The sequence below is a fragment of the Rattus rattus genome, chromosome 9 (genome assembly GCF_011064425.1).
Source record: "Rattus rattus isolate New Zealand chromosome 9, Rrattus_CSIRO_v1, whole genome shotgun sequence".
Lineage (NCBI taxonomy): Eukaryota > Metazoa > Chordata > Mammalia > Rodentia > Muridae > Rattus > Rattus rattus.
In genome coordinates this window covers 55,515,680-55,585,127 of record NC_046162.1, presented here as the reverse complement: position 1 = coordinate 55,585,127, position 69,448 = coordinate 55,515,680, and the positions used below count along the sequence as shown (strand labels likewise).

The following is a 69,448-nucleotide window of genomic DNA, read 5'->3' as shown; positions in this document are numbered from 1 at the left end:
ACACCACACATACCCACACATACACACATATCAGACACATACCCACACACACACCACACATACACACACATACACACACACATCAGACACATACCCACACACACACACATACACACATCACGCATATCAGACACACACATCACACACATACCCACACACATACCACATACATACACATACACACACACATACACACACATCACATACACCACACACACACACACACACACACACATACCACACATACCACATACATACACACACACACAGGCTGTGGTAGTGCACGCCTGTAATTCCAGCCTCTCTCTATTTTGACTCATGCTCACCTTTTTCATTTGTTTGCTTGGTTATCTGTTTTCGGGCAGGATCTCCCAGTGCAGCTCTGGCTGGCCTGGAGCCCTGGTGTAGTCTTACAGCGATCCACCCGCTTCCACACCCAAGTGCTGAGATTAAAATGCAGCACTGCCATGCCCAACCTCACTCATTTTATTAGCCAGTCTGATCCGGTACGGTTCCAGCACATCTAGATTACTTTCCTTGAGTGACTCATGACTGCTCTGACCCCTGCCACCCGAAGGATGGCAATGGTAACCTCCCGCCGGTACAGCAACATCTTGTTTGCAGCCCATCCCTACTTGGCTGCCAGTCAGGACCCTACACAACAGCCAACCCATTTTTTTTTCCTCTCTTTTTTTCCTTTATTTTTAAATTTATTTTATGTATAAAGGCTCATAGACACCGGCATGCCAGAAGAGGGCATCAAAACCCTTTTATAGATGGTCATGAGCCACCTTGTGGGTGCCGGGAATTGAACTCAGGACCTCTGGAAGAGTGGTCGGTGCTCTTAACCACTGAGCCATCTCTCCAGCCTCCGCCCCTTCTAAAACCTCAATCTCACTGCATATAGCTAGATGAAAAAGACTGGCCAGGCCCAGTGAAGATAGGGACTTTGTCCCCCAAGGCAAGGTCTCACTATGGAGCTCAGCCTGGCCTGTCGTTTTCAGTGCTAGCCCTTCAGCTTCCCAAGTGGGATTATAGGTGTGTACCTCTGCCTGGGTACAAGTGCCACTTTATATACTGCTGCTGGGAGTGTAAACTGGTGCTACCACTTTGGGAAGCAGGCAATATCTATTAAAAGTATTAAAAGTAGGTTGCCTCACTAATACATAGCGTATGGTCTAGCATTTCCACTCACAAGGGTATGCCCAAGAGACATTAGTCCAAGATGTATAGGACAGGAATCATGGAAGGTTTTTTTTTTCTGTTTTGCTTCCTTTTTCCCATCCTGAGAGAGAGTCTCACAATGTAGCTCCATCTACCCTTTTTTTAGATTTATTCATTTATGTATATGAGCACTCTATTTGCATGTATGTCCCTCATGACAGAAGAGAACATCAGACAGAAGAGGACATCAGATCCCATTACAGATGGTTGTGAGCTGCCGTGTGGTTGCTGGGATTTGAACTCAGGACCTCTGAATGAGCAGTCAGTGCTCTTAACCACTGAGCACCTCTCCAGCCCTGTCCTTCATCCTTCAATCATCTAACCTTCCATCTCCTGAGTTCTGACGTCACCGCTCAGGTGACTGCAGCTGTTTTATGGTGGGTGATTAATTAAACAGCACCGGAGAGGCTGAGGCAGGAGGATTGCTGCAAATTGAGGGTAGCCTCAGCTAAGTTCCAGAGAGGTTGAGGTAGAATACTTATACTTATTTGGTTCCTCAGTGCTGGGGTGGAGTAGGAAAGAAAAAGACCAGGAACAGAGGACAGGGCTGGAGAGAGGGCTCTGCAGGTGGGAGCACTGGTCATGTGACAGCTCACACCCATCTGTAACTCAGTTCTGGGGAATCCAACGCCCTCTTTTAGCCTCTGCAGATACCAGATGTTACACAGATGTGCACACCAACAAAATATTCATATTCATAAAATAATAAAATAACCTGTTTAAAAGGCACATACTGCTCTTGCAAAGGCCTGTAGTTCAGTTCCTGGCACCCACTTTAAGTAGCTGGCGACTGAGGTTGGGGATTTAGCTCAGAGGTAGAGCGCTTGCCCAGCAAGCACAAGGCCCTGGGTTCGGGTCCCCAGCTCCAAAAAAAAAAAAAAAAAAAAAAAAAAAAAAAAAAAAAAAAAAAAGTAGCTGGCGATTGTTTGTAATCAGAGAGCCTCCCTGGACACCTGCACTATTTGTGTGCACACGATTAGAAATCCTAAGAAGGATGGCTAGGAGTGCTGGTGGCTCATGCCTGTAATCAGAGTACTTAGGACATTGTGACAGAAGGGTTTGCCACAAGGGTGAGGTCAGCCTGAGCCACATAGTGAGTGCTGTTCTAGTCTAGGTCGAAGCCTGAAACTCTATTGCAAAACAACAAAGAAAGAAAAGCAAGCAAACAGGCTGGGCGTGGCTCCGAGGGTAGGCTCCATGGGTAGGCTCCGCGGGTAGGCTCCGCGGGTAGGCTCTGCGGGTAGGCTCACTTGCTAGGCAAGCTTGAGGATCTAAGTTTGAATCCCCAACATCCACGTAAAAGCTGTACATGGCTCCACTCTCCACATCCCTACAGTGCCAGTGTTGGGAAGCAGAGACAGGAGCTTCCTGGCTGGTCCACCTATGTGAATGTCAGGTTTAGTGAGAGACCGTCTCAAGGGAATAAGGTAGAGAGCAGAGGACACATGACAGTGTCCTGTGGTCTCTGTATTCGTGTGCATGTACTGATACACTGGACACACATCTGCACAAACCCCACAATAAAAGCTGGCCACAATGACAGACCTGCACGATCCCAGGTCTCTAAGGAATTGAGGCAGAAAGAGCATTGATTTAGGTGAACCTGAAGACTGGAACAAGAACTTATCTTAGGACAAAGTAAACATACATACACACATATAACATGTACACACACCACACCACACCACACATCACACACACCACAAACACTTCCCACACACAGTACACACACCACACACATACACACACACACCACACAACACACTTCCCCCACACCACACACACCACACACCACACACTTCCCATACACACCACAAACACACACCACACACCACACAGTCACACACACACCACACTCCCCCCCCACAGTACACACACCACACACCACACACACTTCCCATACACACCACAAACACACCACATACACACCACACAGTCAACATAACACATGAACATTCAAAGGCACCGAAAAGAAACGTTCTTACATGAACAAATAAGCTGTGATATATTCACACGACAGAGTAGCGCATGACAATAAAAAGAAAAAATGGCCTCTAGGTGCATGGATGAATCTCAAGCAATACCAAATAACAGACGTGGGCACATACATCACACTATGTCATTCCATTTAAGAGAAGTGTCGACACACACGTTTAATTCTAGCACTTAGGAGGCCCAGGCAGGCAGATCTCTGCCAAGTTCAAAGCCAGCCTGCTCTACGCAGAAAGTTCTAGGCTACCTAGAAATGCATAGTGAGTGAGACCCTGTCTCTAATAAATGCATTTCTCTATCACTCCTCCCTGGCTATCCTGACTTTTTTTTTGTCCTTGTCACAATCATTGTTGGCTTGGAGATTTTGTCTTTTCCATCCTCTAAGCCAAACTGACCACTGGGACAAAATCCACCCCATACTCTGCTCCCCGGTTTTTGTTCTGCTCAGGGCACTCCTGGCTTATGACATCATGTATGTTTCTTTGAGTGTTTGCTCAATGGTTGCCTCCCACAGCAGAATGGCTCAGCCCTGTGACTGGATCTTTCTCACTGGCCAGTATCGGTAATAGCAGCTGATACAGAGCAGACACTCAATGAGTATTTGTGGAATGAATAAATTAAGTTGGTTGTAATAAGATCCAGAGGATTGGGACACCATGCAAGATGATAAGTCTAAGACCTGTGGGAAGTAAGCCAAGGAGAATCAGGGAACAGAGAGCAGAGAAAATACGAAAACAATCCTTCGAGGAGATGAGCCCAAAGCAGGGACTGGGCTGTCTTTTTTTTTTTTTTTTTTTTTTTTGCTGTTGGTTTGTCTGCTTGTTTCTGTTTTTAGAGATGGGGTCTTTTCATGGAGCACAGGCTGCTCTCAAACCCTCAATCCTCCTGCCTCAGCCTCTGAGTGCTGGATCACATGCATGTGCCACCAGTCTGAGCAGGGAGACAACTCGACAGCCAGTATATGGGACTGAACAGCTAGAGACTTCACTGTGAGTCACTCAGGAATGGGGCTTCGTTCAGTATGGAGGGCTGCCCCTGTGCCGTGGCTCCAGTCCAGGACATCAAGGGGGGATAAGCATGGATGCTGAGGCCTTCCTGCCCTGGTACTGAGTGAGGATGCCGCCTTGCCCAGGAGTTCACCCCAGGGTGGGCAGGGGAGGTGACCTAGTTACTCCTGCTCCTCTCATCCTCATTTTGGCCACTTTCAGAACTGTCATTACTTACAAGGTGACATTCCAGGGTGTGTCCTCTGTTGCCTGTAGGCAGCTTTGTGGTTTTTTTTCCTAGCCTGGCCTCTAACTCTCTCTATTCCCCTGCCTCATCGTCCTGAGCATGGAGATTGCAGGGTTTGTTTGATCTTCCCAGCAAACCCAAGGTACTGGCTGGTTCTGTGTGTCAACTTGACACAAGCTGGAGTTATCACAGAGAAAGGAGCCTCAGTTGTGGAAATGCCTTCATGAGGCCCAGCTGTAAGGCATTTTCTCAACTAGTGATCAAGGGGGGAGGACCCAATCCATTGTGGGTGGTGCCATTCTTGGGCTGGTGATCCTGGGTTCTATAAGAGAGCAAGTTGAGCAAGCCAGGGGAAGCAAGCCAGTAAGAAACATCCCTCCATGGCCTCTGCATCAGCTCCTGCTTCCTGACCTGTGTGAGTTCCAGTCCTGACTTCCTTTGGTGATGAACAGCAACGTGGAAGTGTAAGCTGAATAAACCCTTTCCTCTCCAACTTGCTTCTTGGTCATGATGTTTTGTTGCAGCAATAGAAACCCTGACTAAGACACCCAAAGAGGGTTGGGGATTTGGCTCAGTGGAAGAGCGCTTGCCTAGTAAGCGCAAGGCCCTGGGTTTGGTCCCCAGCTCAAAAAAAAAAAAAAAAAAAAAAAAAAAAAAAAAGACACCCAAAGAGCTGGTTTTGTGTGCTACACTTTCTATGGCAAAACTGAGATCCTGAGAGACACTGTTTCCACTGGGATTCTCTCTGAAGCTGAGATATCTTGAACTTCTGATCTAACTGTTTCCACATCCCAAGTGTGGGCATTATATGCATAAACCATCACCTCTAGCCAGAGACATTTAAAAAAAAGAACAAACAGGCAACAAGAGGCCAACTTGTCATCCTGGGTCTCAAATCCACCCTTTCTGACTCTGGATCCCAGATCTGAGGAGTCTAAGTCACCAAGAAACATGTACCCTTTAAGCTGCAGGCCACCTTTTTGGTGGCTGGTGTGACCAAATTTCTTCCTCTGCTCTGCCTGTGGTGGATGGGTGGTCCAAAGATCCAAACAGTAGCAATGGGCTGAGAATGAAGAAGAAAACTAAACAAGCATCCGGTCTCCTGGGCTGGTAATTTGAAGAGCCAGATCCTGGGTTCTGTTGGGAGCATGGGAAGGAGAGAGCAAGGAATATAGGCAGTGACATTTTCAGCCACCAGGTGGCAGTACAGAGACTACTTTCACAGAGTGCCTAAGAGTGGGACTAATAGGGCATGGAACATTTACCCCCTTAAGACAGGTCTCATTGAGTAGCTCTGGCGGCCATGTAGACCAGGCTGGGGTCAAAACTCACAGAGACCTGCCTGCTACTGCCTCTGTGCCAGGTAGGTTAAGGGCTGGGGAGATGACTCAGAAGTTAAGAGCACTGATTGTTCTTCCAGAGGTCCTGAGTTAAAAATCCCAGCAACCACATGGTGGCTCATAACCATCTGTAATAATACCCTCTTCTGGTGTATCTGAAGATAGCTACCATATATATATATGTGTGTGTGTGTGTGTGTGTGTGTGTGTGTGTGTGTGTGTGTGTAAAATAAATCTTTAAAAAAAAAAAAAAAGAGAGAAAGAAAAAAAAACAAGGGCCAGGTAGTAGGTGGTGGTGGTACACTCTGTTAGTCTCAGCACGGGGGTGGGGGTTTGGGGGTGGGGTGTGACAAATGGATCTCTGTGAGTTCAAGACCAGCTTGGTCTACAGAGTGAGTTCTAGGACAGTCAGGGCTACACAGAGAAAAACCCTATCTTGAAAAATCAAGCCTAGGAAGCGCAAGGCCCTGGGTTCGGTCCCCAGCTCCAAAAAAAAAGAACCAAAAAAAAAAAAAAAAAAAAAAATCAAAACCGGGCTGGAGAGATGGCTCAGTGGTTAAGAGCGCTGACTGCTCTTCCAGAGGTCCTGAGTTCAATTCCCAGCAACCACATGGTGGCTCACAGCTATCTGTAGTGAGATCTGATGCCCTCTTCTGGTGTGTCTGAAGATAGCTACAGTGTACTTATAATCAATCAATCAATCAATCAATCAATCTTAAAAAAAAAAAGAAAAATCAAAACCAACCAAAACAATACAAAACCTCTCCAAATAAACAAAACACGCTGGAGAGATAGCTCAGTGGTTAAGAGCAGTGGTTGTCTTTCCAGAGGACCTGGGTTCAATTCCTAGCACCCACATGCTACCGTCTCTACCATCTCAGGAGACCTGATGTCCACTTCCGGTCTCTTCAGGTACAAGACACATATGATAATACCTGTATGCAGGCAAGATACCCATACACATAAAATAAAAAAAAGTTTCACTACGTAGCCCATGCTAGCTGGAAATTCACTCAGTAGCCTTCCTTGCCTTAAGCTTACAGTCATCCTCCTGCTTCAGCTTATCAAATGCTAAGTTTATAAGCATGAACCACACATCCAGAAAGTTTTGGAGCTGGGGACCGAACCCAGGGCCTTACACTTGCTAGGCAAGTGCTCTACCACTGAGCTAAATCCCCAACCCCAAGTTTCTTATTTCTATTTGTATTTTTAAAATCACGATTATAGTTGGGCATGGTGGTAGAGGCTTTTAATTCTAGGGTACAAGGCCCACGTGAAGTACACATACTTATGTGCAGGCAAAACACTCATACACACAGAAACAACTCATTTACAAAAAGAAGAGGAGGAAGGGAAGGAAGAGGAGGAAGAAGAGGAGGGTACAGAGCCACCGAGTGTTGAAAGTACAGAATCTGAAGTCCTGGGCCCATTCGAATAGACTTTATGTAGAAAATGGGAGATAGAATCTTGGATTCTTTCCTCATAAAGTTTATTACTGATATTTCCCCAAGTGAGATGTCCCTGTGTTCACCCTAGTGGCTGCTCTTTGACACAGAGCGGTGGAACAAGAGAGCAGGGGCTCACTCTAGCTATACTAACTGGGTAAGAGAGGACCCCCCAGGAGAGCATGAGACAAAGAGAACCATTTCAAACGCTTTGGGGAGGGGGACTTCACGGTATGAAGGGATTGAAAGTGGGTCCACTGCGGGGAAGAGTTGAGGGAGCCGGAGGGGTCAAGGACACCACAAAAGACCTACAGGGTCGCCTCACCTGGGCCCATGGGGTCTCACAGAAACTGAACCATCAACCAAAGAGCACGCACGGCCTGGACCTAGGCCCCCGACACATGGATAGCAGTTGTGAAGCTTGGTCTTCGTGTCTTCTTCCCAGGGGCTGTCTCTCACTCTGTTGCCTGACTTTGGATTCCTTTCCCCTAGCTAGTCTGCCTTTTCTGGCCTCAGTGGGAGCAGATGTGTTTAGTCCTGCTGGGACTTGATGTCCCAGGGAGGGTTGGTACCTATGGGGTACCAATTTCTCTAAGGAGAAGGAAAGGGGAAGGGAGGGGGAGGGGGAGGGGCTGTGAGCGTGGGACTGGGAGGAGAAGAGGGAGGGGGTTGTGATCAGGATGTAACGTGAATAAATAAATGAATGAATAAATAAATAAATGAATGAGTAAAGATAACAGGGGATGGGTGGGATAGGGGTTTTCCCGGAGAGGGGATAACATTTGAAATGTAAATCAAGGGGTTGGGGATTTAGCTCAGTGGTTAGAGCGCTTGCCTAGGAAGCGCAAGGCCCTGGGTTCGGTCCCCAGCTCCGAAAAAAAAAAAAAAAAAAAAAAAAAAGAAATGTAAATCAAGAAAAGAAAAGAAAAAGGTAACTAAAAAGAAATTAAGGGAAAAAAAGGAAGGAAGTAGGTCTACAGTTGTTGAGGCACTGAAGATAAGACAGGTAAGGATAGGAAGAGCTCAGAAGCTCTAGTGAACAGTGTGGATTCACTGCGCCTCTGGTCCAGTCACTCCATTATCAACTACTCACAGCGACATAGTTCCTTGAGTGTCTTTACCTTTGCATCCACTGGTCCTGCCTGGCCTGTGTTTCTTGCCTTCACCAATTCCTAATGAAATCCACTGCCTGCCTCCACCTCCTCCCAGCTACCCAGCCTGGCAAGGGCTGGTTCAAACCCTTTTCAAATCTTTACTCATTCTTCAGGGGGGAATTAATCACTCCTGTGACATCCCAGCACATGTCACAACTCTAATCACACGCTGACTTGGATGTCAGCTGCCTATTTACATGCAAGCCTGTGCACCGAGCACCAGCATGGTGAGTTCCTGGAGGGCAGAAGCTCTGTCTGCCTTAGTCACCCCCGGAACCAGCTCCAAGTATCTAGCTCAATGAATGGCCCAAAGCAAATGCTCAATGTGACATTTAGTACTAGTGGGTGGGGCCCAGCACTTACGACAGAACAGAGGGAAAACAAAAAATAATAACAGCCTATGGCTTATCACATGTTTCCCCATTCATTACCCGATGAGCCTCCAAGGACTCTATGAGAGAGAAAGGACAAACAGTATGAGGTAGCTGAAACCCAAAAGCACACAGTAAGTGGGGATTAAGTGCCAATACTGCTTTGTTACTTCAGGTACAGCCCTGGTCACTGGATTGACTTGAGGAGCAGTGAGACATAGGGAAGCAATGGGGTTGCTTAGAGTGGTGGCGAGTTTTGTGTATGAAGAGATCCTTAGTCATCTGCAACAGAGTTAAGCAATGAAACCCAGCAAAGGACAAGGATTCTTCTCTCATCCAAGCTCCTAGAGGAGTTCACAACACCATGTCTTAGCCTAGTGAGCCAGAGATCCTCGAGTTCAGTGGTTATAATGACCTAACCAATGACTTGCTAGCAGAAGCTCGCCTCTCTGTTGCTATGACAACCGGAACTTGTCAACTGGGCCTCTGCAAGGGTACTACAGTTCATATTAGGGCTGTGTGTGTGTGTGTGTATGTGTGTGTCTGTGTCTGTGTGTCTGTGTGTGTCTGTGTGTGCGCGCGTGCGCTCAGAATAAACACGAAAAAACATATTTGAGATACATCAGTTAGCTCAGTGGTTCTCTACCTGCGCTATTTTAAAGGTCTAGATGCTTTTGACCAATTAAATAAGCATCTCCTGGACTGAACCCTGGCATCACTAGTTACTGAAAGCCTCGCAGGCGGCCCCAGTTGCAGCCCGAGATGCATACCGGGCTTCTAACAGCGGAGCTCGTCTCGCGACCTTCTCAAGATGGTGGCGCTCCGCCCCCACGTGCGCCGGTAGAGGGCAGGCTTCCCAGCGCGCATGCGTCCCGCGGCTCTCAGCTCTCCGCTCCCTCCTCCTTTTTTCCCCCGCCTCCATTTTGTTCGCGGACGCTGGGGACGGTGGGAGCGGATCCATTTCCGGGTTGGTAAAAGGGGCGGCGGCGAGAAAGAGAGCTTGCCGCGGGGCGAACGGGCAGGACTAAACCCGGACTGAGGTGACGGAGGATTCGCTCCCGGAGTAGCCCCCGCCAGGTGGGAAAGACGCCGAGGCGGCTGAGCCCGCCGCTGAGGTGACCTGCGGACCTGAGTGGGAGGGAGAGCTGGGAAGGGGGGCGGTGGGGGGGGAGGGGACACCGGAGGAGGGGCCTGAGGCGGAGAGGGGCCTGGGGGCGGGGCCTGGAGACCCTAGAGAGGGGGCGTGGGCCATCGGAGTGGAGGGTGGTGGAGGGCGACGGGTACGGACCGAGCAAATGGGCAAGAGGGAGGTTTTTGAGAGACAGGAAATTAGAGATCCTGAAGGGTTGGGTGAGGTGAGTAAGACAGCAACTCTAGGTGAGGAAGGAGGGGAGCCGTGCGCGGTGGGGGAGATGGGGAAGGGAGGACCTGTTGGGAAAGGTAATCATTGGCAGGATGCTCTTGAGTTGAGGAGGATGGCGTGACGTTTCGGGGTGGACTTGGGTGAAAAGGATGATTGAGAGGGAAGCTGTTTACACCGGAGGAAGATCTTGAGAGTGTTGGATGAGAGGGAGTCGGAGAGATGTCTGAGATGCGCTTGGAAGCACCTGGAGTTGAAGGCTCCAGTTGGAGCGGCGTGAGTTGAGGGAAGATGGAAATCTGAAGGCGCTAAACGTTGGCTGTGTGCGCGGTTGAGTTACTGATTAAGAATGATTAGGAAGGCATATTCTGGAAGGATAATACTGAAACAGGGAGCTGGAGGAAGCTGGTGTGCACTGGAATCTACCCCGTCCCCCTCCCCCACCCCCTTCTGCTGGCTTTTAAATCCTGATCCACCTGCACGCCAGACAAGGACTGTACCCTGAACTTCATTCTTTTTTTTTTTCTTTTTCCTTTCTTTCCTTTTCTTTCTTTCTTTCTTCTTCTTCTTCTTTTTTTTTTTGGAGACAGTTTCTCTGTGTAACCCTCGCTGTCCGGGATTTCAGTCTGTAGACCAGGCTGACCCGGAACTCAGAGGTATGCCTGCCTCTCTACCTCTGGTGCATTTGGGAGGTGTGAGCCACCAGCACCACTACTGCTCAGCCGGAACTCATATTTTTGTTTTGTTTTTTTTTCAAGACAGGGTTTCTTTTCTCTCTGTAACAGCCCCCACTGTTCTGGTACTCACTATGAGGATCAGGCTGATCTTGAACTCACAGAGCTCTGCCTGCCTCTGCCTCCGCCTCCTGAGTACTGGACTTAAAGGTGTGTGCCACTACCACCGGGCTGGCTATCTATCTATCTATCTATAAAATGTGTGTGTGTGTGTGTGTGTGTGTGTGTGTGTGTGTATATATATTGAGTACAGTGTTGCTGCCTTTAGACACACTAGAAGAGGGCATTGGATCCCATTACAGGTGGTTGTGAGACACCATGTAGTTGTTGGGAATTGAACTCAGGACCTCTGGAAGAGCAGTCAGTGCTTTTAACTGCTGAGCCATCTCACCAGCCTGCTATCCTACTATTCTTAATGGTCAAAATTTTCATATTACTGTGTTGTTATCGCCAAGAGGAAGTAGTGGACTTTAGAGACTGAAATGAATGAATTCAGCTCTTAGTGACTTGGAGAATACACTGCCTTATTTTCTGATTACCTGAGTATTGTAGAGCTTTGAGCCATACGCCTTGGTTCAGTCGCTGAAGGTGTGTGGCCTTGCTGTCACTGGTTGGGACCATGCTGAAGACAAGATTGGATACTTTCTTGTCAATCCTTTGAAATTCTGTTTTGGCTTTTTCTCTGGTTCTAATACTCTGAAATGCTTGGCTGGTAAGTGAACTTGTTTAGCCTAGAAGTGTTTCTGAAAGTCTTGGCCTTTCTGAGGTCTGACGTGGATTTGCCAGAGACTGGGCAGTTTTAATTCTCTCTCTTGCTATCAGAAAGGGTGTTTACTCTAGTTGGTGCTGATTACTTCTGTGGACACAAAGGTGAGATTCAGAGGAGAGGAAGGGTATTGGGAATAGAATAGCTGGGTCCCCCCCCCAACTTGAAACAGGGTTTCTTTGTGTAGCTCTGACTGTCTTGCAACTCACTCTGTAGACCAGGCTGGCCTTCGTTTATAGAGACCCACCTGCCCCTACCTCCTAAGTGCTGGGATCAAAGTCATGTGCCACCACTTCCTGGCCAGAATAGCTTACAAGTTTGACTTTGGACTTTAAGAAAAAGGAATCCTGCTCTGTCGAAGGGAGTATCATCACACACTCTTGCTTGCCTGCAGCCTCTCTATCTGCTCCCTGGCATACTTGAGTATGCTTTCCTGTTGCCCTGAAGTAATTCTGAGGTTCATGGGCTATCCAGCCTGCTGTGGCCAACCCCAGTGTTCATACTGACCCAGGAAGAGCTCCAGACAGCGAAGCAAGAGTGCGCATTTAGACACGAAAACTTGTGTGGTATTGTGCCGCAGGGTTTTGCTGCTGTGTATACCTGGCTGTCCTGGAACTTGTTCTGTGGACTAGGTTGGTCTCGAACTCAGAGAGCCTCCTGCCTCTGCCTCTGGAGTGCTAGAATTACAGACATGCACACCACTGCCAGGCTCTTTTGGTTTATTTTTAAGAGGGTTTTTGCTATAACTTGTAGAGACGTAGAGCTCTTGCAATGGCCTGTTCTGTAGCACAGTGATTTTCAGTCTTTCCTGCCCTGTCACATTTTCCCACTGCTTTGCTTCAACTAGTCCTAAGAGGAAAGTGGCAAGTCGCCCCCTCCTCCTCTGGTGGGCATCTTGTCCTTGTCACAGCTTGATACCACCAAAATGAAAGGATTCTTGACTGCTTCTAATGGGGACAGCGACAGGAGCGGAGCTGGGTTTCTCGAGCCAGAGAATGGATTCTGTCAAAGCAAAGAATAGTTGCAGAGACACAAACTGGGACCTTGAAGCTGTGACTAACATTTTGGCAGCATGCATCCCTCTGCCAAATAACTTCTTTTCTTTAGGAGTGTGATTGTTGATCTCTTTCTCAAAGTAAGTTCTTGTTAACTATCCTTCACACAGCTCCCAAGCACAAGTTGGCGGAATTCCGCCTGAGTGACCGCCTCTTGGGGAATATTCCCTGGCCTAGAGTGGATGGGGTGGTCTGTGTTGAATGAAGTCCACTGGTAGATTTTGAGAACCACTCTGCAAGGAAATAGAGGCGGAGCTCTTTGCTGAATGTTTGGCGATCCTTTTCCTCTAAATTCAAGTCTATTTCTTATTTATCTGGTGGTTGAATGCACAATCATTCCATTTGCCTGACTTTGCAAGACCAGGGCCTGAGGAAGACAGTGTTTCAAGCTTACCCACGTTCTCTCTTCCGAGTCTCTGAACCAGAAGAACCTTCCACGTGGTTAGGAACAGTTCAGCAGGTCCGTGTCGCTCCTATGTTCTCTCAGTGTCTGGGGATAAATCTCCTGAGCTTCATGGGTGCTGGGCAAGTGCTCTGCCTCAGAACTCCACCTCCAGCCTCAGGAAGTGCTGGCTGGCATTGTCTGTGACACACGATGACGACGACACTGAAAGATGTTAAGTGGAAGCCAGGTGTCAGGGTTCATGCCGGTAGTTCCAGCACTTAGGAGGCTGGGGATGCTGGCAGACTCAAGGCCAACAGCGTAAGATCCTGTCTTAGACCAAAGGGAGTACTCTAAAGAATGTAAGGGCTGACAGGCGCGTTAATATCTAAGTCAGTCTTAACTAACTCGGTAGTTTGGCTTTGCATGCAGAGGTTCTATGGAGGCAGGGAGCACTCAGATGGCTGAGCTAGGAATGGCCTACCTGGCCTTTTCGGCCATTTGATTGTGTTCTACCTAGTAAATAACCTTTTGTTTTTCGGGAGATAAGTAGTTGAAGATAACATTATTTGTACTGGGTCTTGGGGTGGATTATGATGATGTTTTCTTGAATATATGGCAGTAGCCCCAGTAGCATTGGAGATATCCCCAAATGAATCCTTTTTTGTCTTTGAATCCAGACTTTATTTCTCATCATTAGTGTTATTGTATATATGCATGGCGTGTGTGTGTGTGTGTGTGTGTGTGTGTGTGTGTGTGTGTGTGTATTATGAGAGGGAGGGAAGGAGGGGACAGGAGTATGTGCCATGGCACGAGTGTGTTGGTCAGAGGACTACTGCTGGAATTGGTTCTCCCCTCCCACCTTTATGTTCTGGGGGTTGAGGTGAGGTTGCCAAGGCTTACCTGGCAAGTGCCATTGCCCATGCAACCATCCCAGCAGCCATAGAGTATTCTATCTTTAATACTCAGATTTAAAAACCTGGTAGGGCGGCTAATGTTCTAACTCAGTGGAGGAGCACTTGTCTACCCGAGCCAGAGGTAGGGTGAGTCCCCATCACCCCTCTCCCAAGGTGGGAAGAAAAAGCCAGTCGGTTTAGATGTGGAGATTTGACTCTGGTCCAGAGCTTTGATTTTTGATTGTGGCAACAGCATGAGTTATGCTTATGTTCCAGACCTTTCTTTTCTGTAAAGTGGTCTTTGTGGTAGATTTCATCCCTTTACTTACGATTAAAACAGTGCGTGCGTGTATGTGTGTGAATGTGTGTGTGTGTGTGTGTGTGTGTGTGTGTGTACACGCGCATGTGCGAGCGCTTGTGAGTAAGAGAGAGAGGTGGTAGATGCACAGATGGAAGGCAGGACAAGTGTATAGCTTCAGTTTTTCCTACATTTATGTGGGGCTCCATGGCTCAAACTCAGGTTGTCAGGCTTGCATCATCGTTGAGTGGCAAACACTGTTTAGCCTCTTCACTGGCCCCCACTTTATGAATTTTGAGACAAGGTCTCACTCTGTAGCACTTTACTAACACTGTCAGATGTGACTCACAATTGCCTATAACTCCAAATCCAGGGGATCCAGCATCACCCTCTTCTGGATGCTGGAGGCACCCACATGTGTGTTCTGCACTCACATAGACACACACAGACACAGACTTACACACACAAAACCACTTTTAAGAGAGAAATAAAGTTGAAGTTGGTTTTTTGCAGATTTTAGATGTTAGGCCACTTGTGGTGGGGCTTGCTTTTATTATCTGGCTTTAGAGGTTAGAGACAGGTGTGTCAGGAGGTCCAGGTCATCGTCAGCTGCATACATAGCAAGTTCAAGGCCATTGTGGGCTATAGGAAACCTCGTTCGAAAAACAAATTTTATAATTTAAGTAAGTAGTCCAGAATTCAAGTAGCAAAAACTAAATGTAGCTGAGCCTGTTGACTCATGGCTGCAGTGTCAGCGCTCCAGGGGCGGGGCAGAGGCTGAGGTTTTAAGGTCAGCTGGAGCTGCTCAGCACAGCCCTGGGGGAGTATATAATATTCTACCTTTGACTGCCTTCAGTCCAGCCCGCCGTTCATCTTCACAGGGTTGGAACTCGAACTCAGATCTTCTTGTGTTCTCTCAGTGTCTGACCCTTCTCTGCAGCGTGAGGCTACACTGTTAATACTACCTGCATTTTTTGTTTTTTAAAATATAAAACACCTCATGAATTTGAATGAACTCCTTGTGCAGAGATCATGCTAATCTCTGTAGTGATCCAATTTTAGTGTCTGTGCTGCTGAAGGGAGCGTGCATGTTTTTGTTTGTTTGTTTATCTTGTTACAGATGGTTTGAGACATGGGTTTCTCTGGCTGTTGAACTCAGACCTCTGGAAGACCAGGCTGACCTTAACCTAATTCTGAGCCTCTCTCCCAGCCCTAGGATCCAAAAGGTCTGTGCTGTTGAAGCCAGGTTGCATGTTTTTTTTGTTTGTTTGTTTGTTTGTTTTTTGAGACAGGGTTTCTCTGGCTGTCCTGGAACTCAGTCTGTAGACCAGGCTATCCTGAACCTCAGAGATTTTGCAGCCTTTCCCAAACTAGGATTCAAAAAATGTGCCACCAATGCCAGGTTATCTTTTGTTTTTTTTTTTTTTTTTTTTTTTTTTTTTCCGGAGACTGGGGATCCTGATACTCAGGGCCTTTGCAGCCTTTTAGGCAAACTGTGCTACCACTGAAAAATTCCACAATGAGCTTAAGCTTTTGAAGTGGGTTTTAGACTTCCTTGCTCAGTCTTCTTCATTTTCTACCAACTGAACTACAGCCCCACCCTTACCTCATTAAAAAGAGATTGCATGTGTGTACGAGACGCTCACGCGTGCCTGTGGAGGATAGACCAGGGTATCGGATTCCATGGAGGCGGAACTATGGGTGTTTGAGAGCTGCAGGTAGAGATTAGACTTGGGTCATGTAGAAGGACTGCAAGTGCTCTCAACAGTGGAAATGTCTCTCCAGCCCCTTGCTTTGTTTTCTTGAGGTAGGGTGTTGTAGTGGAGGCTGACCTTTAAGTGTGTGCTACTACACTCGAGGTGGTTTGTTTGTTTGCTTGCTTTGAAGTAATCCTCAAGTTCATGGTAAATAAGGGCATTTCCCCATGTGTGCCAAGCACCGTGCTGGGTACTAGGGATACGGCCGAGCAAACCGGCTTGAGTGTTTGCCTCTGTGACAGTTATGGTCTAGTAGAAAAGACCTCCATTAAAGAAATGATTAACTGTTGCTGTGTTCCCGGTGTAGGTAGCTAACGGGGAGTCCAGGCTGACTGAGTAGAGGGCAGTCAGGAGAGAACTTGGAGGAACTGACTTTTAAGGTGAAACCTCAGGATGAGGGAGGATTTAAGGGTGATTTAGGTGAAGGTCCTGAGGAAGGAATGGATTTTGAGGAACAAAGGCCCTCATACTGCTCAGGTGAGGAGCAGAGAGGTCAGGGGCAAGAGAATGTGACTCATTCTAGGCACTTCAGTTAGCTATCGAGTTAATTTTTGTGATACTGAAGACCAGACTCAGGGCCTCAAGCAGGCCAGGCAAGTCTCTGCCTCTGAGCTACACCCCCGACCGCAGCTTCAGAGAATGCTGAGCTCAGCGTCAGGAAACTTTCGGGTAACTCTTTCCACAGTGCTGGTTACTGCTGTGAATGCTGGACTTGTCTGCATCTTCGTCTTTGGACCTTGTTTTCCACCAGAATTTCCCTTAATAATGCCTGTCCCTTTAGTCTCAACTTGTCCTAGTTTTGTAGATTAATCTGGTTGGCTGGGTTAGGTTTTAGGATACTAGGGAGCAGCCCTTAGATTATGGGCCAAGCAGAGAATACAGATGTTCTCATATGAACTTGTGAGAATAGTGTTCTATCATCCAATCACTTGGGTCGTGTTTTTCCACAGGACACCTAAGTCTCACTGAGCGTGCAGGTGAATGAGTACCTGAGGGGAGGGCTGTCCTGACCCAGATGTATGAAAGCATTTTTATCTGGGGCCATTCCGAGGAACAGCATTTGTAGCTGCTGACTTTTGTTCAGAAGTCACAGCATTCAAAGCCCAGATGGTCCTGTGTGATTGACTTTTCTTACGTAATTGGATCAGCCTGCTCTGCTTTTATAACTTCACGTAGACTCTTGATTTAGCTCCATCGCTGGCGATCAAGGAGTGACGGTGTGCAACTGTTTCCAGCATCTCTGCAGGAAGCGCCTGCACTTCTGGTGGCTCAAGGGTATTAGAATGTGAGAGAAGACACTTCTACAAGGAATGTCATGGTGCTGCCATTAGATTATCTGTGGTGACTTGGGACTGAATATATTGTTTGAGATGAGGCATGGCGCCTCTCCCTCTTTGTGAAGTCCATCAGCGATTCATGGAGCATCTGCTTAGTGTTTTTCAGGCCTTTTCTTCATGGTTTGTCACTGGCTCTCCTCTTCTCTCTCTATGTGCTTCCTGCTTTGTGTTTGGGGTGTGCACATGAAGGATGCTCTGATGGAGGTGGCAGAGGTGGGCAGCTGCTACTTATAAGAGATATAGCTAGCTTACAGGAAGAGTAGCCTATTTTGCCATCAGTGACTAGGTCTCTGCCTTTTTTGTTTGTAATAGATTTCTTTTTTTAAGGTTGTTTGTTGTTTTTTTTTTTTTTTAAAGATTTATTTATTTATTATATATAAGTACACTGTAGCTGTCTTCAGATACACCAGAGGAGGGCATCGGATCCCATTACAGATGGTTGTGAGCCACCATGTGGTTGCTGGGGATTGAACTCATGACCTCTGGAAGAGCAGTCGGGTGCTCTTAACCACTGAGCCATCTCTCCAGCCCCTGTTTGTTTGTTTTAAAGACAGACTCTCACTATGTAGGCATGGCTGGCCCGGAACTCTGGGTTTGGTCAGTGTAATGTTACCCTTAAGAAAACAAAAGAGGGCTGGAGAGATGGCTCAGCAGTTAAGAGCACTGACTGCTCTTCCAAAGGTCCTGAGTTCAATTCCCAGCAACCACATGAGATCTCACAACCATCTGTAATGGGATCTGATGCCCCCTTCTGGTGTGTCTGAAGACAGCTACAGTGTACTCACATATGTGAAATAAATATATCTTTAAAAAAAAAAAAAAGGGTAAAGTAAGTGTCTTAGTTAGGGCTTCCATTGCTGTGAACAGACACCATGACCAAGGTAACTTATAAAGGACAACATTTAATTGGGGCTGGCTTACAAGTTCAGAAGTTCAGTCCAGTATCATCAAGGCAGGAAGCATGGTAGCGTCCAGGCAGACCTGGTGCTGGAAGAGCTGAGAGTTCTACATCTTCATCCAAAGGAACCAGGAGCAGACCAGCTTCCAGCCAGGAGGAGACTGGCTCCCACGTCGTTAGGAGGAGGGTGGCATTGCCCACCCCCACAGTAACACACCCACTCTAACTAGGCCACACCTCCAACTCCCCCTCCCACCCCCCATCCCCCTGTGCCAAGCATATTCAAACCACCACAGTCAGTGATAGGTCTCCATCGTGTGATCCTCCTGCCTCAGCCTTCTGAGATCTGTGATTCCAGGCATGTTTCCTTTCCTTGTGTTTACTTTTGCCATTATATCTGACTTTTTAAAAAAAATCTTTATTTAAATAAATGGGTCCTGTTGTGTTACCCATGCTGTCTCCAAATTCCTAGGCTCATGTCATTTCCTGCTTAGTTGGGACTATGATTGTGTGTTGCCACACCCAGTTTGGTCATGATTTCTTTTAGTGTCTTGGAGGTTGCTCACATATTTGGCCTGTGATAGAGTAGGTGCTGAGGCCACCGATCACTGTGTGGTTACACTCAGACTGGCAGAGTTCCAGGTCACCGAGGGCAGCCTGATTCCATTAGAGGTTCGAGTGAGATGCAGGCCTGCGTGTCCGTTCAGTTCTTCACGGTTGTGAGGAAGCACAGGTGGCTCGCCTGGGTGCTTGTGAGGCCAGAGGGGATCATCACGGAGTTGTTGCTTATCTTCTACCTTTGCTTGGGTTCCAGGTATCAAACATAGGATGTGAGGCATGAGGGGCAAGCACCTTCACCTGTGGAGCGATTTTGCTGCTCTTATGTTGGGGTGGGAAGGAGTAATGTATACATTTTTCTCCTCTTACTAATATATTTGGTTTGGTACCGGGTCCAGGATTGGCTTGAACCTTTGGCCGTTCTTATGTGATGATTTTGTTTATACCCTTTCTTTTTAAAATGGAGTCACACATAACACATATAATAAAAAATGAAGTAAATCGGGGTTGGGGATTTAGCTCAGTGGTAGAGCGCTTGCCTAGCAAGCGCAAGGCCCTGGGTTCGGTCCCCAGCTCCGAAAGAAAGAAAGGGGAAAAAAAAAAAGAAAATGATTTCTTTTTTTTTCGGAGCTGGGGACCGAACCCAGGGCCTTGCGCTTGCATAGGCAAGCGCTCTACCACTGAGCTAAATCCCCAACCCCCAAAATGAAGTAAATCTTAAAAAATAAATTAACCTAAAAAAAGCCGAGAGCAGGAGCTAGTGAGACATTTCAGTAGGTACAGGCATACACTGGCAAGCTCGAGCAACCCCAGGGACCTGCACGGGGGATTGGGGGGACGACCAGACTCCTCAAGTCATCCTCCGTCCTCTGACCTTCACAAGTGCACTGTGGCACACACAAACTCCACTCCCCACCTCCAAATAAATATTAAAAAAAAAAAAATATTAGGGCCTTGTCAGATAGCTCAGAGTAAAGGCATTTGCCACTCATGCCTGTAACCTGAGTTCAGTCCCTGGAACCCACATGAAGGTGAACTGAGAGAAGCAACTCTATAATGTTGTTTTCTGACCTCCCTCACATGTACACGGTGGGACACACGCACGCACTCACGCATGCACAAATGAAGAAGTAAATAAACGGGGTGGGGTGGGCCATGTGGCCCTGATCTTGCTTTGTAACTGGGGAAGACCTTGAACCTGTGGTACACCTGCTGCCTCTGCTTCCCAGGTGTGGGAGCTCTAGGCGTTGATCACCACACCCCACCTCTTCCCAGGGGTTAGGATCACAGGCGTCCGTGCTCAGCGCCCGCCCGCCCCTGGGATTGATTGCATTCTGTAGCTCAAAGTGGCCTTGAATTGGAAGCACTCCTGCTTCAGCCTCTTGAGAGCTAGGTTACAGGCGTGAGCTGAGTCACTATACCCAGCTCGTCCTTTATTAAAACAGTGAGAATATAGAGTTTAAAGAGTCAAATAGAGCACTTGGGAGGCAGAGGTGCGCAGATCTCTAACTTTGAGACCAATCTGGTCAACAGAGCGGGTTCCAGGACAGCCAGAGCTACACAGAGACACTCTGTTTCTAAGAAAGAGGGGCGAAGAAAATCAAACGGATTACAAGGCTTGAAATTAAAAAAGCAAAAACAAAAACAAACCCAGCGTTGTAGTTGCAGAGTTGGTTCATGGCTAAGAGCCTTTCCTATGCAGTCATGAGGTCAAGTTTGGTTCTCAGCAGCCGTGTAACAAGTCTGGCCTTGCACATGCCTGCAACCCCAGCCCAGAGCTCTTCACCACTGAGCCATCGCTCCAGCCCCGCTGTTTGTTTTTTGACACAGAATCTCACCATGTAGTGGGTTGGTCTGGAGCGCTCTATGTAGATAGATCAGGCTGGCTTGGAACTCACAGATATGCTTGCCTTTTGTCTCTTGCCACCATACCTGACATTGTACTCTTTCTTAATCTTTATGACGTGTGCATTCTGAACCTGTATTATAGGAGGTAAAGCTACCCCCACCCCACCCCGACACCTTTTTTTTTTTTTTTTGAGACAGGTCTGTCTACATTATGTAGACCAGACTGGCTTCAGAAACTCAGAGATCCACCTGACTGCCTCCCAAAGGTGTGTGCAGTCTTAAAGCCTGGGCGCCTTTCCTCCTGGCCTGCTACTTCACTCTGATCGGCTCCGGTTCCACCCGGAGCAGAGCCGCCGCAGCCTTCAGTGTCTCGTGTGTTACTTACTCACTGCCTTTCCAAGGTCTTGTCTTTCTAAAGGATATTTTGAATTTTGTTAATTTTCTAAATACATTTTTTATTTTATGTGTGGGTATTTTGCTTGCATGTGTCTTGTACCGTGCGTGCGTGTGTGTGTGTGTGTGTGTGTGTGTGTGTGTACGTACAAGCTCATGTGCTCATACATGCATTTATGTTTATAAATTCTGGAGTATGGACATCAGAGGTGGGGTCAGTTCTTTTCTCGAACCACATGTCCCCAGTTTAGACCTCAGGTCTTTTCTGTGCCTGTGAGGAACTTTACCCACGGAGTAAAGTCACCTGGCTGCCCTAACGCCCCTGCTTCCATTGCTGCCCTCTTGTCCTTAGGTGTGACTGGCTGTCCCTTAGTTCAGCAGTTGCAGAGGGAAGGAGGGATCTGGTTCTTACAGGCCTTCAACCTCCTGTTACCCGTCTTCCCTAGGTTCCAGGGGACTCTATTTGTGAACCCTTTCTAAATCTCTCCCGTGTGAATCCACTGCCAAGTTGAAACAGCCTTTTTCTTTCTGTGTAGTTAGTGATGGCCAGTGCACCCGCACTCCACGGGTGCAGTTTTTCAGCCTCCCTGTGATCTATCTCTTTCCCCATTTTCTTTGCTGTTGTTTTTGATTAATTTAATGCTGGGTATTAATCTAGGGTCTGGAATTTGCTTAGCTCCTCCTCTGCTGCTGAGCTGTATTTCAGCCTGGCCGTTTTGGTGTTTGTTTTGGTACCTTTAGAAAGTGCATCCCCCTTGTTTTGTGAGTCTGCTGTTTTATGAGGGCCGGTGAAAATGCTTGCTGCTGTCCACTCCCATGCCAAAGGTGGTTTCTGGTGATTCCTTCGCTTTGAAGTTTCTCTGGCTGTTTGGGTTAAGGCCTTGTGTTTTAGTTTCTTTCTTAAACAAATGTCCTAGATGTGGCTAATTACAGGTGAGCTCTGAAACCCAACTTGAGGAGAGTTCTTTGTAAACATAGGTGCCCTCTTATGTCTCCAGGGCAAACTCCGTAGGCTTTCCCTAGTATTGCCTCTATTCTGTTCAGACAGTTTCAGGCTTGGACTTTTGGTCTGAATTTCTAAATTAGAATATGTGTCTTTTATCTGATGAACTCCTCTCTTCTCTAGTGTTCCCTCCATATTGAGGAATTTATTCAAGAAATTCTTCAGTAGGGTTGGGGATTTAGCTCAGTGGTAGAGCGCTTGCCTAGCAAGTGCAAGGCCCTGGGTTCGGGTCCCCAGCTCTGAAAAAAAAAAAAAAAAAAGAAAAAAAAAAAAAAAAAAAAAAAAAAAAAAAAAAAGAAATTCTTCAGTAAAGGAGCTAAGTCTGTCAGTATCCTAAATCTTGATCTTCCCTAGTATTCAAGCTGGCTGACAGTAATAAATTTTAGCTGTGTGACTCCATTTTTCTTGTTCGTATCTCTTAAACTCCCTGATTGCTGGGATATGTGGGTGGGGAGGAAATATTAATTATGAGCATTGAGATACTCTATCATTTAACTGTCAAAATTCAGGAATGTGTTAATGTCTCTGGTGAGTGGGAAATGGCTGCACTCTGAAAGCACACGTAAATTATCTGCTGTGGATTTCCACAGCATCCTTTTGGAGTCCGTAATGCACTGAGATTTTTGGAAGTTGGGTTTTTTTGGCTTTGGAGACAGGGTCTGATGTAACCCCAGCTGTTCTCAAATTCTCATCCTTTTGCTTCTGTCTCCCAAGTGCCACCTGGCTTGGAAGTTTTTTTTTAACTATGGTATGTGAAGGGCATGTGTGCATCTTCTTTTATATTAGAGTCGTAGAAAAACTGCTTGGTCCTTTACTGCTGGCCAGCAAAACATCTGTTTGCAGCCAGCTACGCCTTGGATGCTGCCAGTTACCTGGAGGTCAGGAGCTGTGTAGTACTTACAGTTAATGTATCGCAGGCTGAGTGTAACACTTAGTGACCAGCTCTGGGAAGTCCCTGTGTCTGTTAGTGAAGCCACGTTGGCGGACTCTGGCATTGAGTGCATTTGCATTCTCTGTTGAGCGAGCATCTTTACAGAAACAGCTCTGTGGTTTATGTATTTATTTTCTGCTGAGGAATAAACCCAAGGCTTTGTGCATGCTATGCTATGTACATACTCTACCACAGAGCCACACCCCTAGGCCCTGTCTTTGCTAAAATATTTATTTTGATTGTATGTATGAGTGCATGTGTAGTGTGTGCAAGTGCAGACATACATGTGGAGCCAAGGGGGCAACTTTAGGGAGTCAGTTCCCTCTTTCTGCTATGGCGTCTGGGAGTTGAACTCAGGTCCTTAGGCTTTGGTGGCGTACTTCTACCTGTTGAGCTATCTCCAGAGCCCATCTCCATCCTAGACCCTTTCTTTTCTTTTCCTTTCCTTTCTTTTCTGTTTTTAAAAGATGTATTTATTTTATTTATATAAGTACACTGTAGCTGTCTTCAGACACACCAGAAGCAGGCATTGGATCCCATTACAGATGGTTGTGAGCCCCCATGTGGTTGCTGGAAATTAGACTCAGGACCTCTGGAAGAGCAGTCAATGCTCATAACCACCGAGCCATCTCTCCAGCCCCCTAGACCCTTTCTAAAATGCTTTTATACATTTTAGCAAGCTGTCCCCCACCCAACCCCCCACTCCTCCCAACCCCCGATGTCTGCCTCAGCCTCCCATGTGCTGGGGTTACAGGAGTGCTACATGGCCAGCCTCTGTGCTCCTTACAATGGTGAAAAATCACTGGTCCAGAACACTGGTGCCAGCTGTGGTGTGTGCCTGTAATCCCAGCATTCAGGAGGCAAAGGAAAGAGCGTCAAGAATTCAGGGTCATCCTTGGCTGCATAGAGTCCAGAGCTAGCCCCAGCTATGTGAGACTTTGTAAATGTATCCATCCATCTATTGTCTTTTGGGACAGTTTTCTCTAGGTTGGCCTAGAACTTGCTGTGTAGATTGGGCTGGCCTGAAACTCATAGAAGTTCATCTGTCTTTGAGTCCTGAGATAAGTCTGTGCAACACTCCTGTCTAAAACGTTGCTTAAAAACAAATCAACAAGAACAACATCCTGCCCATTCATGATCTGTTTTAGAAAATCTAGGGCGGGCCTGGGGAGATAACTCAGCAGTTCCAGAGCACAGGAGGGCTACCTGCCCCTTCACAAAATCACCTCAGCGTTTTAATGCCATCTCTGCATGTAACAGAAATCTGTCAGCCCCCTGACTCAACTGAACTTCAGAAGAGCATTGGTACCTTTCTGTTGGGAGATGAGAGCTCTGTACTCTGTAGCCCTGTAGTGGAGTAGTGAGGGAAAATAGGTGAGACGTGAGAGTTGCTCTTGACCGCTTCCTTGTAGACACACTAGAAATGCACTGGTGGACGCCTTCGATCATCTGACTGCTGAGAATGCAAGATGCACGTGCTTTGTTCTCTGTGGACTTCGGTTCCCAGCTGAGTGCAGGAACCTGTTTGGTCCTTGTCATCGTCTGTCTGTTGTCTCCTGGGTAGCTGTGGTAATGCCCTCCTGGGCAGCTCCTGCTCTCCCTGTACTGAGGTTCTTTGTCCTCAGTGCTAGATGCCATTATACCACTGTGGCAGGGAGCTCCGGATCTTCCAGCTCTCTTGTTTTGATGCTGTTGTTTTGGGCTATTTTGTTGTTTTCTGTGTGTGGTTGATTTGTTTTTGAGAAGTGGTTTCACTATTCAGCCTGGCTGGCCCGAAGTTGCTATTCAGAGCAGGCTGGCCTCGAACCTAGAGCGCCACCTGACTCTGCCTTGAGTGCTGAGCTTAAAGGCACATGTCACTGTATCAGGCCTTTATTGGTTTTTAGGAGCCATATTCAAGGAAAGTGGACAGGCAGGCACATTCCGTGTGGTGATTTTTAACCTTAGAAGGCACCCCCGTAGTGCCTAACTCTCCATCTTCCTTCCAGTAAGAGATTGCGTTCTCTGTGGCGCTAGAGCTAACTGTGCTCCTGATTCTCTGTGAGTGGGAAGCTTTTGCCCCATTTTGACTTCTTTGGTGTTATTGGCATATTGGCTAGGGAAGGACACTTCTGGGTTTGGAGAATGACCTCTTACATTTATTTTAAAATCGCCCCCTTGGTGATAGGGTTTTCACATATGAAGATTTATTTACCACTTCGATTAGTATTTTAGTGACGCTAAGCATCTGTTTGGGGCCATTGACTAGGATGCGGTTGTGTTTTGCCCAGGTTGGTCTTGACCTTCTGGGTTTAGGTGATCTTCTTACCTCAGCTTCTTAAGTAGCTAGGAGCACAGGTATTGGGCATTGCCCCTCTTAGCATATTTCTTTTTTTTTTTTTTAATATTTATTATATGTAAATACACTGTAGCTGCTCAGACACCCCAGAAGAGGGCATCTGATCCCATTACAGATGGTTGTGAGCCACCATGTGGTTTCTGGGATTTGAACTCAGGACCTCTGGAAGAGCAGTCAGTGCTCTTAACTACTGAGCCATCTCTCCAGCTCAGCATATTTTAATTAAAAAGCAATTGATGGGGTTGGGGATTTAGCTCAGTGGTAGAGCACTTGCCTAGCAAGCGCAAGGCCCTGGGTTCGGTCCCCAGCTCCGAAAAAAAGAAAAGGAAAAAAAAAAAAAAAGCAATTGGTGCAGTGCTTGTCAAACAGTTTCTCTTGCTGTGGTGACCTCCAACCATAAAATTATGTCATTGCTATTCGTAACTGTAATTTTGCTGTTGTTGTGATTTGTAATGTAAATATCTGATATGCAGAATATCTGGTATACAGTTCAAAAAAGGGTCAAGACTCAGGTTGAAAACCTCTGGACTGAAGAGTTAGATCTTGGTAAAGGGAGACTACAATACTCAACTTTGGAACTAGAAGTGGAATGGTATTTCCCTTTGGGTGTGTGTGTGTGTGTGTGTGTGTGTGTGTGTGTGTGAGAGAGAGAGAGAGAGAGAGAGAGAGAGAGAGAGAGAGAGAGAGAGTTTTTGTTTTGTGTTTTGAAACGATTTCTTCAGATATCCCTGGCTGTCCTAGAACTTGCTCTGTAGACCAGGTTAACCTCAGAGTCAGAGATCTGCCTGCCTCTGCTTGCTGAGTGCTGGGAGTACAGGTGTGCACCAGCACCACCCAGCTTAAACAGCTTTTTAATGTTGGTTCTGGGGATTGAACTCTACGCACGTTACCAACTGAACTATCTCCCCGTCCCTGCCTGGGTGTGTAGAAGTTAGAGGACAACTAGTTGGACTCTTTTTCCCATTGTGGCCTTAAGGATTGAGCAGAGCCTGTCAGGCTTGGTGGCAAATGCCCAATTCTCCAGCCGTCTAACTGCCCCCACGGCTCCGCTTCAGAGAGAATGTAGGCCTCGGCCTCCTGAGAATACCCAACTAGGAACTGTTCTTCAGATCGCTGTGTCTTTGAAATAGCCGGCTCTGTTGGACAGCACAGTGGGAGGAGTTGGAGATTTGTCAGTCAAGTTTCTCATCAGTTCTGTTCTCCTGCAACAGTTCCTGGTCTAGAGAACCGTTAGGATTTCTTCTCTTTTCTATCTTTACTGCTGGTCATCGAGAGACTATTGGAAATACTTGTTATTCACAGTGGATCATAGATATCCCTGTAAGGAGTTCAAAACTCGGCCTTCCTGTGGCCTTCTTGCCACGCTAGCTTGACTGTTAAGCTTGGCTTAGTCCACACGGTCTCCATCTTTACTGTGGACTACCGCAAGTCTCCTTGTGCCCCAGCCATAGTTGCTTTGTTCAGAAGCAGTTCCTCTGTGCACTGACGAATTGACCTCTTTGTTTCTTCTTCTTTTTTTTTTTAAAGATATGTTTTTACTTTTGTTTCTGTGTGTCTGTGTGCTGCATGTGGGTGGGTTCCCATGGAGGTCAGAGAGGGCATTGGATCCCCTGGAACTGGAGTTACAGGTTCTTGTGAGCAGCCTGATATGGGAGCTACAAGGGCAGCAAGTGCTCGTGACCTCTGAGCCATCTCTCCAGCCCTTTATTTTCTCTTTCCTACCTGAGTTTAGATTCCTTGTGCCCGGGTTATTCTGGCTTCCATTTTTGGAGATCAAGAAAAGAATTTTCTTGGGACCAAGCTTTGGAGAACTTGATGTTCTTGAGCTCTCCGTTTTATCTTTAGCCAGTGTAATGACTTACATCAGTCAATCTGTCCATCCATCCCTCAGTTCAGTCCTGTATGAACTTAAGCAAATTGTAATGGGCAGATAGCTGTAGGTTTCAAATGCTAAGTGTTTTGTGACCAAGTGTGTAGCTAATTTCTCATGTGGTATTTATTCTCTAATCAAGTCCCATGGGTGTGACTATTCCAAGGTACAGGTGAACTGTGGCCTATTAGTCATATATGGTCACAGCTTGCTCTTGAATGCCTCTCAAACTGAGAATGACTTTATATGTGTGTTTGTACATATGTGCATATACACACATATATATACATATGTGCATATATAGAGAATATATATATCCTAGATATGTGAAAACACACACACACACACACACACACACACACACACACACACTTTCCAAGACAGGGTTTTCTGTATAGCTCTGATTTGTGTACCAGGTTGGCCTTGACCACTGCTTCCCAAATGCTGAGACTAAAGGCCTGGACCACTGCTGCCAGTGACTTTATGTTCTTAAAAGGCTGTTAAAAAAAAAAAAAAAATCAGGAGAATGAGAAGGCAAGCCACAAACTGGAAGAAGATATTTTGTTAGAGACACAGAGCTTTTAAAGCAACAGTAAAATGAAAAGTCTAATTAAAAAAAAAAAAAGTAAGGCTAGCATTTTGAATAGCTCATTGGGCCTGGAGAGAGGATGGCTCAGTGTCATGGTTAAGAGCACTGATTGCGGGGTTGGGGATTTAGCTCAGCTGTAGAGCGCTTGCCTAGCAAGCGCAAGGCCCTGGGTTCGGTCCCCAGCTCCGGGAAAAAAAAAAAAAAGAGCACTGATTGCTCTTCCAGAGGTCCTGAGTTCAATTCCCAGCAACCACATCCAACATTCCCAGCTCACAACCATCTGTAATGAGGTCTGATGCCCTCTTCTGGTGTATCTGAAGATAGCAATAGTGTACTCATTTAAAAAAAAAAACTAAAATAGATAAATCTTTTTGAATAGCTAATTGATAGAACATAGGCTCACTGCACCTTCAAGCCCTGACAACCCCCACCCCCAAGTCAGAGGACTTAAACAGATGCCTCAGCCACGATGATGCACAATGGCAGGTGGGCATATGAAAACATGGTCAACACCAGGCTCCTTGGAAATTGTGAATTAAGCAAGATTGCAAACTGAACAATACATGCTTACTAGCGAGGCCAAGATCCAAACCAACAGCACCAAGTGCTGGCAGAGATGTGGAGCAACAGGAATTCTGTGTTGCTGATGCAAACCCAAAGTTGGTATAGCCATTTGCAGCGTCTTATAGAATCAAACCACACTTGTACTGTATGACCCACCAGCGAAACAGTCACATGGTGGCGAGGTGCGTGCATAGACCGTACCTAGAAACTCTTGGTGCTTCTTGCTCTGTTTTGCTGTGAACCTAAAACTTCTAAAATTGAGTTTTTTTGGTTGTTTTTGTCTTTTAGTTGGGCTGGGAATAGACATCAGTGGTGAAGCCCGTGCTTAGCATGCGTGAGGCCCTGGGTTTGATCCTCAGTACCACAAAACAGAATCATTTATAAAAGGAGTCTGTAAGGTGGCATTTTATAGAGCATTTATGTAGGGGACGAAGTGTTCAGGACCTCTGGTCCTTGTCCATTCCTAGACTTCCTGGGTACTCAGAGCCTCTAATTTTAACGCTGTTCTTTTGAATTCTGGTTTTGTTTATAGGTCTATGAATGACCTAAAGCTGCAACTAAAGACGGAGAGAGAACGGTGCCAACTGGGAGCAGGGCAAGCATGCCAATTCCTCCTCCCCCCCCACCCCCGCCTGGTCCTCCCCCACCTCCCACCTTCAATCAGGTAGGTAACCTCTCCACTGGGTTATCTTCAAACCTCTAAGTAAATTGGTGGGCTTCTCGTACTGTTCTCTTCTTTTTCTTTTCAGCCTTCTTTGTTTAAAACTTCTAAATTTTCTTACCTAACTGCTCTTTCACTGTGAGCTTGCTTTTTGCTGTGTTTACTTTTCTTTTATATACTTGACACGGATGAGTGTTTTGCCTGCTTGTATGTATATGTGCCACGTGCGTGCCCGGTGCCCAGGAGGTGGAAGTGAGCCTTGGGATCCTCAGGAATGGAGTTACAGCAGCTGTGGAACCTGGGTCCTCTGCAAGATCAACAGTGTTCTTTTTTTTTTTTTTCTTTTTTTCGGAGCTGGGGACCAAACCCAGGGCCTTGCGCTTGCTAGGCAAGTGCTCTACCACTGAGCTAAATCCCCAACCCCTGATCAGCAGTGTTCTTAATCACTGAGCCATCTCTCCAGCACTTACCCTCTTGTGGTTTTGTTTTTTGTTTGTTACAACAAAATCTTGCTATGTAGTCCAGGCTGGCCTTGTATTTGCCTCATTTCTCTTAACTGCTGGGATTACAGACATAAAATAACCATATCTACTAATTGTTTTAAATACCATCTATACTTTTAATATGTATTTAAATTTTAACTAAAATTTTTCTCCTCGGATTTTGAGACAGGATCTTACTATGTGACAGGCCTAGAGCTTACTAGCCTGTAACTTGCAGTGTGATCCTCTTTTCTCTGCCTTGTGGATTGTAGGCCTGAGCATCTGCCCAGCTGCATCCTGGATTCCTGTCGCATTCGTAGACACATTTAATAGCAGGCAATGTAGATAGAGAACAAGCCTGTCTGCCTCAGCAGGTTTACATTTCTGAGCAGTCCCCATAACTATCTATTTTATAAATAGGTTAGTCTCAGTTGGGCGGTGGTAGCACACACCTTTAATCCCAGCGTTTGGAAGTGAGAGGCAAGTGGATCCCTGAGTTCAAGGCCAGCCCTGGACTACTGAGCAAGTCCCAGGACAGCCAGGGGCTACATAGCGAAATCCTGTTACCAAAACCAACCAACCAAAAACATAACAAAAATGGAATAGGTTAGCCTCCTTTCTCTGGCGTTCTTGAGAGAGGGATGAGGATCTGAGGAGGTAGTTTTCTGCTATATTTCATCTTTCCTGCGCCCAGTCAGTTCAGTACAGTTTTTAAAATTGTTTTCTTTTATATGTGGGTGATTTGCCTGCATGTATTTGTGAACCATGTGAATGCCTAGTGTCCTAGGAGCCAGAAGAGGCTGTCAGGTCCTGAACTGGAGTACAGACAATGATGAGCTGTGAGTGCTGGGAATTGAACCTAGGTCCTATAGAAGAGCAGCCAGTACCCTCAACCATTGATCCATCTCTTTAGCTCCTTGGGTTTTTGTTTTGTTTTGTTTGAGCCAGGGCACACTGTGTAGACCTGGCTGGCCTGGAACTCAGAGATCTGCCTGCCTTTGCCTCCCCAGTTTTGGGATTAAAGGCGTACACCACCATGCTCAACCTTTGTTGGTTTGGGCTTAAGACAGGGTCTGACTGAGCAGCCCAAGCTGGCCTGAATGTAACTAGTCCTCCTGGCTCAGCCTTGACCATCCCCAGCTTTCATCTGAACAGTTTTTGCATTTTTCCTCTCTGTGCCAAGCACTGTAGAGTACTGAGCGGTGGTCCTGTTGTCATGAACATGTCATGTTGTCAACAGTTGTAAACTGTACTAACTTAATAGGTAAACTATATTGACTCTTAGCCTGCTTTCTTAATAAATTAAAAAACATACAGATTATACGTATGAGTGGTTTTGCTTGCCTTTGACAGCATGTATGCCTGGTGTCTTCTGAGGAGACCATAGGAGAATGTCAGATTTGGAGCAGGAGTTACAAGTGGTTGTCAGTTGACTGATGTGGGTGTTGGGAACTGAACTCAGGTCCTCTGTAAAAGGAACAAATGTTCTTAAATCTCTGAGCCATTTCTTCAGACCCTGCATCCTTTTTAATCTTAACTGTTGCTGAAAATTTTAAATATCTGCTTCCTGTTTAATTTCTTTTGTAAAGTACGGTCATGTCCTTGGATTATAACTGTCGGTTTGTGTCTTATTTAGAGTTTCCATTGCTGAGAAGAGACACCATGACTAAGGCAACTTTTATAAGGGACATTTAATTGGGGCTGGCTTATAGGTTCCATTATCATCATGGCAGGAAGCAGGGCAGTGTCCAGGCAGACATCATGCTGGAGAAGGAGCCGAGAGCTCTGCATGAACTGAATGAAGGCAGTCAGGAGATTGACATCCTTAGGCAGCTAGGAACTCTCTCAAAGCCTACTCCCACAGTGACACACCTTCTCCTTCAACAGCACCACACCTAATCCAACAGGGCCACACCTCCTAACAGTGCCACTCCCTGGACCAAGCATATTGAAACCACCAGTTTGTAAAACATCTTTATATGTTAAGGTTCTGTAGAGCCCAGGCTTTCCCTGTGCTTTAGTTGTGTTAGAAACCGTGAGCCTTTGTGCATAGTTACACTTGTATCTCAGGCTGGACTTGAACTCCAGATCCTGATGTCTCAGCCGGCTAAGGTTATCTGCGGTGTGTGCTATCGTATCCAGTTTTAGAATGGTTTTGATTTCTAATGATTTACAGAAAGGTTCATTAAGAGCTTGGAAAGCCCTACTGGGTGTGGGCTGGTAGAATGGCTCAGAATGCGTGGCAGCCTAAGTCTGGTCCCATGGTAGAGGGAGAGAATTGACTCATGAAAGTTGTCTTTGACCTTCATACATGAGCACATGCATGTGAGTGCACATGTATGTGCACACACAGAGACACAAATGGAATAATTGAAAAAAAAATCTCGGGCTGGGGATTTAGCTCAGTGGTAGAGCGCTTGCCTAGCAAGCGCAAGGCCCTGGGTTCGGTCCCCAGCTCCGAAAAACAGAAAAAAGAAAAAAAAAAAATCTCTGCATTTAATGAGTGGTGTTAAGATTTAACAGATGGGGCTGGAGAGATGGCTTAGTGGTTAAGAGCACTGTCTGCTCTTCCAGAGGTCCTGAGTTCAAATCCCAGCAACCACATGGTGGCTCACAACCACCCGTAATGGGGATCTGATGTCCTCTTCTGGTGTGTCTGAAGACAGCTGTAGTGTGCTCACATACATTAAATGAATAGATAAATAAAATATATTTTAAGATTTAACAGATGGACTGGGGCTATAGCTCAGTGGTGGAGCACTTGACTAGGCTGCACAGTGTCCCCAGCACACACACACACACACACACACACACACACACACACACACACACACACACACCCCAACCACAACGTGTGGGTTACATTTTAGCTATGTGTAGGATATTCATTTGGGGATGTATTGTATCTGCTGCTGTGCATGTGAAGCTGAGGTCAGACATAAGGGTGAGATGGAAAACTGGGAGGGTTGGGGAGACAGGTCCCAGTCAGTGAAGTGCTCACATCACAAGCAGCAGGGCTTCAATTTACTCTAGCACTCCTGTTTAAAGAAAAAAGAAGCTGAGTGTAGCAGGAGGTAGGGGTGAGTGGTCTCTGAGTGCAGCAGGAGGTAGGGGTGAGTGGTCTCTGAGTGCAGCAGGAGGTAGGGGTGAGTGGTCTCTGAGTGCAGCAGGAGGTAGGGGTGAGTGGTCTCTGAGTGCAGCAGGAGGTAGGGGTGAGTGGTCTCTGAGTGCAGCAGGAGGTAGGGGTGAGTGGTCTCTGAGTGCAGCAGGAGGTAGAGGTGAGTGGTCTCTGAGTGCAGCAGGAGGTAGGGGTGAGTGGTCTCTGAGTGCAGCAGGAGGTAGGGGTGAGTGGTCTCTGAGTGCAGCAGGAGGGGGGGTGAGTGGTCTCTGAGTGCAGCAGGAGGTAGGGGTGAGTGGTCTCTGAGTGCAGCAGGAGGTAGGGGTGAGTGGTCTCTGAGTGCAGCAGGAGGAGGGGTGAGTGGCCTCTGGTGCAGCAGGAGGTAGGGGTGGTGGCCTCTGGGTGCAGCAGGAGGTAGGGGTGAGGGCCTCTGAGTGCAGCAGGAGGTAGGGGTGAGTGGTCTCTGAGTGCAGCAGGAGGTAGGGGTGAGTGGTCTCTGAGTGCAGCAGGAGGTAGAGGTGAGTGGTCTCTGAGTGCAGCAGGAGGTAGGGGTGAGTGGTCTCTGAGTGCAGCAGGATGTAGGGGTGAGTGGCCGCTGAGTGCAGCAGGAGGTAGGGGTGAGTGGTCTCTGAGTGCAGCAGGAGGTAGGGGTGAGTGGTCTCTGAGTGCAGCAGGAGGTAGAGGTGAGTGGTCTCTGAGTGCAGCAGGAGGTAGGGGTGAGTGGTCTCTGAGTGCAGCAGGAGGTAGGGGTGAGTGGTCTCTGAGTGCAGCAGGAGGTAGGGGTGAGTGGTCTCTGAGTGCAGCAGGAGGTAGGGGTGAGTGGTCTCTGAGTGCAGCAGGAGGTAGGGGTGAGTGGTCTCTGAGTGCAGCAGGAGGTAGGGGTGAGTGGTCTCTGAGTGCAGCAGGAGGTAGGGGTGAGTGGTCTCTGAGTGCAGCAGGAGGTAGAGGTGAGTGGTCTCTGAGTGCAGCAGGAGGTAGAGGTGAGTGGTCTCTGAGTGCAGCAGGAGGTAGGGGTGAGTGGTCTCTGAGTGCAGCAGGAGGTAGAGGTGAGTGGTCTCTGAGTGCAGCAGGAGGTAGGGGTGAGGTGAGTGGTCTCTGAGTGCAGCAGGAGGTAGGGGTGAGTGGTCTCTGAGTGCAGCAGGAGGTAGAGGTGAGTGGTCTCTGAGTGCAGACCAGTCAAAGCTGTGTATGAGACTTGGTCTCAGAACTAGAATGCAGCACAAACATTACCAAAACGAAGTGGAGAGCATTTGAGGAAGACATGACATCAACCTCTGGTCTCCGTATGCATGTGCGCACACGTACATACACAGGAATGTGTCTGCCCATAGTGTGCAAACCATGATGGGCTTTGTTCATTAACATGTAGATGGAGGCTAAGGATGGCACTTGGGGAAGTGACGTAAGAGAAAGATGCAGAGGGTTGAAAGAGGCAGGAACTCTGAGGCAATCACATCATCTTAGTCAGGGTTTGTATTTCTGCACAAAATATGACCAAAAAGCAAGTTGGGGAGGAAAGGGTTTATTCAGCTTACACTTCCACATTGCTGTTCATCACCAAAGGAAGTCAGGATAGGAGATCACACAGGCTGGAACCTGGAGGCAGGAGCTGATGCAGAGGCCATGGAGGGATGCTGCTTACTGGCTTGCTCAGCTTGCTTTCTTATAGAACCTGGGACTATCAGCCTACGGATGGCCCTACCCACGATTGGCCCTCCCACCCTTGACCACTAATGGAGACAATATCTTACAGCTGCATCTCTTGGAGGCATTTCCTCAAGCGAGGCTCCTTTCTCTGTGGTGACTCCAGCTCGTGTCAGGTTGGCAGACAAAACCAGCTGGTGCAAGCATGTAGAACTACGCTCAGGTTTGACAGGTGTAGACAGCTGTTGATGCAGAAGCCTGGTGACCCAAGTTCAGACTCCAGAACCCAAAGTGGAAGGGAAGAACCAGCCCCAGAAAGCTCTCCTCTGACTTCTGCATGTTCAGAGGGGCACACACAGTAGTGACTAATAACATTTTAAAGTTTAAAAAATTATCACACCCTTAATCCCAGCAGTCCAGAGGCAGAGGCAGGGCAATCTCTTGACATCAAGGCCAGCCTGGTCTACAGAGAGTATTCCAGATCAACCAGAGCTACACAGAGAAACCCTGTCTTGATAAGCCAAAATAAATAATAAATACATTTAAAAAAAACAGAAACCAAAAAAAGTTTGAGAAATTGACTCAGAGTATGCTAACCATGGGCCTCAGCTTCCCGTGATTTCCTCAATAGGGTAGGGCTGCCAGTATCTGCTTTAAACATTGTATAGAAGACAGAGTAGTAGAGCGGTGACAGGTCATGCTGGGATACAATTCTGCAGTCAGGGTGGGGGTGGGGATTCTTTTTACCGATTACTAATCGCATGACCACCGTGGGAAACTATTCAGCTTCTGATCCACACTTTCAGTATGGATAGTGGTACTCACGCCTCTCTCAGGGTGTCTCCGGTTTCAGATGAGGTCATCTGAGTAGTACTTAGCACAGTATTTGAGGCATAGTGGGTGCTCAGAGAAACCCTATGCTGGTGATAGTGTTCTGTTAGCATGTCCGAGATGTGCACTCATAGTTAGTCTTGGCCTCCTCTCAGAAGTGGTGAGTTGGAAGCGGGGAGCCGAAAAGGGTGGCCGCACCACACCCACCAGTACTGCTGCTCGGCACAGGTGTCTGTGCTGCACTGGCCTAAGTCACTTATTCCAAGCTTGTGATAGAAAGAGGTCTTCAGGGTAACCTCAACATTTCTTCTTCCTCCAGGCAAACACAGAACAGCCCAAACTCAGTAGAGATGAGCAGCGGAATCGAGGCGCCCTCTTACAAGACATCTGCAAAGGGACCAAACTGAAGAAGGTGACCAACATTAATGATCGGAGTGCTCCTGTCATCGAGAGTGAGTCTGAGCTTTTTTCCTAAGGTGGAGTCAGGAGCCAGGCTTGGAAGACATCTCTGGTCCATCTTGTTTATTGTAGTCTCTCGAGTGGGAAAATGGTGTCCTGGGTATCTTGACTTTCCTTCCAGTTGCAGAGTTGAATACCATGAAGTTCTTCCTAACTCAGAGTTAAAAGCCCTCGCCTGCTGGAGTGTTTGTCAGGGCACATCCTTGGCTATTCCCTCAGGAGACCACCACATTCCTGGAAGCTTCTTGGCTGAAACCAAGGATGGTTCTCTGATTGCTATTCATGTCCATTCTTGCAGGTGCAGCAGAGTTTGCTCACATTTCATCCCCCTGAGCCACTAGCTGTTCAGGAAAGAGCCCAGGGAGCTCTGCTGAGCGTATCTTTAATTGAGTTGTTTTCTTGCCCCTTAAAGATGGTCCCTTTGTCCCTTTGTCCTTTCATTTTGCTTGTTTGTCTTACTAATCCTCACGTGGAGGTGTGCAGCTCTAAGGCCTACATGGTCTTGGGTTGTCTGTGTGTTTGGTGGTGCTGTACTGTGCACTGTTTTGCTGCTTCTTGATAGAAGGGCAAAGATAAGGTTGGTACGCATGTAAATGAACGCCTCGATAGAGGGATGGTCACCAGCTCAGAGCATGTGACATAAAACCCTCACCTATGTCTTCCAGAGCCCAAAGGGAGCGGTGGTGGCTACGGCCCTGGAGCTGCTGCTTTACAGCCCAAGGGAGGTCTCTTTCAAGGAGGTGTGCCGAAGCTCCGCCCTGTGGGAGCCAAGGATGCTCCAGGTATCTCAGAAAACGGTCTCCCAACTATACGTTTTTGACTTGTTCCAAGTGTACCTTAGGATGAGGCCTAGGGTTGAGGGTAGGAGGAAGAAGAAATGAGAGTAGTTCCACAGGAAAGCAAAGCTGAGGGGTAAATTAAAATGTGTTTAACTTGGGTAAGGAAAAGGGGAGCTGGTGGTGTGGTGCATGACTGCAGTCCTCCTTGGGAGGCTGAGGCAGGAGAATCCCAAGTTTGAGGGCAGCCTGAACCCAAGAGTGAGAGCAGGCTTAGAGAAACAAAGCAGATTTCAGTGCCGAGTTGTAGCCCAGTGAGGTGAAGGCTTGCCATTGTGTGTGGAGACCTGCAGAGGCCAGGCTAGGTGTAATCCCAGTGCTGGGGAGCGAGAGGCAGGACAGTCTCAGACACTCAGGATCATCCTTGGCTACAGCCTCAGTTACACGAGACCTGTCTCTAAACCCATAAATACATTCAGAATATTTACACACACACAGAGGTATACACACAGAGAATAGACTTATTATTTGGCCCTTAAGAAAGAAATTAATGTTTTGTGAAAACACAGATAGACTCAAAGGACCTCTGTCACGTGAAATAAGGAACAGAAAGACAAGTCAGTCTGGCCTGGTAGTGTACACCTTTAATCCTAGAACTCGGGAGGCAGAGGTGGGCAGATCTCTGACTTTGAGGCCAGCCTGGTCTACAGAGAGTTCCAGGAGCCAGGGCTACACAGAACTACGCCCTGCTCCCCAAAAAGGGTAAAATAAATATATGTAATTCAATTTAAATGTGCTCAAGCTTATGTCAGCAGTGTTTATTACAGGTTCCCAATCTGTTTATACGGACTAGAACTCAGAGTTCAGGCTACAGGTAATAGCTCAGCAAGTGGGGGCCTTGCTTAGCTCTGGGTTAGATCCCAGGGCCACAGGAAAGCAAACACTGAGGAGGCTGGGTCAGCTAGGGACCCGACTGACAGGCTCCGCCTCTTCACACAGTGTTGTCTGCTGTGTTTGCAGAGACCCCAGCTGGTAAGCCCGCCCTGCAGGTACCCAGTTCTCGAGCTGCTGCTCCAAGGCCTCCGGTGTCTGCAGCCAGTGGGCGACCTCACGATGATAGCGACAGCAGCCGAGCCTCCCTCCCAGAACTGCCCCGGATGCAGAGACCCTCTTTACCGGACCTCTCTCGGCCTAACACCACCAGTGGCACCGGAATGAAGCACAGCTCCTCTGCACCTCCCCCGCCCCCTCCAGGCCGGCGTGCCAACGCGCCCCCTACCCCTCTGCCTCTGCACAGCAACAAAGCCCAAGCCTACAACAGGGAGAAGCCGTTGCCTCCAACACCTGGGCAGAGGGTGCACCCGGGTCGAGAAGGACATCCTGCCCCACCCCCTGTAAAGCCGCCTCCTTCCCCTGTGAACGTCAGAACAGGACCCAGTGGCCAGTCTCTGGCTCCTCCCCCACCGCCTTACCGCCAGCCTCCTGGGGTCCCCAATGGGCCCTCAAGCCCCACCAATGAGTCAGCCCCGGAGCTGCCACAGAGACACAATTCTTTGCATAGGAAAACGCCAGGGCCTGTCCGAGGCCTTGCACCTCCCCCGCCCACCTCAGCCACCCCCTCTTTGCTGAGTAACAGGCCACCTCCCCCAGCCCGAGACCCTCCCAGCAGGGGAGCAGGTGAGTGCTTGGAAGCCCTTTTTGTCTTTTTGCTTGCTCTCAGAATGTCTCTGCAGTGACTAGGGAGAATAAGAACTCAAGTGTTTTAGTGGATGCCTTTTTATGTGCTGGCGATGGTTAGGGAAAAGAGAAAGAAGAACTTGTTGTGGACAGCCTAGTACATACCTAAAATAATGCTATGTTTTGAACTGGGGGAGAAGTTAGAATGAGATGCCAGTGTGAAAAGACCTGAAGTAGGAACACTTGGGACAGCAGGGAGGTCACCATAAAGTGAGGGAAGGATAGTAGGAGTGAAAGTGGGGCGCTAGTTCTCCCTAGAACAGCGCGTGGGGTTTTGTGAAGACTTGAGCTGAGCCAGTCCCACACCCAATGGATTGTTTTGGTTTTGAGACAAAGTCTCTATGTGTGTCCTTGGCTGGCCTGGAGCTCATAGAGATCCACCTGCCTCTGCCTCCAGAATGCTGGGATTAAAGGTGTGCACACATAGTTCTAAATACATTTTAATTAATAATAGTAAAAACAAAACAAAACACCCGTATGCTTGGTGGTTGGAGAGATGGCTCCATGGTTATGAGCACCCGCTCTTCAGAGCACCAGGGTTAGTTTCTTAGCACCACAGGCTGGCTCTCAATTGTGTGTGACTTCAATTTCAGGAAATCTGGTGCCCTCTTCTGGTCTCTGAGGGCATCAGGCACACGTGATGTACAGGAATCAATGTAAGCAAAGCACTCACGTATACATAAAATATTAAATATTAAAAGGCAAAGCAAAAGCCATGAGCTTGGTAGAGTGATAGAAAAACTCCAAGATGAAGGGCGTGGTCCTCTGTGCGGGTGCGCAGACAGAGCGGTTGGACCCTGAGAACTGACTGTCCGAGTGACGGGGACCCTGCTGTGCAGCATCAGTGCAGAGTGGTAGGTGAAGGAAGAAGCAAATTGGAGTGGCTCGAGAAATAAGGAATGGGGGCAGGGAAAAAAGAAATAAGGAATGGGTCTCAGCCAGGTTGGGGGTGGAAGCAGGAGGCTGGCTTGAGCCACAGGAGTTGAGTCCAGCCTGGACAACATAGGGAGACTGTGACCCACATGAGAAAAAGCCATTTCAGAAAGCAGCACAGGAGCCTCAGTGAAGGCCTAGTTGATGTGTCTGTGCACACACATAGAGTGGCTGCCAGGGCACTTGCTGCTCTCCCTGAGGGCCTGGGCTTGGTTCCCAGCACCCATATCACACAGCTCACAGCCTCCTGTAACTGCACTTCCAGAGGACCTGATGCCCTCCTCTGGCCTCCATGAGCATCTGTACATAAAAATGCATATACAAATGTGTAGGCACAGACACATGCATAACAAAAACTAAATACAAATTAAAAATAAGCCAGGCCTAGTGTCGTTTTCCAGCATTTGAGAGGCAGGAGGAGCTCTGAATTTGAGACCGGCCTGGTCTAAAAGTGAGTTCCAAGATAGCCAGGGCATTACAGAGGGAAACCCTGTCTCACAAAACAAAACGGGAGTTAGTGAAAAGGCCATTGTGCTGCTCTGTTGCCTGGTTAGGATGACATAGATGTGTGCTCTCCCCAGCAGTCTTTTAGGGGGTACCCCAGACAATAACCTGATACACTGGTGATGTGCTGTTTCCCTGCGTATAGCATAGCATAAGGTAGCTCAGGATTCTGTGAAGTTCAGGTTTAAAAGAAAAAAGCTGCACCCAGTGGGTAGGGGTACAGCTAGAGAGATGGCTCAGTAGTTAAGAGTGCTGGGTGTTCTTCCCGAGGACCCAGGTTCAGTTCCCTGAACCCACATAGCGGCTCATAATCCTCTGTAATTTCCAGTTCTGGGGGAAACTGGAAAACGCTGTTCTGACCTCTGCTGGCACCAGGCATGCACATAGTTCACACACACACATGCAGGCAAGCATGTATACACATAAAATATAAAATAAAAAAATTAAAGCTTTTAACCTAAGAGTTTTTAAAGAACGTAAAGTCAGCAAACCCCATAACTTCCTAATCCCATTCTCTAGTAAGAGCAGAGAAAAAGTGACGTGTGTCCAGGTGAGACGGTTCAGGTGTCTGCACACTTCCTGCTTTTCACATCCTAGGAGTCGTATTCCGTCTGTTAGCTGTGAGCAGTGTGAACCAAGAAGAGGCTTCAGCCTGCTGCCCCATCAGGAGCCAGAGCAGCAGTGCTGCAGACGCCCACATCTTCTGAATGGTGTCTGTATTGTTGTGTGACATGGGGCAAACCTCTTGGTTTTCTTGAGTTTGTTTTTTGTTTATAAGCTAGGAGGAGCGTATGAAATGAGTGCACTGGTAATGATCAACTTGCTGTACGGAGAGGGTTGTCTAAGCGGTTGGTTCATGGACTTACTCTACTAAGTCACATTAGGACAGTATCACATGATGATACATATTTGTTTCTGTGGAGGCGGAGCAGGAAGTAGCAAGTTCCAGACCAGCCTGGGCTGCGTAGCAAGTCTGAGTCAAGCCTAGACAAAGATAAGATCTGTTGCTGGGTCATGGTGGTGCGAGCCTTTAACCCCAGCACCCTGGTGGGGGAGACAAGAGATAGGAGATTCTTGAGTTCAAGACCAGCCTGGTTTACAGAGTTCCAGGACAGCCAGGATTACACAGAAAAACCCTGTCTCAGGGGATAAAAAAGAAAGAAACAAAGAAGAGATCCATCTTAAAAATGCAAAAACCATAACAAAACCCCAATAGACCAAAACTAAACAAACAGATTGGGTGGGCAGCCGCAGCTCTGGATGCGAAGGTAACTGGAGACTTACCTTGCCACTCAAGGCTCCTTAGAGCCTGGATCTCTCTCTTATTTTCAGTTCTTTTTTTTTTTTTCGGAGCTGGGGACCGAACCCAGGGCCTTGCGCTTCCTAGGCAAGCGCTCTACCACTGAGCTAAATCCCTAATCCCTCTCTCTTATTTTCTATGATTTTTTTTGCTTGTTTTGTTCTTTGAGACAGGGTTTCTCTGTGTAGCCCTGTCTGTCCTGGAGCTCTCTGTAGACCAGGCTGGCCTTGAAGTCATAGATCCACCTGCCTCTGCCTCCCCAGTGCTGTAAAGGCACGTGCCTCCACTCACTGCCTGGCAATGTATGTTTTTATAGTCAGTGTATAATGATAGATTTATTTTAGATTTAATCATTGCAACGTTGCTGTGCATCTGTCTGCGTCATTGGGCATTTCTCAAACCCGCTCCTTCGCTAATGCCCCCAGACTGCTTTCTTATCTTAGCTCCTGTCTCTCAGACCTTTTCTTCCTTGGCCAGCTCCAGCCCAAGCCTAACCGTTTTGGATTTTAATTGCAGCCCCTCCACCCCCACCGCCCATGATCCGAAATGGTGCCAGGGATGCTCCTCCTCCCCCACCACCTTACCGGATGCATGGGTCAGAACCCCCAAGCAGAGGGAAGCCTCCACCTCCACCCTCCAGGACACCAGCTGGGCCGCCCCCTCCTCCACCACCACCCTTGAGGAATGGCCACAGAGACTCCATCACCACTGTCCGCTCCTTCCTGGGTAAGTAGTTAGTGATTTTGTCTACTAGTTCTGGTGGTGACTTCGCTGATTCCTGTGCCTTAGCCTCCAGGTTGCCCGAGGAGATGGAGAATGCCCAGAGCAGTACCCTTCGGTCACAACAGGTCCTCTCCAGACTTTCTGTTGATGTCCTTTTCCTTACATGAACAGATTGAAGTCAAGTCATCAGGGGTCATGCTCATTCATTCGAAAGCTGCTCTCAGGTCCCCACTCTCAGGTCTGGTTCATATATGTCCTAGAGTTATCTATCCAAGAGGGGATACTGGTTATTTAAAGTCAAGAGGCTCAGGACGAAGCTCCATGGTACAGCACTACCTACTGTGTGCAAGGTTCTGGGTTCAATCCCTCGCACTACAGAGAAGCACAGAAAGCTAACTGCGCCTGGCTTACCGAGGCCTCAGTTCGAGCCCCAGCACTACAAAAGCAAAATAGAAGAAAAAGCAGCCAGTCCTGAGTTGTTGGAGGAAGTATTTCATCTCTTTGGACTCCACTTTTCCTATGTACAGAACCAGGAAATGACTAGACACTAGCGAATCGGGTCACCTTTCCGAGTTATGACTGTTGAGGACTCTACTTAAGTAGAGAGGTCACCTCATGAGTTCAGCACTTCACTGTCTGGAATGACGCCACAAGAGAAGATGTGCAGAGGGGTTGTCAGGCTCTGTTGAAGACTTTTAGAACAGACCGTGAAGTTTCCTGTGACTCTCCATACTGGACGTTCTTGAATGGGTTCCTCCATTGCTACCCGCCAGCACATTCTAGACAGTTTTTAACAGATATACCAGGGTTTGGCTTTGAACATACATCCACATTGCAGAAATCTTTAAAATGTAGAAGGGCATGGTGCACATGTCTATAATACCAACACACGGGGTTAGCTGAGTCAGGAGAATCCTAGATTTCACAACTAGCCTGCAATCATAGCAAGAACCAATCTAAACAAACAAACTGGAAGCTTTGAAGCGGAAAAGGAACTCTTTTTTTTTTTTTAAGATTTTTTTTTTCTTTTTTCTTTTTTTCGGAGCTGGGGACCAAACCCAGGGCCTTGCGCTTGCTAGGCAAGCGCTCTACCACTGAGCTAAATCCCCAACCGCTATTTATTTATTTTATATGAGTACACTGTAGCTGTCTTCAGACACACCAGAAGGAGGGCATCAGATCTCATTACAGATGGTTGTGAGCCACCGTGTGGTTGCTGGGAACTGAACTCAGGACCTCTGGAAGAGCAGTCAGTGCTCTTAACCGCTGAGCCATCTCTCCAGCCCTGGAGCTCTTCCAGTTTGAACAAGCTGTATCCATAGGACTTTTGAATCTTGTGAAGGCTCCTAGAATGTGGGGTGGAGCAGGACAAGGCTGTGTGAAATGTATTGCAGAGCAGTATAGAGTAACCTTGGCTGGAGGACAGCTTTGTGGTAGAAACTCACCAGCTAGAGACACATATTCCCATTTGAAGTTAATTTAATTGTAAATTTAGTTCAGTTCATTTCCATGACATCTTTTCAGCCCACCATGTTTCTAGAACAAAGTGACACTTCTTTCTGCCAGCACGCACACGCACACGCACACGCTAGCTCCTTTTCGATGGTGTCTGAATTTGGGGGGAGAGAAGTGAAGAATGAGCTTAAAACGCCTTTCGCTTAGGAGTTTTAAAAGGGCTGGTGCTGGGTCTGGTCATGGTGGCGCACACCTCTATCCCAGCACTCGGGAGGCAGAGGCAAGCTGAGCTCTCCAGTTTTGAGGCCAGCCTGGTCTGCACAGGTCCAGACTAGCCAGGTCTACAGAGTGAGGCCCTATCTTTAAGACAGACAAACAACAACAATAATAAATGGTTGGGGTTACTGCTGCTGTTAAGAAACACCATGACCAAAAAACAAGCTGGGGAGAAAGGGGCTATTTGGATCGCTTTTCCAAATCGCTATTTATCATTGAAGGAAGTCAGGACAGGAACTCAAAACAGGGCAGGAACCTGGAGGTAGGAGCTGATGTAAAGGCCACGAAGAGGTGGTGCTTATGGCTTGCGCCCTGTGCTTTGCTCAGCCTCATTTTTTTTATAGAACCCAGGATCACCAGCCCAGGGGTGGCCCCACCCACAATGGGCTGGACCCTTTGCCCTCAGTCACTAAGAGAATGAAGCGCCCTAAGCCTGATTTTGTGGAGGTTTTCTCACCTGAGGCCCCCTCCTCTCAGATAACCGTAGCTTGTATCACGTTGATGTAAAACCATCCAGCACGTAAGTAAAGGGACTGTGGAGGAAGCTCAGTGTTGCAGAGCATTGACTGTTTATAGAGGATCCAGGTTCAATTTCCAGAACCCACACGGCCTCACAACAGTCTGGAGCGCCTGTCTCAGAAATCTGATGCTCTCCTCTGGCCTCTGTGGACAGACACTGTGTGTACACGATGCACAGACTTACATGTAGGCAGAACACTCAACACACACAATTTTTAAAGAATGAATAAATTTTTTCTCTGTGTGTACATGTGTGCACATGTATATGTGTGCATGTGTATATGTATGGGTGTTTGGGGCCAGAAGCCACCATTAGGTAACTTCCTTGATCATTCTCTCTGCACCATACTTTTCTGGGACAAGTCCTCTCACTGAACCTGTGACTCCACACTTGGCCTGTCACTGGCCAGCCAGCCCTGGTGATCTTCCTCTTCTCTGCCTCCACATCCTGGATTATGGGCTCCTGTCACCATACCCAGTCTGGTGTTCTGGATCCAAACTGACGTCCTTACCCCTGCATGACGAGCACCACTGACTGTTCCACCTCCCCACCCCCAGATGAGGGCTCTTTGGACATCCACTGTAGTGAGATGCACCAGGGCGATGCTTTGGCTGGTGTGGGGTCTTCGCTTTGGTGGATAGGGCAGGCTCTCGATGTAGCAGAACCCGCAGGACATTAGTAACTAGGGAGGGTCCTAAGAAGTCAAAAGTCTGTGGGAGGGTGACTAATAACTGTCCTTTTCACAGATGACTTTGAGTCCAAGTACTCCTTCCATCCGGTGGAGGACTTCCCTGCTCCAGAAGAGTACAGGCATCTTCAAAGAGTGTACCCCAGCAAAACAAACCGAGGTGCGAGGGCAGAGAAGAAAGCTTCCATGGTTGTATGCAGCATGGCTTGTGTGTTCTCTGAGGTCGCTTATACTTCCACACGTGTAGATGTCAGTGGGTGTTCTCTCCTCTCACCAAATGAATCCTGGATTAGATCTAGGTCAGCAGGCTTGGCAGCAAGCACTGCCTACCAAGCCCTCTCTCCAGCCCGAGTCTCCCGAGTTTAAAGACTGACTTAAAGAGCCTGCTTGGGGGCTGGAGAGACGGCTCAGCAGTTGGGAACACTAACTCCTCTTCCAAAGGTCCTGAGTTCAGTTCCCATCACACACATGAATATCTGTAGTCTCATGGGATGAGATGCCCTTTTCTGGTGTACAGATAGATGTATAAACAGTCACAGAGTTAAAACCACAATCTTTTTATAAAGAAGCTGTCCTGTTTCAGAAACATTATTTAGTCTGGAGTGTGTGCTGAATGTGTTTATTTTTGTTTTTTCTCCTCCAGCTGCCCGTGGAGCCCCACCTCTGCCGCCCATTCTCAGGTGAAGCCTGGCGTGGTCCTGCTCCTCAGGAAAAGGATGGACCTCCTCTTCTCAGATGGTCCCCAACCCCTAACACCTGCATGAGAGCTCCTACAGTGTTTCTCCAGTGCAACCAACCCTCGACTCTGAGCACCCTCCCAGCCCAGCTCCATCTATGCATCTCCTCTCTGGACTTGGTGATTGGACTCTTTCTGTTGGCCACGGGGCCTCACGCCCATGTCCACCTTCTTCCAGCAAGCCTGCTAGCCAGAGGAGCAGAAAGCTTCCACGCCTCCTGCTTTCTTCCAGAGAAAGGTGCCTTGTTAAGGTGAATGGACTCCCAGGGGCAGGGTAGAAAACGTGACCCTGTCTCTGTCATTCACCGAGGGCGAAGTGTGCTGTGTGCGTTATACTCCATAGTTTAGGAGGTTGGTGTGGCCAGGACTCCTGGGAAAGGGTATTCCGTGATGCAGGAAGGGGTTTGCAGAGAAGTGATCTGTTTTAAAGGTCGGGTTACAGAAAGGACAAGGAAATGGGTCTTCTTCATTTTTAAGAGTGTTTTGGTTTTTTCTCATCCCTCTTCCCCATCCCAAGAGATGAGTTGTACATACACACTAAGTACTAATCAGTTAACCGAACAGTAAAGGAACATGAAGTAGGCTGAGGATCATTTCAGAGCTAGTCCGCTCTTGTGCAGCTGAGGGCCAGAGCTGTCCGAGCTCTCTTATAAGACATGAAAAGATAGGGCCTTAACCACAGCCTCCTGGTTGCTTCAGTTTTTTTCTGATTAACCCTGAAGTGGTCACAGCCTGAGCCCTTCAGCCTTTGGGAATGCTCCAGGGAGACAGAAGGGAAGCAGGAAGCACTCACTTCTAGGGAGTGTCTGGTTCTTCAGGGTCAGTAAGGTCTTGATAGCCGGCTCATATGAAGCAGGCTCTTCCTGCTTTCTCTGCCATCCATACCTTCCTGCGACTGCAGGGTTTAAGGCCACAGAGGAGAAAAGGGAGCTTCAGGGGGATATGCTGAGTCCTTTAAACCAAGAAGCACAAAGATGGAGGGAGGCGCACCGTAGTCCAGGAGGCTGGCGGCCAGCAATACACTGTTTCCTTGTCTTCCAGGTTGTAGGTAAACAGCACAGGAAGTGAATGGTCCAACTGAGGCTTGTCTGTTGGCCAGGGAGTGTTTTCTCCAGCAGCAGTGTGGGGCACCTGAACTCCACACTCAGACAAGTTGGTTTCCTATGGTCCTTGACCTAGGCACAAGCTGCTCAAATCTTGCATGACAATAAGGAGATCAGACTGTTCTTTGAGTTGGGTAGGGGAAGCAGGTGAAAAACTTCCAAATACATCACAGGGTTAAACTGTCCTAGGGACCTTTCTTTTTATTTTTTTTCTCTCTCTTCTCTCTCTCTCTCTCTCTCTCTCTCTCTCTCTCTCTCTCTCTCTCTCTCTCCCCCTCCCTCCCCCCTCCCTCCCTCTCCTGAGACAGGGTTTCTCTGTTCATTCCTGGCTGTCCTGGAACTCACTCTCCAGACCAGGCTGGCCTCACACTCAGAGATCCACTGCCTCTGTGTCTGCCTCCACCTCCCAGGTGCTGGGACCAAAGGTGTGCACCACCACACCTGGCTCATAGGGACCTTTCTAATCTAGTGGATCGTAGGGCCTGTGCGTTACGCCAGGTCAAACCCAGATCTTCTGGGACTGGTGAAGGTGGGCCTAACTTGGTTTATTTATTTATTGTTACCCATTGCCAGCTCCTGGACCACTTGGACTCTTGGGACAGGCAGTGGTTCGATCTCACCAGATTTTTAATTGTTCACTATTTATCCTTCTCAAATCTGTTAGCAGTTCCGCTCCCAGCATCCTGAAGTGAACAGAGCTAAGAGGGAGAAGAGCTAACACTGGCAGAGTTCCAGGGTAGATGCTAAATGTTGAACTTGACTGTGAAGTCTTCCCATTTGTTGTTGAAATGGGAGCTGATGCCTTTTGTACAATGTTATCAAAGTGTGAAAATTTTCCCTTACTGAAACACAGAACATTAAAAATATATGTGTGCGTATATATGTACACACACACACGCACACACACATATACACACACACAGACACACACAGACACACAGACACACACACACACACCTACTCACAAATAAAGCCAAACCCCAGCCTTTTGCTCGGGCTGATGATATCTTCCTCGACTTGACCTGCGCCCTTTCTGTTTCCCAGATCAGACTGTGTCACGTGGGTATTGGTTATATTCTCATTGTCTTTGCCTGGTGGAACAACCACCAAAACAAGGCCTGGGTCTAGATCCAAGTGAGCTCGCTCCTCCAGTTGAGCGTGTTGGTGACACACCTAACTTAAATGTCTTTGCCTTATTCATCATTTGGTCCTGCTGTTAATAACAAATTTATTATCGTGTATATTTGCTATTGAAGATGGGAATGTGATCCTCAAATTGTTGGTCTGTTTTGTATGTTGTGCAAAACTTGTAACACAGGTTTAAGGCGGGTGGGCTGTGAGAACACTGAAAATGTCCCCTTTGAAGCCGTTATGTCCTCGTGGGAATGTCGTCTCTTCGGTGGAAGATTGGGTGGTCTCATGTTGAGGTTACTGCTTAGTCCCTTTAACTCCCCGTCCCCTCCCAAAGGGGAGAGACATTACCCAGCTAAGCAGCCAGAAGCTATGTCAGCAGCTTTCATGGTATTTTTCCCTAATGGGAAACACTTGATAGCTATTTCTTCCTGCCCTGCCCGAAGCCAGGCAGTGGTCTGATGTTCAGATGAACTAGATGCTCCTCTTCCCCTTCTCCAGTCCCCAAACCTGGACCAAAGTACTTCATGTTCCAGGTGTGGTGTCCTCTCTCCTGGGATGTGCTGCAGCTGCAGAACCCTGCCCTTTTCACAGCCCGGGCCACAGTGTGAGCCTCTCGGGCTATCCCAGCTCAGGACGTGAGGCGGTCATCACCAGGAATTTATCCCTGCCCCCTTCCCTAGCAGAGGCAAAGAAACTCGTCACTGGCCCTTGCCCTAGGGGAATTCCCTCACCCTATGGCTTCCCAGCTTGAAACCCGGACTCACCTCCAGGGAGAGGTGAGGGGCGGGGATAACTGTAAATAAATTTGCTGCAGAGCAACTCAGGGTTGGGGTATGTTTTAATTCTCCTGATCACTTGAAAATAATCTGTAGGCTGAATGCTTCTGGAGTGTGGGAGAAATGGGACTCCAGGGTCCTCCGTTCTCTGGGCTCTGGGGGTGGAGTGTAGGGCCTGAGAGGCCTTTGATAGCCGACTGCACTGTCCTGGAAACCCAACCTGCCATCAGCCGGAAATCCAGATTCCTCACATTCCAGTGTGAGCTTTCTTTCCCTGTGACTCTCAGTCTCTAGCTATGTGGTCTGGGGAACTCTGTTAAACCACCCAAATTTAGGGAATGAGAGGGAAGAAAGGAGGCCATTATAACTCTGCCTTCAAGAATCATTTCTTGAAAACAAAATGGAAAAAAAAAAAGATAACCACCTTCAATCACAGGCAAAACCAAAAACAAAAAAACAAAAAAGCAACAGCAACAGCAACAGCAACCATTTAACTGAAGGAAGGGCCTGGTTCCACTCCACCCCATGTTCATTGTGCCTTTACTTGTGTTAGATCTCTGTGCTTTCTTCCTCCCCTCTATGACGTCATTGATTAAAACCTTCCTTAATAACCGCCGTTTCCTTTCTGCTCATTCCTTAAAGCTTGGTGGGTTTCTTCTGTGATTGTCTTCCGTCTTACTCGCCTGGTGACCGAGGGGCTCAGCGCACCCCCCTTTTTCATGTCTAACCCATCTCCTTCCCCACAGTTTCCAGCCTGGAAGTTAACAGTCAACACTGAGTGAGAGACCAGAGTGCTGTGTGTGCATGTGCGTGCCCGCGTGTGTGTCCATCTGCATGTGTGTCAGTTTCCTTGAAAACTAATTTATTGTGTGATTTATTTTGGAGTTTTTGTTGGGGTTACAGTGCCGCTCCTCAATGGCACGGATCCCTGCATCCCCCCACCCCTGGCATAAAATGTATTATCTGGTCTCAGGTTGGATTCCTTGGTACGGTTCTTTCTGTGCGGTTGAATTAAACCTTAAAAGCAAAAAAGAAAGCTCTGTGTATTTTTGTCATGAGCAGTACTGTTTCAAGGGATGGCACGGAGAGAGGAGGAAACCCACCGCCTCCTCTTCTGGGCAAGCGTGGCGATTTGATTTCAGGCTCGTGTGGGTGTGTGCGGCAGGAGCACCCGAAGCTTTCTGAAGGCCTCTGCCTGTGTGTTTTAAAAACCACCATTTTGGCCTGGCTGACCAGTGATTCTGTTTTGTATTTGCTGCTTAAGTCCCCATTGCCTTCCATGGGTTCTGTTCCTTGTGACCCCTTCAATTCTATCTTCCCTTGCCTGTGCTTTGAGGCTGATTCTCACGCAGTCAGTGGAAGAAAAGGTGGAGGCAGGGCCCTCCTCTTGTGAATCCATTTGTATGTGGGTGCTGTCTATTTCTCTTTGTTTTCCAAGACAGGGTTTCCCTAGGTAGTCCTGGATGACTTGGAACTCACTCTGTAGACCAGGCTAGTAGCCATGAACTCAGAAAGATCCTCTCTTGCTTCTTCGGTGATGGGCTCAGAGGTGTGCACCGCCATCTTCATTGCCTTTTCAACAGAAATCTTAGTTGGTTTTCTTGAGCTTTGATTTTAGGTGTTAAAATTCAACCAGGCCTCTTTGTCTCTGTGTTTGCCACTGACAGTAACTACAGCAGAATCCACTGAATGTGACATGAACTTTCACTGAGAGCAGACCGGCCAGTTACTTCCCTCTGGGTTTATAGTGGGTGTGTCTGTCTGTCTGTCTCTGTATCGCTCTCATGGAATCTAGGTAGATATAATGGGTGTGCGTGCATGTGTGCGTGGAATGCTCTCAGGGAATCTAGATTAGAAAAACCTGCCAGGGAAGGGTTACTACCAGAGTGGCTGAATTCTTGATTATTTGACCCATTATGTTATTAATATGAATAATAATAAACTATTTATTGATTTTATTGTTCTTTCTGACTTAATAGCCTGCCCATGGCACTTGCTTAAATGACCCTCAACTTGTAGCCTGGTAAATTCTCTCACTCAGATAGTATAGTTGGTCCATTGGAGTACCTTTGTACACGCTCAGAAACAGGTCTTTCCAGTGCGACTTGATTCCTGCTCCGTGACCCTGTGTGAGTTAAGTGATAAGAAGTCCAGCTTGCTCAGTGATGGTTGAGCAGGCACAGCTATGTGTGCGTGCCTCTTAAGTATTTCCTGGCCTCGACCGTGAACTGCACCTCAACTAGACCATGATGCTGCCCTCCTCTTGCTTCTCAGTGCTCTGTATCCTCAGGATCCTGACCACACCAGAGAAGAATTACAAGAAGGGTTTTGCCTTTAACACCACCGACGCCCAGACTGATGTTTTTACACAGTTAAATTTATTCTTCTGTGTTTATGGCTTGGAGATTTAGAGGACTCTATATGTGCTTTACAACCATAAAAATTCCTGCAAACAGTGGACATGAACCTGACAGAACGTCCTTTTCATCCTTTAGTCTGGCAAGCATTTGTCATGAACTTTATGAATCTACACATGAAAATGGGTTTGCCTTCAAAGCCCATACTCTAGTAGATCATAGTCACCAAGAAGAAGCTATGCAGGCTATCGAAAGACTTTAATAGGGGCTGACCAGGGAGAGAAAGTAACACATTCCAGCCAGGAACCTGGGTCCAAAGGTACAGAGATGAACTGCTGTGTGTGTGAGGTCACTGGAGGAGAAGCCTCCAGCAGGTAACCTTTTACAGGTCAGTCCTGACCTTCTGCCTGTCAGGCATCATTTACTCTTGCAAGCTTCTCTTGAGCTGATGCCTTTAAACAAACAAACAACTGAGTGCATGCTTTCTTTTTTTTTTTCTTTCTTTCGGAGCTGGGGACCGAACCCAGGGCCTTGCACTTGCTAGGCAAACGCTCTACCACTGAGCTACATCCCCAACCCCGAGTGCATGCTTTCTTAGATTGCAATATGCACACTAAACACAACTTCCCTGCTCCCTCCCCTGTGACTCAGGTGCCACCATCTCCTAACCTGACCCGGCATATATTGCTATTTCAGACAGTGTGGGCCGGTTTTAGGTCCTCAGATTACAAAGATGTGAGCCTTAGAGGAGGTCTCAGGTTCCATTGTCCTGGTAAAAACAGCATCCTCTCCTCGGTCTGTATTGTAGCTTGTTTTCTTCTGGAGTTCTTGGCTGCTAGAAAACCTGGACAAAAATGTACCCCTTCACCATCTTGACCTGTTTACAACCCAACTCTCTTTAATCCTCCTCCATAATTAAGTAGTCAAGAGTTTAGTTTTCTGTCAGACTTTAAAATGCAAATATCAGCTTTTCCAACTAGTTATAAAAACTGCCTAGGGTGCTCATAAAGACTAATTAAGGTGATAGAGGTAAAATACCAAACTCAGCCCTATACACTTAAGACTCATTAGCTCTTACCAGCTATTTGAAATAAGTTAACTGATGGTTGTCCTGTTGCTCTCCTATTCCTAGCTTTATGTCTATTTTATTTGGTATCGGAGAATAAAAGATATGTTTTATAGCTAGGTATGATGCATTCTTTGAATCCCAGCACTTGAGAAGCAGACCCAGACAGATCTCTGAGTTTGAGGCCAGCCTATTCTATGTAGTTCTAGGACAGCCAGAGCTACAAAAAAAAGGAAAAAAGTCTTAAAAAAAAAAAAAAAGAAAAGAAAAGAAAAGAAAGAAAAAGATAACAACAAAAAACAAACAAACAACAAAATCCCATAAACTTCACCATTACCTAGATTTGGGTTCTGGTCTTTAAAAGAACCCAAGGATTATTAACCTTAGAGCATGCAAATTACTGCTCTAATTTACATTTTTCATTAAATGCTCAGCTTGCCTCTCCAATAACTGTCTTCCCTGGCTCCGAAACCCTAGTGCTTGGCCATAAAAGATTTTCAAATTAAAGGGACATAATTTTACTCCCTATGATGTGTATATAGATTAATGTTAAGAAGGCACTTGGAATGTATTACCTTGAAATTGTACGTTTGGTGTTGGACTTGCTTCTCACCTTTCAAGCGCAAGTCAACAAATAGTGAGATGATGTCAGTTTGCTTATATAGGTCTAGAACTTGCCCCCACCAAACCCTGGTTCAAGTCATCAGCCCCTCAGAAAACTGTGACCTTATGCATTCATTTGCTTTCTGCCATACAAGACTGCCCCCTTAAAGTCTAGCTCACCAGAATAATGAAAATAGGTACATTTGGCAGAGAAGAGGAGCAAAGATAGCCCAGGAGAATGAGAACGTTAGGCAACACGAGGAACAAAGATATCCCTGTAGAAATAAAAATGCGGAAGTAGACTGCGTGGAAGCAAAAACTACACTTCCCGCCAGGCCTTGCGGCGTGGCGTGGTCGCAAGCGCGCGCCTTTCCTCCGAGGTCTCTGAAGTTAACGCCCTCCTGGAAGAGTGGGTGTGGCTTCTGTTGGGCTCTGAGACCTGGGGCTGTCCTATTGGCTGCCAACTGCCACCGGCGAAGGCGTGGTGATTAGTGACAACTAATCAGAATCCTGACTGGGCTTTGGCGGGAGAGGAGAACGCTGAGGTGGAGCGAATTTGGCGCGAGCTGACTTTGCAGCAGCTGTGGACCTTGTGGCCGGAGAGTCCTTGCGGTTCTGATCGAGATCAGGGGAGCGTGCACCGAGCGACACATTCCTGAAGAGTGCAAAGCTCCGTGAGGTCTGGTGCCCACAGAATTGAGCCTGGTCCGAGCAAGGCCGGTGGAGAGCGGAAATCGCCTGAGGTCTGAGGCTGGGTCAGGGAGGGCGTTGTGAGCTCTAGAAGCGGTTCGAGCATGGAGTGTTGGGAAGGAGCAGAGAGCTGCTGGGAGGAAATGGTGTAGGGTGGGGTTGAGAGCTTTGTGGAGTGCTGGCTAGTTCTGCAGGGGAGGACGGAGCTGCACTGCCTGGACTTGGGAGAGCCTAAATGTCTGGAACTAAACTAGTGCTAAAGACGTCTCGCATGTCTGGAGTGAAGGAACTAGAAGTATTATAGAAATTACTGGAGATAAACTTCTGGCATCGCTCAAGTGTAAGAACTTGGGTTCTGGTCCCTGGATGACCAGGATAGCCGTGGTTTTCTGTGATTATCTCTTTAAGAGAGGGCTAATAGTTTCTACCTCTGAGGTATGGTAAGACTGAAGTGTGTAATATGTGTATAACGGAATGTTACGCGTACTAGGCAGACCGATGTTACACTTTTACATAGATTAGTACTGGAGGCAGGAAATGTTAAAAATGCTATGTTAACATGACATGGAGTGCTGGTCCCCAGTATAAAGTAAGCTCTGTGTGTTTTTCTCTTTGCTTTTCCTGATTCTTCTTTGTATCCAGTTGTGTGGCCATCATGCCTCAAACCCGATCCCAGACACAAGCTACCATCGACTTTCCGAAAAAGAAGCAATCTAAGACCCTGAGCAAGACAAACTCCCGTGACAGTGAAGTAAAACTTAGAAACGTCCAGCCTGTACCCACCACTCCATGTGCGGACATAAAAATTCTGCCTCTCAGTCCCCGAAAACGTTTGGGTAAGCTTTCCACTCTGCGAGTGCGACTATGACTGAGCTGTCAGCCTTTCTTACCTCTGTGCGGAGATGCCTGTCCCCTAAAGCCTGGGCTGTATTTGTTTTCATAATGGCTGCCAAGTGTGTACTGAACTTCACAGTTAAGTCGACAACTCACTGGGACCATTTGCTGAGGAACCTAGGTTTGATCTTCATTTCCTTGGTTCTGTCCTTTAAATTTTCTGTGAAGTTATAATGTTGTGAGATTTGCCTGCATACTTGTGAAATTAAGAAGCAACAAAATAAGCCGGGAGGTGGTGAGCACACTTCGAACCCCAGCACTTAGAAGGCAGAGGCAGGTGGATCTCTTGAGTTTTGGGGCCAACCTGGTCCACAGAGTGAGTTTCAGGACAGCCTGAGTTACACAGAGAACCCCTGTCTTGAGAAAGGAAAAAAAAAAAAACAATTAGATGAGATCATTAATTTTTTTATTATTTTTGTTTTTCGTTTTTAAAAAAAATATATTTATTTCATGTATGTGGGTGCACTATTGCTGTCTTCAGGCACACCAGAAGAGGGCATCAGGTCTCATTACAGATGGTCGTGACCCGCCATGTGGTTGCTGGGAATTGAACTCAGGACCTCTGGAAGAGCAGTCAGTGCTCTTAACGTCTGAGCCATCTCTCCAGCCCTGTTTTTGTTTTCAAATAGTACTTAACTATCATTTCCATTTTTTGATGTCTCTTTTTTTGTTGTTCTTGTTGTTTTGTTTTTGTGGGGTTTTTTGTTTTTTTGTTTGTTTTTGCTTTGTTGTTTTTTTGTTGTTGTTTTTTGTTGTTGTTGTTTTTTTTTTTTTAAAGAAATGTTCTCTAACTCAGGCTGGCCTGGAACTCACTTTGTAGCCCGGGATTGCCTCAAACTTGAGGTCCTTCTCGAACTGCCATGCATACTGTGTGTGGTGATGGCGCAGCTGCTGGATTTTAAGGGATGCTAGGAGGTGCTGCACCACCAGCTCTGTGTGTCCGGACTGAGCTTTTGTACTGTTGTATTGGTGGATACTCCTCGTTGTGTACAGAGAGCATCTTGTTAGTGGGGGGTGGTTTGGCCTTATCTGCAGCTTGTTCCAGTTGAGGGGATGGTATTGGAACAGTGAGTAAAAGCTAACAAGTCTGCTGGACATTCAACAGTGCACACAAACAGCTTCCCAGAGAGGGAAGTTCTTTACCCCGAGATGTCAGGTCTCTCCTGCCAAGGTTGAGGAGTTCTATTTTAAAACAACCTTACAGTTTCACCCCACTAGAACTACCAAACGATAAGATTCAGGGGCGCCATCTGGTGGCCACATTTGCTCCTTGGTGAGAAGTTTCTTCGGTGGTTCTGACTCAGGTAGAAATTCACCTCTTGTCGGTGGTGGTGGTGGTGGTGGTGGTGGTGGTGGTGGTGCAGGTGGTGCACACCTCCAATCCTAGTACTCAGGAGGCAGAGGCACGCAGATCTTTTGTGACTGCGGGGGCATCTGGGTTACCAGGATAGCCAGGGCTACACAGAGAAATCCTGTCTCAACAAAGAAAGAAACCACCTCTTTCCAGATGTGGGAGATGTCTGTAGTTCTTTCCTGTCCTCCTATGAAGGACCACATTCTGCAGTTAGTGTTTTGGGGGGTGACAGCATTGCAGTGAGTGAGCGAGTTCTGCTCTGTGTTTCAGGTGATGACAATCTGTGCAACACTCCCCATTTATCTCCCTGTTCTCCGCCCAAGCTGGGCAGGAAGGAAAACGGCCCCCCTCGCTCACATACCCGGAAGGGATGCAGATTAATATTCGATGATGAGCTGGCAGTTAAGGCTTCCGCCCCAAAAGAACAAGACAGAGTTCCCCAGCACCAGATACTTTCCTCCGCTCAAAGAGGTCAAGAGAGCGAAACAAATCCTGAGCAGAAATGCCCACCAGAGAAGGAATCCACGTGTATGCGACTGTTCAAGCAGGAAGGTGAGTCCTTATGTGGTAACCTAGCCATCATGAACTATGCTGGTGGATCCGAATGAAACCCGGTCACCTTTGGCTGTGTCTTAACTGACCTTTATTCCGGCACAGGCACTTGCTATCAACAGGCAAAGCTTGTCCTGAATACAGCTGTCCCGGACCGGCTGCCTGCCAGAGAACAGGAGATGGGTGTCATCAGGGATTTCCTGAAGGAGCACATCTGTGGGAAAAAAGCTGGGAGTCTCTACCTTTCTGGTGCTCCTGGAACTGGGAAAACTGCCTGTTTAAGCCGGATTCTGCAGGACTTCAAGGTACGCTAAGAATCTGAATTATGGACACTTTTGCTGAAACATTATGTGTATATTTATGTATGTTTGCATGTGTGTGTCCCCACACATTGGCATTTTACTTGCATGTATGTTTGTGTGAGAATGTTGGGTCCCCTGGAACTAGAGTTGTAGACAATTGTGCACGGCTATATGGGTGCTGGGAATTAAACCCAGGTCCTTTGGAAAAGCAGCCACCACTGAGCTATCTCTCCAGCCCCAACAATTGACTTTTTTTTTTTTTTTTTTAATTTATTTATTCTATAGAGGGCATCAGATCCCATTACAGATGGTTGTGTGCCACCATGTGATTGCTGGGATTTGAACTCAGGACCTCTGGAAGAGCAGCCAGTGTTCTTAACCTCTGAGCCATCTCTCCAGCCCCCAACAATTTACTCTTTTTTTTTTTTTTTTCCGGAGCTGGGGACTGAACCCAGGGCCTTGCGCTTGCTAGGCAAGCGCTCTACCACTGAGCTAAATCCCCAACCCCCAACAATTGACTCTTAAGGGTTAAGAAAGAATACATGATTAAGAGATCGGATGCTTCCTAAAAGTGAGACATTTTGTTTCAGGCTATGAGTCTTTCCAAAGAAAGCAGAGCTTCGCTCTTGTGTCCTGTTAGCTCTCAGAGACCTGGTCAGGTTTGAGGAAGTTATTGTCTGAAGCCAACTTACCTCCCATGTTTCCATGTTTGCATCTTTTTTTTTTTTTTTTTTTTTTCTCTTTAACCTAGAAGGAAGTGAAAGGCTTTAAAACTATCATGCTGAATTGCATGTCCCTGAGGAATGCTCAGGCCGTGTTCCCAGCCATTGCTCAGGAGATTGGTCGGGAGGAACTCTGCAGACCCGCCGGGAAGGACTTGATGAGAAAGCTGGAAAAGCACTTGACAGCCGAGAGGGGCCCCATGATGTGAGTGTTTCTCTGCTGCGGGATGCTCAGTGGAAATCTGCGAGGTGTTACCCCGGGAAAGAACTTAATTTTCAGAACATTCTAACTTATTTATTGATGGTGCTGGGGCTGGAAGCCAGGGCTCTGTGTGTGTTAGATAAGCGTACTGCACCCCGTCACACCCACAGCCCCTGTGCTTTCTTTCTGATTATTGAGTTTAAATTTTAACTGTTTTGTTTGGGTTGGGTTGGGTTTTTTGGGTTGTTGTTGGTTTTGGGTGTGTTTTTTGGTTTTTTTTTTTTTTTTTTTTTTTTTTTTTTTTTTTTTTTTTTTTTTTTTTTGGTTTGTTTGTTTTGTTTTGAAACGGGGCTTCCTTTGTGTGTCCTTCGTTGTCCTCGAATTAGCACTGTAGACCAGGCCAGTATTAAACTCACTGTGATCTGCCTGCCTCTGCCCCCTGAGTGCTGGAATTAAAGGCGTGTATCATTTCTGCCAAGCCTAGTTTAAAGTGTAACTGTTTTTAAGCGAGTTCCTTGAAAACAGTTGGACGATACCAGTTAGTGATGAGGGCTGTTGTGTTACCAACCTCAGGCAAGCATCCTAAGGTTAGCTCAGATCAAGCCTTGGAAGGTTGAGGATATGACGGGTACTAACGATGTCTCTTTCTATGTAGTGTGTTGGTGTTGGACGAGATGGATCAGCTGGACAGCAAAGGCCAGGATGTGTTATACACACTGTTTGAGTGGCCGTGGTTAAGCAATTCCCGACTGGTGCTCATTGGTTAGTGCTTGGTCGTTAATGTGACACTTTGTTAATCGTCTCAAGTCTGTTCAGCTTGTGACATATGTGAATGTTGTGTGTACAGAGGTTGACGTCTCGGGTCTTCATTTTTTTACTGTCAAGTTTGTGGTTTTTTTGCTTATTTGTTTTTTTGTTTGTTTGTTTTCTTTTCTTTTTTTCGGAGCTGGGGACCGAACCCAGAGCCTTGCACTTGCTAGGCAAGCGCTCTATCACTGAGCTAAGTCCCCAACCCCAAGTTTTTATTTTTAAAGATTTATTTATTTATCCCACCATATGGTTGCTGGGAATTGAACTCAGGACCTCTGGAAGAGCAGTCAGTGCTCTTAACCACTGAGCCATCTCTCCAGTTCTTCACTGTCAGTTTTTTTATTTACTGAGGCCGAGTCTTTTGCTGAACCTGGAGTTCACTGGCTCCCTGGCTTCTGAGGATCTGAACCCAGCTCCTCGTGTGTACTTAGCCAGTGTTTAATCCACTGAGCTGTGACGTTTCCCTGCGCACCTTAGTTTCCTCTCATTATTTTATGTGCATAGGTGTTTTGCCCGGGGATGCAGTTCTTCCCTGCTTGGGTCCCTGATACCCATGGAGGCCAGAAGAGGGCATCTGATCCCCTAAACTGAAGTTACAGACCTATCATGAGCTGGCTTTCTGTCTTAGCAAAATAAGAAAGTTACTGTGGTAGAGTAAGTTAATATAAGGCACATTGATTTTGTTAGGTCTGAATAAAAAAGTGACAAAGAAGCCAGCCACCACAGGAGGAGGAAGCAGGAAGAGCATGATTTAGGGCGTAGTAGTAGTACTACTAATAGTAGTGGTGGTAGTAGTAGTAGTAGTAGTAGTACTGCTGCTGTTGAAGAGATAGCTCATTGGGCAAGAAGGTTCTTGCTGCATTAGCATGAGAGATCCTGACTCAAAAAATAAGGTGCAGAGCCCTAAAGGAGAACATCTGACACCAACTTGGGCTCCGCGCGCGCGCGCGCACACACACACACACACACACACACACACACACACACGGAAGTGCAAATACACATGTGTACATACAACACACAATCGTGCAAAGTGACATATAGGCAGGGAGGGGTGTGAGTTGCCGGTAGAGCATGTGCTTAGCATGCACAAAGCCCTGGCCTCCATTCTCCTCCCGTATGTGCTCTAAAGAGAAGCGCAAAATACCGCATTCTGAAACAATAGATTTGCTTTTTTGGTTTGTTTTGATGTTCCAGTCAGGGTTTCTCTGCCTTGCCCTGGCTGTCCTAGAATTAGCTCTGTAGACCAGGCTGGTCTTGAACTCAGATCTGCCTGCCTCCCAAGAGCTGTGATCAAAGTGGGGGCACCACCGCACCTGGCTCAATAGATTTATTTTTTAAGATGGGGGTCTCACTGCAGCCCTGGCTAGCCTAGAATTCAGCAGAAGTCTGCCTGCCCGCTCTCTTTTTCAACCCCTTCTTCCTGGAGACAAGATCCCTTGTTCAGGGTAGCCTCAAATCCATGATCCTCCTGTCTCGGTCTCCTGTGTTGGGACTATGAGCGACTATCCCCGCCTAAGTACTATATCTTACCTACTAGGTCCACCTCACCTTCCAGCGTGGGGTATGGGGCAAGCAGAAGCAACCATTGAAACGCTGGGTTAAGCCTGGGAGTCTTAGGGGGCTTAGTTTCCTTCTAGGATGATTTTGCTGCTGGTGGTAATTGTTATTTACCTTCGCAGGTATTGCTAATACCCTGGATCTCACGGACAGAATTCTGCCGAGACTTGAAGCTAGAGAAGGCTGTAAGCCGAAGCTACTGAACTTCCCACCTTACACCAGGAATCAGATAGCTGCGATCTTGCAGGATAGGCTTAGTCAGGTGAGTGCCGACGCTGGGCCAAGTTCTGCTGCGGGGATGCTCTCCGCGATGGGACGCTAACAATAGGTTTAAAAGACTCCAATCTGATCGCTTTATTAATGGTGTGGCAAGCGCCTACAGACCAAAATGAGAGAACATTTTTATGTGAATTTCTGCACGTGGTTTCGCTTATTGGCCGCTTCACTATCGAAATAAGAGTGGGAATTAGAGGGCTCATGACTCCTTAATGGCTTTTAAACAGTGCAGCCCGGGCCAGTGTGGTGGCTTCATGGGTAAAGGCACTTACTGGTCACTGCTGGCTCTGATGGCCTGAGTTCAGTCCCTGTTTTATTTATTACCAGTACCGGGATTCACGAGGTCTCTCGTGCTAGTAAGTGTTTTGTGCTGAGCTCTCTTTATTTTGCATTCCTATTTACTATGCATTTATTTGAGACAGAGTCTCGCTGTGTTGACTTTAGATCCTCCTGCTGTAGTCTCCTGGTAGTTAGGATTTCGGGCCAGCGTTAACTAAGCCTGACTCAATCATCTCCTGGGTCTCGTCCGCAGGTATCAAAAGACCAGGTTCTGGACAGTGCTGCGATTCAGTTCTGTGCCCGCAAAGTGTCTGCTGTCTCGGGGGACATCCGGAAAGCGCTGGATGTTTGCAGGTGAGTTATGGCGCGGTTGACTTTTTATTGAGAAAAAAAAAAAAAAAGGAGATGTTAATGATCTGGTGTCGCCCAGATGAATATGACTTAAGAGGCTCCACTCTGCCTCTTTCCGAGCTCGGAAAAGAGGACTCGTCTCTCAGTGGGGAGCGCTGGGTTTCCACCGCGTTAATGTCTGAGACATTATCAGTCCATTACCTACGGAGGGAGAAGCAAATGAGATGTTGCCAGCACTCCCCGTGGTGATTATAGATTGGTTAATTACATTTGTATTAAAAAAGACGCGAGTTTGCTTTTCCATCCGCTGGTCTCAAGCAGGTTTATTTATGGACCTGAACCACCTTTTGCCTTCAGACTTTCTTCTTTCCTTTGCTTTTGTAGGCACCCCTTCCTTCTTCCAGTTGGTGGTCCCCCAAGTCCTACCCTAGACCTCTTTCTCTCTTCTGTCCCCCCCGGCTCCTCCTGCTGGGGAAAGCCTCTGTGCTGACTGATGAAAGTTCTTCCTCCCAGTAGGGGCACTGGGTCCATTAAAATGATCCTCTGCTGTGCTGGCCCGCTGGTCCAACTTACCCCTATTGCCTTACAGAAGATCCAGGTCTGCCCTTGGCCTCCTGTGGGCAAAGCACTTAAGAAAGAACAGTGGGAGAGGAAGCTCTTCCTGTTGCTAGATGGTGTGCTCTAGACTGAGAGTTCTCCCTAGTCAGCAAACTTACTTGAGAAAAACGACAGCTGTGAGTGATGACCATGCAGCAGGCCAGCAAGATTAGCCAACACGTGTCCTCCTATATCTGACGACTCCCCTTTTGGGTCTGCTGGGTGGGAGTGCTGTCCAGCCCCACACTGTATACCCTGGCTACCCAAGACATTTTTCCTCATCTAAAATGTTATTGGCTCAGTGTATGACAACCTACCTGACATCTGTAAAAGCGAGAAGAGTAGCAGTGTTTCCTAAATTCCTAGAGTTGTTATTTTAAAGGTAGATAAGTCTCTCTTAGGCTACAACATAACCCAGTTTATTTTCAAGCAGGGTCTCCTGGGTAACTGACTGGTCTGGAACTCACTATGTAAACTGGCCTCTTAATATTTACTGTTTTAGCTGTGTGTATGTATGCTGTGACTGTCTATTATATGTGTATGCAGTGCCTGTGATGGCCAGAAGAGGGCATCGGGTGGTTGAGCGAGCTGCCTGTTGTGGGTGCTGGGCACCAAACTTGTAAGGGACATTAATTTTTTTTAATGGTTTATTTATGTATATAAGTTTACTGTTGCTGTCTTCAGACACACCAGAAGAGGGCATCAGATCTCATTACAGATGGTCATGAGCCACCATGTGGATGAACTCAGGACCTCTGGAAAAGCAGTCGGTGCTCTTAACCACTGAGCCATCTCTCCAACCTGGGTCCTTAATTTTTTTTTTTTTTTTTTTTTCCGGAGCTGGGGATCGAACCCAGGGCTTTGCGCTTCCTAGGCAAGCGCTCTACCACTGAGCTAAATCCCCAACCTCTTAATTTTTTAAAAATGTCTTTTTAGTTAATGTGCCTGCTTTGGGGTATGGTGGCTTGGTGTGATATTTGGTTTGGCCCAAACTAAATTAATTTTAGAAATCTTTTTTTCATAGGCGAGCTATTGAAATTGTGGAGTCGGATGTCAGGAGCCAGACAGTCCTCAAACCACTCTCCGAATGTGAGTAGCTTACCTGCTTCCTGTCCGCCTTTCTAAACAGTTACCTTGCTGAGGAGGGGGAAAGACACAGTTAAATCTCCCTTCCCACAGCCGATACAAGAGGGAGCAGGGTGTGGCTTCATCTGGTTCATTGCAGTCTTGCCTGCCAGGGTCAGTCTATGCAGTACTAGAAATGAGTTCCCAGGGGGTGTTCGTGAATGGTGGGGCTGGAGGACTAAGGTTTTTTCCTAGGCTCTGGGTATGTCTGGTGCCCTTTAGGTGGTTCTGTGGTGGAAGGTAATGCCTGGTCAGTAAAGGGGAGAAAGGAAGAAAGCTTCAGGGAGCACGCAGATCGTGAGTTCACCTCAGGGCAGTCTGCGAGGCAGAGCACAGACCCCGGGGCTGTCACGGACAAGGCTGGTTTCCCTTTTCTTCGCTGGGGGATGTCACTCAGCTGCAAACCATATCCTTAGCAGTGTTAGGTGTCCAGCGTTAGTCTTTAGAAACAGGGAGGGCTGACTTGTGTCTTCTGGTTGGGAGTTCAGAATAGAAACTTCCTCGTCAGAATTTACTGGAAGAAGCCGTTTAAAGGCTTTCAAACGGTAACCCAAATTAGTGCTTGGGCAGTGAATAGGCAGTGTATACCAATGTGTAGACTGTTTTCTCTGTCTGTAGGTTACTCCATCCTTACAGGCTCCCTTCCCCTAGCAATAACACCCAGGCTCGTCAGTGGCCCTGGGGTCAGCACTGGCGCACGCTGCTAAAAGAGCTCCCAGGTTCCTGGTGTAGGTTATGGGAATGAGCTACTTCCTGTCTTTTGACTTCTGGGGGTGGGAGGCTGGCTATATAGAAAGCTTTAGCAACGGTGACTTCCACTAAATATGAGGGACTTTCTAATGCACAGAAATAACTCGGTTCCCCAGCATTGAAGACAAGCAACAAGAAGTTGGCTAGACGGCAAGGGTGGCGGGCCATACCCGAGATCCGAGCACCCAGTACAAGTTCAAGGCCAGCACAGGAACGTAGACGCGACTCTTAAGTCATGAAACAGACCGATGGGATAGGTGTCGCGCTGGGATTGTTTTAGAAGGGACCTTGCCATTGTGTGGGGAGGGAGTAAGGATAGACTCCCCGAGTTCCTTTTATCGTAGAACTTCTGCTACTCGATCCGTGAGCTCTGGTTTCTCTATTAGCCCTCTGCAGCTTCCTGCTTGTGGTAAAGCAATAGAAGCTGTTGTGGGGCAACTGCAGGCGGCCTCAGGAAGTAACTGCAGGCATAGGTTGTTAGAGAGCAAATCCTGCCTCTCCCGCAGCTGCGCTTCTCCAAGCGGTGGGGCCACCACGGCCCGTGTGCGTTCACTGTAGTTCCCAGCCTCCAGCTCTGGGGAGGGCGCTACACGCTAGGCTAGCCCCCGACATTTTTCTCAAGTGTCTTACAGAATAGTTTGGACACGTGAGGGAACCTCAGAGGTCATTTGGGAAAGCCATCTGGAGTGTGGGGCCTAAGCCAGGACTGACTTACTAGCCATGCTTACCCGCCCACTTGATTCCAAATATTAGATGATTTCCCCAACTGTTCCTTTTGCTATCGGGCTTTGCTTCAGAGTTTTAGGCCGAGGATCGGCTGAGGGGCTTTGCACAAGGCAAGTGCTGGAGCACCAGGCTTCGTCCCCAGACAGCCTCTGGGACGCTTAGCCGTCCTTGTCGGCATCTGTCCGGGTTCTTGCCTTTTCAGGAGGGTAGATTAATTGTCTTCTCAACATTAAACTACATTCTAAAGGACAAGATAAATGGAACTTTATTTCCCAGAGAAAAGGCAATCCTGCCTTCTGGGACTGCCTTTCCCCTCATCGTCCACCCCAGAAACTACCTCTGCTGTGCTGTCACGTGGGCACGTGGGTCTCTTTTAGCTGAAACCTGTGTTGTGCAGCTCCACGCATATACAGGCCGTATTTTAGAAATGGAATAAAGCGCCAGGCGGTAGTGGCGCACACCTTTAATCCTCGCACTCAAGAGACAGAGGCAGGCAGAGCAGAGGACAGAGTTCGAGAGCAGCTACCCAAGAGACCCTGTCTCAGAGGAGAAGGAAGGAAGGAAGGAATTAAATATTAAGTCTTGCTTATTTACGTTGCAGGTAAATCACCCTGCGAGTCGCCGGTTCCCAAGCGTGTCGGTCTCGCTCACATATCCCAAGTCATTTCGGGAGTTGATGGTAACAGGGTGACTTTGAGCCAAGAAAACACACAGGATTCCCTTCCTCTCCAGCAGAAGATCTTGGTTTGCTCTTTGCTGCTCTTGACCAAGCGGCTAAAAATCAAAGAGGTCACCCTGGGGAAGGTAAGCTTCGAGGCTCGGCAGGTAGAGCCGAGGCTCCGCTGCACTTGGGAGGCAGAGGCAGGTGGAACTTTTGCACATTTGAGCTGGTCTGGTCTACATAGTGGGTTCTAAGCCAACCAAGACTACACAGTAGTGAGGCATCATCTCAAAAACATGAGCTAAGGCCAAGCAGTGGTGGCCCGTGCCTTTAAGAACAAAACGCTGGGAGGCAGAGGCAGCGAGTTGACCGTTAGCCAGATGTGGTGATATAATGAGTAATCCTGGCACCTAGGAGGCAGAGCCAGTACGGTTGCCTGCCAGGGCTGTATGGAACCCATCTTTGTCTCGTCTCTGTGTTTCCCACCGAACTTGCATAGAGCCCCATTCCTAAGTTCTACCTTCGAGTGAGATAACTTGACCGTCAATTGCAATTGCTGCTCTTGCAGAAGACCGGGGTTCCATTCCCAACGCCCGCACGGTGGCTCACAACCATCTGTAATTTTAGCTCCAGGGGCTCCGACAATTCTTCTGCCCTCCGTGGGCATCAGGCATGAAAGTGGTGTACATACATAAATACGTGCCAGCAAAACACACAGAATGAATCTTTTCAAGGATAATCATAAAAAGTATTTGGGGCACCGAAGGTCTGTTGCCTACTCGAGGGTTCAGTGAAACCGGGTGGGGGGGATATTCGGGTAACTCAAGACATGGTTTCTGGGTTTACTTTTGTTTTTCAATCCGTAAGGTTATGAGATGTGGCTTTTAAGTGAGATTTGTTCTCCCTCATTTCCCCGCAGTTATACGAAGCCTACAGTAGCGTCTGTCGTAAACAGCAGGTGGCAGCCGTAGACCAGTCTGAGTGTTTGTCCCTTTCTGGACTCCTGGAATCCAGGGGCATTGTGGGACTGAAGAAAAACAAGGAGAGCCGCCTCACCAAGGTACAGGAGTCCCTGCTTTTAACCGTGCTGTCTTTTGCCAAAGTAAAGACTAGAAGTGAATAGTTCTGCCGGGTAGGGCTTAAGATGTGAGGACGGGGCAGTGCGATTCGGGCCATTGAGGACGGCAGCGGTTAACCTGCCGGTCTGAGGAGAGTGGACTGTGATGGGGGGGGTGACTGTGTATGCCTGTGAGCGCGTGTGCTCTTCATCACGGAAAGTCCTTTTCTCTCTGCAGGTGTCGCTGAAGATTGAAGAAAAGGAGATAGAGCATGTCCTAAAAGGCAAGGCTTTCATTGGGAACATCCTCGATGCCGGGCTGCCCTGAACGGTTCTCTTCCTTAGGGCGCCTGCAAGCGTCCCGCTGGCGTTTGCAGCCAGGGTGGGTCTTCGTTTTAGTAAGGTCGTTCGGAAACAGTTACGGCCTTTTTTACTCTGCACCAGTAAATTTTAGTGTATGAACTCCTGAGTGTTAGCACTGGCTAATGTCCTTGGCTCTTACTGTTTTTACCCATAAAAATGACCGAGTGCTGGGTGTGATGGCGGATGCCTGTGCTCCCAGCGCTTGGGAAACCGAGTCAGGAGTTCGAGGCCATCCTTTGCTACATAGTGAGTTTGAGCTGGCCTGGACTACACAAGACTGTAAAAAGTAAAAGCAATGACCCCTTTTAAAGCAACATTCAGTACTTTTCCCTTCCTGAGCACGGTATCTGCAAGTGTGTACAGACTTGTGTTGAAGAATTCGTATGTATATTACCTCTGTCTACAAAGGGTGTATTTTGTAAAGAACTTTGAGGTTTAGAAGGATGAAACGGAATGATCCAGAAAAATACACAAGCCTACATGGGAAACACAAAGGACGTTTTGTGCAGAGGACGCTCCATACATGTGACAGGTGCTGCTGCACCGGACTTTCTAAAGACGGGTGGACGATTCTCCAGCGCTCCCCGCCAGTATGGGGGTGACAAGGAGAGTGTAACTACAGATTGTGAATATATTTATTTTCAAGTTTGGTTCGTTTGGGCTGCGTTTGTTGTCTTTGTGGGTTTTCAAGCACACAGGTGCCGTGGTGTTCATACCAGGGTCAAGCTGCCGGAGTCGTTTACCTTCTACGGTGTGGACTGCAGGGACTGGACTCAGGCCATCAAACATGGCAGCAGGCGCCTATCCTTCGAGCCATTTCATGGGCCTGTGTTGGTTGCCTTTTTAAGCAGCCACACGCTGTAGGAGTTTACGTTTTCAGAGGTTAATAGGAAAATACCTTCACCAGGCCTTGGGGCTGTACACCTTTAATCCCAGCCCTCGGGTGACAGAGGCAGGGGGGGTCTCTGTTCCAGACATGTTCCAGGACAGCCTGGTCTACAGAGACAACGAAACGAAACAACGACAACAAAAGTTAAAAAGAACACGTGGAAATAGCCTCTCGATTCCCCACAGTGTTAACTTCCCTCAGATGGAGCCATTGTTTCAATAGGATGCAGTTCAGGGTGGATTCTCATCTGAACCCATCTCTCTAGGCTCCCTACAGGAGCTTGATTTCCTGCAGCGTTAAGTGGCAGTTCGTGACAGGGACACCAGAGGGCACTATTGTAACACTGCTTTGAAAAGTGTGGGCCAGGCAAAGGTGGTTTTGAGGGAAGGGGCAGGAAGGTCCGACTTGTTTGGGGGGCAGTTGCTGCTCCTTGAGTACCTGGCTAAATTCTTGGGAGCAAACGGCGCGTGGTATGAACAGCCTGAGCCTTTGCATTTCTCCAGGCAAGGCCTCGTCGTCTGATCCTCTGATCCGGCCCTGAGTCTGGGAATTTGATATGGGTACAGGAGATGTGTTGGCCACTCTTTCATTCAGCCTGCCCACTGTATCCTTGTAAAGTGATCCGAACCACAGCAGGTGGGAGGGGAGGGCAGTGAGCCCTCTGAGATGCACACTGCCCCGCTGCTGTGTGTGGCGGGAGAGGCTGTAGATAGGGACTTGGATGTTGAGCGCTCCCGCATTTACTAGAGTGCAGGGGCAAGACTCTCCCCCGAAGTTTGGGAAGTGCCTGGGACTGGAATGGTTAACGAGCAGGATTGTTAAGATTGTCCGAAGTCTGATGGGAAGCAGAGGCCGAATGGGATTGGGAACAGATGTGAAGCTTGATTTAAATTACATTTTATTGGATCCTGCAGCCTTAAGAGACGTGACTGCTTTACAGTTTGTTTCCACACTGTGGGCAGCTGCTGTCTGTTCTGCGTCCATAGTAGGATCCTGCCCAAAACGGAGCAGCCTCCCCGCCTTGCTGTGTTTGAGGCTTGGCGCCTTCCTCTAACTGTAGGGCTTGAGTCAGGAACACGGTTTGACTCTCGGTGGGACGGAGGTGCATCCTCCCTGGCTTCTGGCCAAGATTGCATTTGCAGACTCAAAGGGGCCAAGTTCCTTCCCCCTCTCTACCTCGTCTCCTCCCCACCTCCCCATCTGGAAACAGGGCTTTCTGTATACTGTTTTGTTACTTTCCTTCAGCTCTCCCCCCACCCCCAACCCCCCACTGTCGATTTCTAGGTCATTGCTGCTCTTAAGACTTCAGCAATTGGAACAGGGTTGGTTCTGTCAATGATGCGTGAAGCAGACTTCGAGTCCCTGCTTGGCTTCCGCCGCTGCCCTTGTGGGAGCAGAGGCTGATGTATGTTTGTCAGTAAAGTCTTAAGTGTAATTCAGACGCCGGGGCAGAAAGGAAGACAGAGTCCTTTCCTTGCCGGTTTTTCTCACTGAAGCTGGAAGCTATGGGAAGGTAGTGGGAGTTTAAGTGGAAAGGGATGGGCCTGCGGTTACTAGTTTTTTGCCAGGATCTTAGGCCGCATGGAGTGGTGGCGAAGATGCTGACCTACATTTTCTCCTTTTGAAGGCACTGGGGTGTGTATATCCTGGTTTGTCATTATTATTATTATTATTATTATTTAAGAACCAGAATAAGCTTCCATAGTGTTGGGTATTGCTATGGAAAGAACATGGACTCAATAAACTTGGTATGAATTCCAACCCCAAGATGCCTCTGACATTTCTGGCTCAATGAAGACTAGCCTGTGGCTAGCTAATTCCAAGAGTGTGTGAGGTCCAGCCTAGCTACCCAGAAATCAGAAAACTTGGCGGAACCTTTTCCTTCTCTCCTTTCCCCTTGCTCCTTGGCTCTACCCCCCCCCCCCCGGCACAGGGAGGTTACCCCTGAACCACATTCCCAGTCCTTCCTTCCCATGAGTACTTCCTAAAATTACAGTGAACTGGATCTGGGTGGTACAGGCCTACAATCCCAGTTACATAGGACAAGTCCAAGGCCCGATCTGCACAAAGCCCTGGTGTCCAGTCCTCAGTGCTGGGGCTGGATAGGAAAGACACCACCATGAAGACCAACAATTTAAGCCGTGTTTGAGAGGAAAAAAAAAATCCTTTGACAGTTCAGTTGACAAAGTGCTTCCTGTGCAAACGTTGAAGACCCAAACTCGATCTCCGGGACACTCGGCCCACATTCACACACAAGGACTTTAATTCCAGCCCTGAGGAGGCAGGCAGATCCTTGGGACTTGGTGGCTGGCCAGCTCTTGCTTGGTCAGTTCAGGTGAAAGATAGCCTGATGTTAGAAACAGAACAAAATAAGCCTGTGGGCCCCTGAGGAATGACACACCTACGATTGACCTTTAGCCTTCACAAGCATAAAAATATCTTGACTATTTGGAGTTGGGGGGGGGACCCAAAACGGTTTTGTTACTTATGGTATAGGAGACCGGTTTTGTTGTTTACTGTGTAGGAGAAACTCTCTGCAGACTTTATTTACATTTGTATGGTCCTCCGCCACCTACTCTGGTAGCTATTCATTAACTGCCTTTCAGTGAGTGGTACTAGGAAGATACCGGCTTTTCCCCCTACCCAGAAAACAGTTCTCAGCTGGAGGTTAAGCTGCCGGCCGCTGCAGACCCACTCCGGTGGGCTGGGACCCTGCTGAAGGCCTTCTGGCTGACCCACGGCCCTGCAGCCCGTCCGTATGGATGTCCCACTAATTTGCTTCAGGCAACCTCTGTTGCTTCAGGGAGGCTTTAGGTGTGGATAGGAGACTTGCCTACAGGTTAGGAAGAAGTAGGTCTGTCAAGAAGTTACCTCACATCCCCAGAGATTGCCCAGAAAGCTGCTTCTGGGCACTGGGGACTGGGGAGGAAGCCACCTTTGATGTCCTACATTTTTAGCTTTGTGGGGGATATGATCTCCGTTTCCTCCTGATGTCTTCTCCTCCACAGAGAAAGGTGGATGAGGCATAAGTGTGTGTCCTCCTGTCTCCGGGTCCACCAGTCCAGAGGCT

At 47.7% G+C, this 69,448-nt stretch overlaps 2 protein-coding genes and 1 non-coding gene across 5 annotated transcripts; 2 read left to right on the top strand and 1 right to left on the bottom strand.

Moving 5' to 3' along the window:
- Window positions 1–9,685: 9,685 nt before the first annotated feature.
- Wipf2 (WAS/WASL interacting protein family member 2) lies at window positions 9,686–46,153 on the top strand. 3 transcript variants are annotated; one of them, XM_032912710.1, is made up of 9 exons: window positions 9,686–9,836; window positions 17,197–17,348; window positions 28,869–29,000; window positions 35,392–35,524; window positions 36,197–36,313; window positions 37,328–37,984; window positions 41,298–41,507; window positions 44,502–44,603; window positions 45,087–46,153. In XM_032912710.1, exons 3-9 carry the CDS (start codon window positions 28,938–28,940, stop codon window positions 45,125–45,127), a joined length of 1,323 nt encoding a protein of 440 aa, XP_032768601.1. In that variant the 5' UTR covers window positions 9,686–9,836; window positions 17,197–17,348; window positions 28,869–28,937; the 3' UTR covers window positions 45,128–46,153. The 3 variants fall into 3 exon arrangements, with proteins under 3 accessions (XP_032768601.1, XP_032768600.1, XP_032768599.1); XM_032912709.1 differs by lacking the exon at window positions 17,197–17,348; XM_032912708.1 differs by lacking the exon at window positions 17,197–17,348 and having other exon boundaries at window positions 9,686–9,874.
- LOC116910639 lies at window positions 15,233–15,334 on the bottom strand. The gene has a single exon (XR_004389177.1). It is a non-coding gene; the product is annotated as a U6 spliceosomal RNA (small nuclear RNA).
- A 6,596-nt stretch (window positions 46,154–52,749) lies between the features above and the next one.
- On the top strand, window positions 52,750–65,778 carry Cdc6 (cell division cycle 6). The gene is made up of 12 exons (XM_032914065.1): window positions 52,750–52,897; window positions 53,551–53,744; window positions 55,427–55,708; window positions 55,814–56,013; window positions 56,762–56,937; window positions 57,590–57,696; window positions 59,427–59,566; window positions 60,113–60,213; window positions 61,832–61,896; window positions 64,010–64,212; window positions 64,989–65,129; window positions 65,365–65,778. The coding sequence occupies exons 2-12, from the start codon at window positions 53,564–53,566 to the stop codon at window positions 65,452–65,454; spliced, it is 1,686 nt and encodes a 561-aa protein (XP_032769956.1). The 5' UTR covers window positions 52,750–52,897; window positions 53,551–53,563; the 3' UTR covers window positions 65,455–65,778.
- Window positions 65,779–69,448: the final 3,670 nt, after the last annotated feature.

What these genes read in the sequence shown, in the direction of transcription:
- Wipf2 (XM_032912709.1), top strand. Translation starts at nt 28,938, where the DNA reads ATGCCAATTCCTCCTCCCCCCCCACCCCCGCCTGGTCCTCCCCCACCT. An exon ending in CCCTCCCAGCAGGGGAGCAG is followed by an intron (nt 37,985 to 41,297) that starts GTGAGTGCTTGG and finishes TTTTAATTGCAG; the next exon opens with CCCCTCCACCCCCACCGCCC. An exon ending in CCCCAGCAAAACAAACCGAG is followed by an intron (nt 44,604 to 45,086) that starts GTGCGAGGGCAG and finishes TTTCTCCTCCAG; the next exon opens with CTGCCCGTGGAGCCCCACCT.
- Cdc6 (XM_032914065.1), top strand. Translation starts at nt 53,564, where the DNA reads ATGCCTCAAACCCGATCCCAGACACAAGCTACCATCGACTTTCCGAAA. An exon ending in GCCGAGAGGGGCCCCATGAT is followed by an intron (nt 56,938 to 57,589) that starts GTGAGTGTTTCT and finishes CTTTCTATGTAG; the next exon opens with TGTGTTGGTGTTGGACGAGA. An exon ending in AAGAGGTCACCCTGGGGAAG is followed by an intron (nt 64,213 to 64,988) that starts GTAAGCTTCGAG and finishes ATTTCCCCGCAG; the next exon opens with TTATACGAAGCCTACAGTAG.